The sequence below is a fragment of the Salvia miltiorrhiza genome, chromosome 3 (assembly GCF_028751815.1).
Source record: "Salvia miltiorrhiza cultivar Shanhuang (shh) chromosome 3, IMPLAD_Smil_shh, whole genome shotgun sequence".
Taxonomy (NCBI): Eukaryota; Viridiplantae; Streptophyta; class Magnoliopsida; order Lamiales; family Lamiaceae; genus Salvia; species Salvia miltiorrhiza.
This window is the reverse complement of record NC_080389.1, coordinates 58,929,192-59,000,702: the sequence shown is the minus strand read 5'-3', so window position 1 is coordinate 59,000,702 and position 71,511 is coordinate 58,929,192. Positions and strand designations below refer to the sequence as shown.

Sequence of the window (71,511 nt, the reverse complement as noted above, 5' to 3'; positions counted from 1 at the left end):
GTTTCTTGGATCACTCGGGAATTACTCCCCATGATGAGCATGTCATCTACATAAAGACAAACAATAACATAGTCGTTATTGGTATTCTTAATGTAGACGCACTTGTCACACTCATTGATTTTAAATCCATTTGACAACATTACGCCGTCAAATTTCAAATGCCATTGAAGCGGTGCTTGCTTCAATCCATATAAAGACCGTTGGAGTTTGCATACTTTGTGCTCTTGCCCAGGCACTACAAATCCTTCAGGTTGCTTCATATATATTTCATCTTCCAACTCGCCGTACAGGAATGCAGTTTTCACATCCATTTGGTGAATCTCGAGATTGTGCAAAGCAGCAATAGCGAGAAGCATCCTAATAGATGTCAACCTAGTCACAGGCGAATAGGTATCAAAGAAATCATATCCTTCTTTCTGCCTGAAACCTTGAACGACAAGTCGGGCTTTGTACTTATCTATAGTACCATCAGATTTGTACTTCTTCTTTAGGATCCATTTGCATCCTAAAGCTTTACTTCCAGGTGGTAGATCCACTAATACCCAAGTATGATTCTGCATAATGGAATCGATTTCAATATCTATGGCTTCTTTCCATAGAGCTGCATCCGAGCCAGATAAAGCTTTTTTGATCGTCACCGGTTCGCCGTCTAACATTAAGACAACATAATCCGGTCCATAAACCTTAGCTTTTCTAACCCGTTCCCCACGTCTTGGTTCTACATCCACAGGTTTAGACCTTGGTCTTTTCCTATTAGGTGGTACAGGATTAGAACTCGTGGCATCATCTACTTGTGTAGAACTACTAGCTACGTCTAGAGGCTTAGAACTCGTAGCTTCACTCTCAACTCTATTGTTTGAGTTAGACACACCTTTATCCTTATTGGGATAGATATTTTCAAAGAATATAGCATTCCTTGATTCTATCGTTGTCCCAACATGTATGTCGGGTATCTCTGATTTGTGCACTATGAAGCGATAGGCACTGCTATTAAGTGCATAACCAATGAAGGTACAATCCACCGTTTTAGGTCCAATTGTAACTTGCTTTGGTAAAGGCACTTCTACCTTAGCTAAACACCCCCACACTTTGAGGTATTTATACGAAGGTTTTCTTCCTTTCCATAGCTCATAGGGAGTTACATCTTTCCCTTTGAGTGGAATTTTGTTCAAGATATAGTTAGCCGTTAAGACAGCTTCCCCCCACATGTTTTGGGGTAATCCTGTACTAATCAACAAGGCATTCATCATCTCCTTAAGAGTTCGATTCTTGCGTTCAGCAACGCCATTAGATTGTGGTGAATAAGGAGCCGTCGTTTGATGGATTATACCACTTTCATTGCATAATTCAGCAAACGGAGCTACATATTCTCCACCTCTATCACTTCGAACCATCTTAATTCGACATCCAAGTTGATTCTCGGCTTCATTTTTGAAGTTCTTAAAAGCTTCAATCGCCTCATCTTTACTTTTCAATAAGTAAAGGTAACAATACCTTGTGCAATCGTCTATAAAGGTGATAAAGTACTTCTTACCGCCTCTAGTTTGCACGAACTTTAAATCACAAACGTCGGTGTGAATTAGTTCTAATGGTTTAGTGCTCCTTTCAACCGATTTAAACGGCAACTTAGTCATTTTGGCTTCAACACAAACTTCACACTTCTCTTGTGAGTTATATTCATCAATTTTCAGTAAATTCATTTTTACTAATCTTTTTATAGCATTTAGATTAACATGTCCAAGTCTACAATGCCATAAATCGGAACACTCAATCAAGTAAGCAGAAGAAGTAGATTCTTTCTTATTGATAGTTGCCTTGGCAGGTTTACAAGCTCTCACACCAAGTTTGAAAAGCCCTTCGGAGGCATAGCCTTTCCCAAGGAACTTTCCCCACTTGCGAATTACAACATAATCAGCTTTGAAAAACAGTTCAAAGTCTTTCTTAGTGAGCTTAATGCCCGAAATTAAATTCTTTCGGACAGTGGGAACATGTAGCACATCCTTCAAGGTGATCTCCACGCCCGAAGTAAGTTGAAGAACCACATCTCCCATGCCAAGGACTTGAGAAGTCCGCTCGCTAGCCTCCATGATCGTCTTGTTTTCCACTTCTTTGTAGTTGTGGAACAACTCACGATTGATGCAAATGTGGACGGTAGCGCCGGTATCCACGAACCAAGCATTTGGGCTATCAACATGATTCACCTCGGAAATCATCGCCGCAAAGTCATCTTGGTCCCAATCGCCAAAGTCCTTCTTGACGTTGTTGACGTTGTTCTTCGCCTTCTTCCGCTTTGGCTTGCGGCAATCCTTAGCCATGTGACCATGCTTGTCACAATTGAAACACACTCCATCGAACTTTGATGGTTGTCCTCCACCTTGCTTCCCTTTGCCCTTGTTGTTGGGATTAGGGCGACCACGCTTGTTGGAAGGACCGCCTTTCTCGGTGAGATTGGCCTTTGCATCCATCGGCGCTTTGCCCTTTTGATCACGACTCCTCACGTGATCCTCCATTTGAAGCTTTGACACCAAGTTCGCCACGGACATCTCCGAGCGCTCATGCTTCAAAAGGTTTTGAAAGCTCCTCCAACTTGGTGGCAACTTCTCGATGATGATCGCTACAAGTAGCGCATCCGCCAAGGGCATTCCTTCGGCTTGAACTTCGTGTGAGAGAGTTTGGAACTCTTCCACTTGGTCCATCACGGAGCGGGAGTCGACCATCTTGTAGTCCAACCACTTGGCGACGACATACTTTGTAGTATTCGTCTTGTCCACTTGATATTTGAGATCAAGTGCCTCCCACACCTCCTTCGCGGTCTTATGGACCTTGAAGACGTTGTAGAGCCGCTCGTCCAAGAACATGAGAACGGTGTTGCGGCACAAGTAGTCGCCTTGGCACCAATTCGCATATCCGGCACGAACCTCGAAGCTCGTCTCCCCTTCACTCGGGGTTGGAGGCGCATCGAAGAACTTTACAACTCAAAAAACGAAACTAGAAACTGAACTAAGAAAATAAACAAAATTAGAAGTAACAAGAAACTAGAACGAAATTACAATGAAGTAAAACAAACTAGATGAAAGCGTCGAGTCGAGGTGGAACTCTTCCCGCAAGAAGATTATCGCCCCGGTAGTGCTCACGGTGTAGGCGTATCTTCCCCAAAGGTAAAACGACGAACGTCTCGTCGGATGTAGCACCACAATCCGGCGAGCTCCGGCGAACTGAATTGGATCGAGAACTGAGCAGTATGCAGTGAGAGAGAGTGAGAAATGCAGATTTTCGTGGAGCAAAAATGCCATGCTTCTAGTCCACTATTTATAGGCTGCTCAAGCTCATTAGGGAGATTAAATCCTCAATGAAGAGGATTAAAACCATGGACTGTTATGGGTGTTACAAATTCAAAAGTATTTGAATTTGTTGTTACATATTGATTCTGCATCAATGGCAGAAATCAACCTCCTGTGCAGTTTTCGAAACTGCTGCAACTCTTCAAGGCTTGGGCTGAAATGGGTGGGCTTTAGTTGGGCTGAGAACACAAATACAATTGGGCCGAAAAATTAATAGTCCACAAAAGCCCAAAAGTATTTTGTCCAAAAAATTATATAGTTTGGACCCAAACACCACCCAAAGCACCAATTGTCAAGATCCAAGATCCAAGTCCTTGGCCGCGGCCCGCCCGTCCGATCGATCGTCGGCGGCGGCGCGTGCGAGGCCAAGGCCTTCATCCAAGCCCACTAGCAAGCCCACAAGTTATTAGCTCCATGAACATTGCTATTCTTATACAAGAGTATTCTTCCCTTGTTTTCCAATGTGGGACAACAACACATTACAATTGTTATTTCCCTTCTCAACACCCAAACTTTGATATACAATATCTCACTCACCGGAAATCGGTTTTGAGACTTCAAGTATACTACGTTCATCTACTCGAGACGTAGATTAACATCCAATAATTATTTCAATTAAATAATGAATGTTTAATTAAATAATTAAATTCAGATATGGTCCAAAACCATATTTCCAACAACCTATACATATATCCTAGCTAATTTTGGCCAAGAGCACTATGATTTTTCTGTTGTTCGTGCGTTTCCAAAGATGTTGGCATATAGTGCTCTATATCCTAGCTAATTTTGGCCAAGAGCACTATGATTTTTCTGTTGTTCGTGCGTTTCCAAAGATGTTGGCATATAGTGCTCTTTCAAAAAAGTGAGAACAAATAATAATAATAATAATAAATTATTATTATTAAAGATAATAAGAGAAAAAATAAGAAGATGATGTTCGCATATATAGTTGTAATAGAAATGGTGCCACGTTTTTTATGTTTACCGGAATTAAATGGAATTATATATGAAGCTAAATATAGTATAGTAAAATTATTATCGATGAGATCTAGCTCAAGTGACAAAGTTGAGGCACTCAAAAACTCTCCTTTGTGAGAGGTCTTGGAACTAATGACATTTTTATAACATAATTAATGAATTAATCAACCCATATGATTCTTGAAATCCCGAGTGACACTAACGAAAAAAATGAATTATAGGCTCCTTTTAATTTGAAAGTCACGTTGAGAAAATAAGAATAGGAGGGAAAAAGGCACCTAATTCAACCATGTTATCTTAGTGAATCCAGCAAATACTTCAAAGATATAAAAATGAAACCATAGACTAGTTATACAGAGAAATTGTCTTGGCTGGGCTGCGAAGCATTGTATGTGTGACTTAGATTAAAAAAAATTCGAAAGTTGAAACTTGAAATTGTAGGAGTTCCAAACCATAGACAGGCCATGATAATCTGCAATATTGAAAGACACAAAGTAGGAGTTTATTTTTTAGTATTAATCCAGATAAATAAAAATAGAAAAGTTAATCTTTTATTTACTTTGATAGATTAAAACTTTAAAATATCTCAAGATCCTTTACAACTTCTATCATTCGGGCTATTGATATCCCATTAGAGGACTGGAATTTGTAAAATCCTAGCGTTGAGGATAAAACTACCCAATTATGTATTTTATCAATCATGTAAACACCTCAAAATGTGCAAAGACAGCAAATGCAAACGACGACGCGAAAACAGAGCAGCGGAACAGAGACTCAACTCCAAGTCATTACCAATTCAAGATGAAAACTAGAAGCATATCAACTGCAAAAAGAATTCCCACCAAGAGTTGCTGGGAAAGCTATAAATTTCAAGATTAGGGCAAAGCCCGGCCCGAGTCCTCATCACTAAACTTCCTAGACTCTCTTCTTCTTCTTCTTCTTCTTCTTCCTCCTCCTTGCCCTCGACTAGCTAAATTATGATGAACTCTATAACTCCTACCCCCTCCTTACATTAATGTACAAAGAAGCAAAGAACAAAGAAATGGCAAAAGCACCAAGCGATATTCTCTCCTCTCCTCTAGAGTGAAGTGATCATAGGCTCAACCTTGCATCTCATCTCAATGACCTTCTTGTGCGAGTTTGAGTGCAGAGACGGGACGAAGGTTGGGCTAGCAGCAGGCCGGTATTCCGGGAACAGCCTCCCGGACTTGTAACGAACCCCACAAGCATTGCAAAGCGTCTTTGGTCCCATGGGCCCGGCCCTCCACTGCGGAGTCTTTGTTATCTCGCAATGCAAGCATTTCCGAAGTGGCTGGGGTGTTGGAGTTGCAGGCAGAGTTATCTTGATCTTCTTGCTCTTCTTTGAAGGCGACGACTCAGCAAAGCTGTTGGACTCTGAGGATGCAGGGGAGATGAGCTGAATTGCTGGTCTCGGATTAAACATTGGCGGCCGAGGGCGCTTGCTACGTGCACGTTGCGGGCCACGATGCCGGGGGCTGAGAGGCACCGCCGAACTGCTGCTGCTGCTGGTGCTGCTCTCGACCACTGACACTGGACTCAATTGCTCTTTCTTCTCTTTGCCGACTGTCAGCCCCCCGCCTGAAAACGAGTCCTCCACAAACGTCGAAAGCCACTCCAATTGAACTATATCCTCATACTGCAACAACAAACACAAACAATTTAGGATCTCCAGCAATCAAATGCACAATTCCACTTAATTCTGATAAATACTGACCGGAACAGAGAGCTCTGCAGCAAGGTCGGAAGCAGGGCTGCCGGAGAAGAGGGTGTCGCAGCCCTGCAACGCCTCGTCCCACGTGGGGAAATCACTGGAGCTAACTAAGTTAGCATCATCAGCACACTCATTGTCGGGGGGAAACTCAATCAAGTCATCCATTTGGTCGAAGAAGTTTCCACACTCGATTTCGTCTATCAACTCTGGCTCCATCACTGCAAGCAACAAAACAAGAAACGTGTCATAAAACAAGAATTCAGATAAAAACAAAAACAGAGCACGTCCAAAGAATTTTGACAAGGGATTATCAGGAGATTGTGCTTGACAGCAAATACAGAGCTGGGACCAAAACGCGCATCTTAGCATGAAAAGGTGAAACATCTTCATTCAACCATTTTTTGGATTCTTGCAAACAACACCTTATCATATTTTCTTTTGTGCAATTTACACAGAATCAGTCACAAACAAAAACAACACATGACTATTTTCAACAACTCTACCGACATAAAAATTTGCCATCAAATTTAAGACCCAAATGCTAAATAACGGAACAAACCTCTCAAAAAGCAAAAAAACAAAAAAAAGAATTGTAGGAAAGAAATAATGAGCAAATGGAAGCAACCAGAAGCAGATGATAAATTTTTAATATTTCTCAAAACTGGAAAATTGCATAAATCGAAGCAAGTATTAAGATCACATCTTTCGAGAAAATAATGTGAACATCTACCATATCAATTTGGTTCTCGAAATACAATATTTACTGCAGCCAATTCAAAACTTTTTCCATTTTTTCTATTTTTCAGTATTCACCAAGACAAGAAGGGATGCTAAAATACCATAAAATTCCTTTTAGAAACAACACGAGCAGAAAAACGCAACCAAAGAATATAAATGAAGAACACAAAAGGAAGCTTGAAACATCAAAAAGAAAATGCAGAGGCAAACCTTAATACAATGAAAGAGAAAATGAGAGGTTTCTTCTTCAATTGCACAAGTCCCAAAGCAAACAAAGTGTTTCTACAGAAACAGCAGCAAGCTCTACACTAACACTTCCTACTTAAAACTGAGCTACAGCCTAAATATGTATCTACCTATGCATGTGTGCTTATATATATATGTGTGTGTTTTCTTGTATGACACTCGAGCTACTGGAGACAAAGAGGTTGTCGAGAATTAGGAGGGCTGCGTGAGAGTGAATATGAAGAGGAAGGAAGTGAGAAAGAGAAGGCTAAAAATAGTGAGTGAGTGAGAGAGAGAGAAGAAATGGTAGGTGAAATTCTTGCTTCAATGCAAGCTGTCTTTTACACTCAGGCTTCACTGTCGTGATGTTTAAGGCTTGCAAGAGCACGGGTCCCACACCACTCCCACCGCTCTCCCCCTTCCCCTGCAATCACATGTACAGTGCCATTGGAGGTGTAAATGTGTGGGCGTACACGGGAATGGTAACTCTACGCGGATAGGGTATATTATCTTTTCCTTTTTTTAACAAAAATATATATTCTTATATTTTTTATTTTAATTATTTTATAATCTCCTCAATTCTTTTTTCTTTTTTTTTAACAAATTCATTGAATTCATCAGTTTTTGACAATGTTTGTTACAAAATCGATCGTATCTTTCAATTTAATAATACGGATGCATACGCGACAAATTAATACTCCCTCCGTCCGTCAAAAGTGTACCATTTTTACTATATTTGGCGTCCGCAAAGAGTATACCACTTTCCTTTTTTGGAAATGGTCCCACCATCCACTTTAATATTTTATCCTTACAAACACTCTTTATTTACAAAAAAACCACTCCAAATTCAATTTCAACCACACATCTCATAAAGTGGTGGGACCCTTTCTCCACTACATCAAAATCATTACCAATTTTATTAAATCCCGTGCCTAACCAAAGTGGTACACTTTTGGCGGACGGAGGGAGTACTAAGTTAGCATATCATACACATGAGATTTTCAATCACCCCACATGCTAATTTTAATACCACGCACATGAGATTTTCTATCACACTTTTTATGTTTTTATTTTTTAATTAATACGATGGGATGGATGCCATAAAAATAAACACCTGTTATTTAACTGGCAAATTCTTACCTTTGTGGTTTTTCTGTTTTGATTTAATTCCCTTTTTATATGATAGGAGGGTCTTAATTGAAATAAACTTGAAATCTCTTTCTCTATAAATTGAATTGAATACAACATATCCTATCTTTATCCATCCCTATGACAAAAGCATGATTTATCATATTCCAATATGAAGAAAAGTATTCTGTAAATTAAAGTAAAATATAGTGCAAAGATTGTGTGTATAGAAGAAAGAATTGTGTGTATTTCTAGCTCATGTTTTCACTCCCACTTTTTTCTTTCAAAGTGGGATTTTATTGCCTTTTTCTTTTGATTTCCAGTCTGCCGTTTTATGTTAAACTAATAAAAAAAAAGTTAATGCTTTCCTATATATTTATAGAACTGTGTGACCTTTGGATGAATGAACTTTATAAATTACTTAATATTTCGAAATTGTTGGAATAAAACCGTTCTAAAAGCGCGCGAAAGGGAATTTAAAGTTGATAATACTGTCCCAATTCCATAATTGCTTTCTATGATTAGTGTAATTGCTACTGATTGCATGTAGCTACAAGTACATCACAATTACTGAATTACTAATTGTATTTATTATTACCATGAATTATTGCAATTATTATTGTTTTACTATTCACAGCCGTTTCATCCACTGTAGTACAAGAATATTTTGAACATAATAGCTAAACTAGTAAATAACTAAATACCAATAAAATTCGAATCAATAATATCATGAATTCACTTTATTACCTTTGATATTATTAATGTATTTTGTGCACAAGGATGTATATCAATATTCAATACTATATCTTTGTGGAAAGGTCTAACATAAAAAATAAAAACCAAACATTTGCAAGTTTCATTATAATGCAAGTTTTTTAATAATGTGTATATATGTATTTTGTCAGTCCAGTAAATTAAACTAAGGTCAGTTTATTATTTTGGTAAAAAAAAATGGTTTAATTATTTGACCACATATATAGTATTTTAAGACGAGTAATTAATTAATGCTTAATTATTTATTCATTAAAGAAAGACTGTTAGTTAATACTTGGTAAAACTAAATGCCAAAAGAGTGAATATACAAAAACAAAAGACAATGGAGTATATAAAGATGAGACAATTATGCATTTAAAAAAATAGTCGTATTCAATTACTGCTAAGTAATTGTGTTAGTTAAGCATTAATGAGTAGTTCAAGAATATTATAATGGGGCCAACAAATTAACTTAATTTTAACTTAATAGAATTGACTGAAATTGATACCAGTGGTAAATAAGCCTAATTAATAGGTACTATTAATTTGAACTTTTACGAAATTAAATGCACCACGTGACTTGCTAGTGGATCTAAGTCAGCATTTTAGGAGAACATGTTGTGCCCATCACATGCCACAGTTTATTTAATTAATGATGTAATTTGACAAAATTCTAACAACTGTTGTCAAATATTGACATTATATATCACAGAATTGTGTGAAGATTATTCTTCTTACAATTTGAGAAAACAATAACATAATTTCGAGTAGAAAATACTGAAAATCCAAAATTGTTTTTGAAATATTTTTTCTCGAGATGATAATTAATACGGTATAAATTATTAAACTAATTTGATTGGCATAGTACGCAAGCCTTTTCTTGTCATTTTATTCATTTTTTCAACCATAAGAAATATCAAAGGTAACAAAGTGAATTCGCAGCTGCAAAGCTGAATTTTATTTAAATAGACACGAAGGAAGATTCTACGCTTTAACAATCTTTTTTCCCAACTAATCTTAAGGTGCACTCTTGGAATAATTAATTTTAACTAATAAAATTCTTCCGATTAATAATTTGAACAAAAATCTTTCGGATGCTAAACATACTATGAATTATACAACACACACACAAAGATAATTGAACTATATGTGCAATTAATTAACGTGCATACTATATTATCTTATAAGACTAAAAATAAGATATGCTCTGAAAGAGAATATTCGTGATTAATGACTGAATTAGGTACGGCCAATGAGGTCTAGCTCAAGTGACAAATCTGAGGCACCCCTAAGACTATCTTTTGTAAGAGGTTTTGGGTTCAATCTCATTTACGTGCGGTGTAGTTTTTTCATTTTTGATACCTCTTGTAATTCTAATTCATAAAATGACTGATTTAGGTACGTGAGGAGGACCATTCCTATCCATAGTTTGTGAACAAAGTTTGAAAACCTGTTTCATATTCAAAGAAAAAAGAGAAGTTAAATGCTACCAATTAAGTTAAACACAAAATGTAAAAATAAATAAATAAAATAAAATAAGAAAACAATACTAATAAATTTGTATAACTATCTTTATCTTTTAATTATAGGTTTTTTTTTCATTATTTATATTTTATATGTAGCTTACTTGGAATGCACTCTATGAATCACTTCCTTCTAAAAGACTTCACCCTTTTTCAAAAGTGATTTTGGATGAAACCTTATTCAATATTTCAATTCTTGATAGTTATCGTGATTGAATACTTCTTTAATGCATTCCATTTATGGAAACCTACATATATTCATTTTTTCTTTCTTTTTGAAAGGATAAATTCATGTTTTATTACATTTTAGTTTCGTATTTATATTTCATATTGTACTTATTTAACATAGAGTAAATAATTGTTTATATTAATGTTTCTCCCTCAATTAATTTCCTCATGTTTTTGAAAAAGTATATATATGTACTCTTTAATTATTTTCGCGTCTTACTTGAAATTGGGAGCTAATAATGTAAATGCCCCCACAAAGCTACCCCACTAGACACCATGAATGGATTAATAACAATGATATGATCATCCCTTTTCATTTGTGCTATGTAGATCATATTTTATCTGGTTAAAAGCACAAGCTCTTATATATCGAAATAGGAAATTATTTAAATAAAAAAAATATAGTCACATAATTATAGCTGTTCACACAAAACTTAACTTCAAAGACAATGAAATTAATTACATATTTGTTGCAGTAGCTCAAATGTTCCTCAACAATAATCTAATGATGATGATGCATAAACTTCAATACTTATCTGAAACTTTTTAGCCAAGTATTTTATATATATATATATCATGTTAGTTTGTCACAAAATATTTTTTATATACGACAATATGTGTAATGTTTGATTGAATTTGTAAGTAATATATTATTTTTTTCACTACCATATATATGTATAATTAATTAGTTGGACAAAACACTTTGATGTCGTAACAACTCATGTTATTATGCTGAGTATATATTTTAAGCAACATGCTTAAGCATGTCTGCTGCACAAGATTTGGAAAATGGTTTATTCAAATATTCCATTATTGCCGAGTTTAGCATTTCATACATGTTATTGCACTAGATCCAATCTAGATCGTGTGATTAATCATATTCCGATTTTTTACATTTTGTAATTTTGATAAAAGTAACTAACAAAATGTAGCACCTATAACTAATACCTAGAAATAAAATAGACCTGTTGCTTTGCAAATTAATAATTATCTTCGACCTATAGACGATCAATTCCTCTTGAAAACAATCTAAATTTTGAGGATAATACAAAGTTAAGGCCGTTAATTTAGCTAAAACAAAGTTTGAGAACTTAATTGTTACATGATCATCCAAGGACTCAATTGAATATAAAGATAGTATATTCGAAAACATTATTATACAAAATGTGAAAAATCAGTGACATTTGTGGAGTATTCCTGTAGTAAAATTCATTCATTACAATATCATTAATTTGTTAGTTGAACATGCCTATGAATCTGTGGTTATGTATTCATAAATAGTGGAAATTGTACTTGATATATCTCATATATCTCAATTCTCAACACATTTAGCATTCTCAATGTAATTAGATTATATATATATATATATATATATATATATATAATTATTTCTTCTAAAATATATATGATTACTTGATCAATCTCATTTTGAAATTGAGTTAAGTCTTTAAAGTAGTCAAGTAGAGGCTCTAAAAAATTCGGGCTTCTTATATGGATTGTAGAGGGAAATGGACTTACTAAATTAGGCTTGCTTTTCATTTATTGTCTTTTATTATTATGGATATATTAGAGCTAGAATTAATGCACTTTTTTACACGACCTGGATCACCACCGTCTTACCGGTTTCCTAGCCTTAAATAGTTGAAGGATTTTCTTTTTTTGTTGAAATTACAACGAGATTGAACCTAAAACCTTTCACAAATGAGAGTCTTTGGTGATTCAGCTTTGCCACTAGAGCAAGGCCTCATTGGCAGTTGAAGGATTTTCTTGGAAAATACTCCCTCCGTCCCAATGAAGATGCTATATACTCCCTCCAATTCTTTATATAAGTCGTTTTATGCTTGTGCACACTTATTAATAAAAAAATATTCTACCTAAATTAACCTTATTAAATGATTATTTATTCTTAATCACATTCATGATTTTGGTGTAAAATTTTAAGAAAACCTAATAAAATGAACTCATTTAACTACTGAAATACTCGAGTCATTAATTATCCTCCCCTAAATTAATTTGAAACCAAAAAAAAAAAATCAAATTCCGAGGAAATGAGATTCATCAATTATTAATTGGGAATGATAGAAAATGGGAACACACATTTAAGTAAATTGGGGTATATGTGGAATGAAGTGACAGAACGTCAAATAAATTGCAAAAATCATAAAATCACAAAACGACTTATATAAAAAATGGGAGGGACTATTTCTTTTTGGGCCGTCCCAACGAAAATGCTACATTTCTAAATATGGAAAAAATAAGGGATTTTAATTGCAGAATTACAACTAATTAAACACTTCATTATTACATTCTCTCTTCTATTTTATCACTTTATTACATTCGTTGACCTACTTCATCACTTTATTACCTTTTTTTTCCTACTTTATCACTTTTATACTACACACTTAAAACACTAATCTACAATTCCTTAAATCCTGTGTCGAAAAGAAATGTATCATCTTGATTGAGACGGAGGGAGTAATGTATATTTTTAATTCGATCGCTGAATATTAGATTGAAAGGTGTGAGTTTAATTATGTTATAGTCTACATATATTTTTGTAATAGTTATAGAGAAAGATATATGTTGAGAGGAAATAATGCCTTCATGATGAGAACTTGAGAAGGCAGCCTTAGAAAACAAAATTTTCATTCTTAAATTAAATAATTATTCTTCCGTACGTTCCAAAAATTATAAACATCAGAGAGTGAAATACCTAAAATATCTTTCAATTTTAGATTATCTTTATACAAATTTAAGTTTCTCGGAACACATATATTGTGAATAGTTGTACGGTAGAATGTATATTTATTATGCTGCTGTTTGGCTATGCATGCAAATTGCAAAAGTAATTTTAAAATGCCCAAAAGATAAATATTCTATTTTTTTTTCTCTCCAAAATTTTCCATAATAATTTCTTTATTTTCTAAAAATGCACAAACAATTTATTGTTGGGAAGTGGAAGATTATTGTGGGCCATTGAATATATTTGGATTTTTCCCGGTTTACGAAAGGATAAATCTATAAATATTTTTGGGGTGGGACATAGTTGCATGTGTTATAGTCCAGATATCACACTACCATATTCAGAAAATTATTGCTTGATTTACTCACTAATTCATCTATATATCATTCTTTTCTCACTCCAAAGTTCAAATTCCAAATCATGCATACCAAACTCACATGCCCATATTGAAAATCCACATGACCCAGTCACACTTTTTCACTAATTTTATAAAGTGAAAAAAGAATTTTTCTCCATTAGTTACAAATTAAATGGGAATGTTAAAATTTTGAAATATATAATTAAAAGCTAAATATATATTTAGAGTAAAACCTAGTTGCATCGACGGTCTCAAACGAGTGAAGTACATAACTTTTTTGGAAATTTTATCACACACACACACACACATATATATATATATATATATATATATATAGGATGTGGTTCTAGAGAGAACTACATAGTCTATATTATTTGTGAGAACGTGAGAACCATCAAATAATGCATTCATTGTAAAATTAATGCATTTGCTGTTAAAATTAATTGCACTAAAAAAAATAAAAAAATTGTTCCCTTCAAGATTCAAATCAGTATCTGCATTCATCCAATAAGATGATGCATGCACCGTAGATCTTGATGATCGAATGGCTGAAAATGATTCTCCGATCTTCTTTTATTTAGTGGTTCTTTCTTGAACCTCTCCATATATATATATATATATATATATATATATATATATATATATATATATATAACGAGCATGAAACATTAATGTAGCCTATTTAAATATATATTCGCGGCCCCAAACATTAGGCCCAATCACATAACTAAATTAATCTTAATTAATTCATCTCAACACTTGGTTGTCAGGCCCAGCAACTCAAACCCTAGAGAGGGCAACAACTTGAGGAATAAGGCTGCAGGAAGAGAAGAGGGATTCAATCCCACGAATATCGGAACAACTAGGATTTTAATAGGCGTGTCAGCTAAACCCTAGCCGTCAGACTACCACAATATAAACAAGTATCAACTAGGTCAACAGCCTGGTGATTCGTATTCTCAGCTACTCCACCTACTCACGCTCTCAACTCTCTTCACTTGCTCGATCTCTACGCCTCCACGCTCTCACATTCTGGATTGGGGCTTGCTCTGACCAGTCAGACAGACCAGCCAGACAGACCAGTCCGACCAACGAGATTCACTATCTCACCTTTGCTCTACTAATTCAATCATTTTTACGCTTTATATTCGTTTTTTCTATCAACTAATCTGAATTGTTTGACTGACTTGAGCGTCGGAGACCCTTCCATCGACACCCTCACCGGTGCTCCTAGAAGGGCTCTAACGTGTTTGTGTTTTCAGGTTGCTAGTGTCTGCCGACCCGAACGCACCTGACATCCTATTCAAGTGATTGTTGGATCCATCCCCAACACTAACTACCATTCTCTATCAAAATAAATTTGCCAACTAAATTCATGTATCTTGGACTTCTTTTCCCTGCAGAAAAATTATCAGAAAATAAGATTTAATTTATGATTTGTTGTCAAATAAAACACAGTTTTTGACGCATGAATTAGCCATTTAATTTACACCACTTTTGAAGTTTTTCTGTAATAACTCTATATTTTTTTTTCTCAATTCTCTAATTTTTCCAGTGTTGAGACAAAACGCTATTTTATGAACCAATTTCGCTAAAAAAAATTTAAAACTATCTAATGTATACTATATAAAAAGGTAGTTTTCAATTTCAAATTGATTTCAAATCAATTTCAAAATTGAATGACAATTTTGTAGTTAGAATAAAGTTGAAGGTTTACTTATAAGCTATACGTCTTTTTTTCTCTTTTTCTTTAACTTCTTATTTTCTATTTTATTTCTTTTTTAAAATTATGAAATTTGACTAATTATAAAATATTTGATATGCATATCAAATTAAAGATCATGACAAGAGCTTTAATTTGATATTTTATGTAAATATTGGATTTTAAATATAAAAATTATATTTATTTAAAGATTAAAACTTAAAAAAAATTCTCTCTCCTCTTCTTTTTGAATAAATCTATTTTTTTAATTATCTTTTAACTTATATTGTTTTCTTTTTTCACAATATCATTTTTTATTAATATGAGTTATTCTTTATTATTTTTATATTAAACTAAAATATATTTATCTTAAATTATTAATATTTTAATTATAATTAGAATTTTTATACAATAAATAATTTTATATATAATAAAATATAAAAATATTTTTCGTGTGCAAATGCTAGTTTGATACTACAAATCAAAAGATAGAGCCATTCATTAATAAATGTATCACTGTAATGTCAAAATTGTACTTAAAATATGCAGACAATTTGATTATATATATATATTTAATTAAATTAATCCTTTCATTTGTTACCAAACTGTGAGAACGTAGGAATTTTTTTCTAAAAACCATTTACAAGTAACTGATCCAATCAAAATGTCTCTTTCCCATCTCTCAATCTAAAAATCACCCTGTAATAATTACGAGCAACTACATTACCGGTAAAGAGCTGGCGTGTCGGTGCCGACACTAATTCTCGCCGACAGTGCTACCGGCTATACCAGGTGACCACCCCTGACATTAAATTTTAACCGGCAAGAGACGGTCCTTTTACGGCGTCGGTGGGGTTGTTATAGTAGTAAATTCTTTATTTTATCTTTTTCTTTTTAGGAATTTGGTATATAATTTCATTTGACTCGTGCCTGTAAAAGCATAGTAGCATTTCTTGAACTATATTATTATTAATTTATTACCAAGTGCTTGATTGAACTAGGGATGGCAATCGGGTACGACGGATACGGATAGTGACTATCCATACCCATACCCACGAACTAAATGGATAGTGGTTGCTACCCACGAAACTATCCATGGATATCAAATGGTATCCAAACCCGCTATCCGTGGATACCCGCTACCCGTCGGGTATCCGCGAAACCCGCTATCCGACGGATACCCGCTATCCGCCGGATACCCACTATCCGCTGGATACCCACGAAATAGAATTTAAATATAAATTTACAACAAATTTAATAGAAAAAAAAAATCAACACAAATAGCATAGTTCAAATCCACAAAGAACAATGTTTAAATTCAAATTCACAAAGAACAATGTCTATAATTGCTCGACAGTAGAAATAGAACCCTCTTCATTGAACTCTTCTTCTTCATCTTCAAGACAAGTCCAAAAGCTTCTATTCTTTCCTTGACCTATGAAATAAGCAATTATTTACATTAGATATATGAAATAAAAGATTAATTATAATTATAAATTTACATACCTTCAAGTTGATTTCGTAGCCAATTTTGAGTGCACATTAATGCTTCTAATAGCTTTGGTTTGAGACGACTGCGGTGCTCAATATTAGACTTTGGGCCTATTTTAAAATATAAAATACTAGCCCATAATCTCAAAATATGTATTTAAAGCCCATATTTTATAGAATTTTTTGTGGATATTTAACGGGTAATTGGCGGGTATTTTTCGCGGGTAAACGGATTTCGCGGGTATGGATAGTAAGTATTCAAACCCATACCCACGAACTAAATGGATAGTGAATTGTACCCACGAAACTATCCGTTGATATCAACTGGTATCCAAACTCACCCTAATGAGTTCGGGTTTTCGCGGATATCCACTACCCGCGGGTAGATTGCCATCCCTAGATTGAACTCTCATTTTGTACCTAGTATATATAGAAAAATGATAATGACCGAGGTTTTATTTTGCCGTCTCTAAAGTTTTGGATATTCAGTGAAATTAATTTGATTAATAACTATAACATATTCTATATATCTTTATGAACATGTAAGTGTATGTGGAGTGCATGTGTGTCGTACCTATCTACGTTTCATGTATGTGAAGTATGTCCATGTCATGTGCATCTATCATATATGCAATGTGTTACTCCATTGTGTTTTTTTTTTTTTTTTGTGGTTAATATGAATTAATTAAGTAATTTAGTTTTAGTCTAAAACAAAGTAATTTAGTTATAGTGTCGGAAAGATGGAAAATGAATTCCAAATATAGTTACGTACATTAATTGAATTCGTCACTACAAAGAAAATTTCCCCTAATGACATGAGACTTGATAACAATATATTATGCGTGTCATAAAAAATAGTGATATTTGATGATGCATGTAGCTAATCACTAATAGTTACACTTTCAAACATTACTAATTTTTGTGACACGAATATTAGCTACCGAATTTCATGTCATTAATAGATTTTTTTTTTTGTAGTGCATGCATAATAAATTAAAATTCAAACATTCTAGCTAGACCCTAGATTTAAGACTGTTTTTTTCTCAATCAAACAAAATAATGGAATTTATCTACAAACTTCAAATCCACCCTCAAATCCCTCAATTCAAATATTTGAATAATTTTGAATGATAACCAATTAAACAAACGACGATTCTGTATTCTAGTTAGTATGACAATGAAATGTTAAAACGTTTGTATATATGTCACTACGTGGATTTATTTGCAGATTCCTTAATTTTTTTTAAAAAAAATTGTCATTAAACTATATATATTTAGACTAATTCAGTAATCCTACGTCATATGATCGTATGCACCATTATTTTAGTAGTGGAAGTTTAATCAGCCAAACAAAAAATAATTTATTGAACTAACAAAATTGAATTTCAAAAATTTAAATCTATCACTAGAATGGACGCAAAAACATCATTATCAAAAAATTATACAGTATATATTTAATTACATAGATTTACCATCATTTTTTATTTCTCAGACTTGAATTTCAAAAACAAAAATAGAACTTCAAATATCACATCATATATCCACCTCTCCCCTTAAATCAGGGCATAAATTTTATACATTTCAAACTTTCATGCACGACTCAATTAGTTTGTTGTACGTAAGCAAATTTTTAAAATGATTATTAAAATAGAAAAATAGATGAAATTTCGTGTTCCTTTTCCAAGGTAGAATTAATATTTAAATAAAAATAGTAATTACTCTAATTATTATACTACTAGCATTTGCATCCCGTGCAATGCACGAAAAATATTTTCATATTAATATAAAATTGTTACCAACTCAACTATCATATGTTTAAATATAATAATAAAAAAATAATTTTTATTGAATATATTTAAGTTGGATATTGAAAAAAAAAATCACAGCGTTAAAAATAGATATTATGAAAAGGCAAAAATAATAAGTAAAAAAATAAAAACAAAAATAAAAAAAAATAGATTTATTCAAAAAAGATGAGAGAGGAAAGAGAATTTTTAAAAAATCTAATCATTAAATAAATACTCAGAACTTTTATATTTTAAATTAAATATGTATATAAAATATGTCACTCTTATCCCGATCTTTTTTTGGATATGCGTATTTAATACTTTATAATTAATTGAATTTTAAAATAAACTTTACAAATAAGAAGATAAAGAAAAAAAATATATAGTTTACAAATAAACTTTCAATTTTAGTGTAATCAATTTTGAAATTGATTTCAAATTGGGAGTTACCTTTTTAATATAGTATAGATATATTTATATGGGGTGGGTTGAAATGAGTCCAATTCTAAAACATTATTCGTTGCAAGAAATTTCGAATTTTAAAAAAAAAATTATTCACAAGATTCGAACCTCAAAACATGAATTTATTCATCAATGCCTTGCATTTACCGTAAACTTTCTGATTCATATTTTATAAGTAATAAATATATGGGCTCATTTGGTCATTTCGGTCTTTCACTCTTGACATATATACCAATGTATAATCATCACATAATTTTTCACTTATTTTGATGTACTGCAAATGAAACATGAATTATGAATTGGAGATTTTATCAACTACTCCTACTTCCTATCTCCCCACTCTTACAAAAGTTTAATAAAAGTAAAATAGACAAGATACGTGTACGGTATAGGTATACTGGAGAACGTATATTGAAGTAGAAACCTACTACCAGTGTGATTTTGCCACGTGTAATTATAATTGACATTATAAAATGTGACGATGACGTGGAAAATTAGAAAAATATAGATGGCCACCACCGAATTAAGCGCCGCAATGAGAGTGATATTTTTTTCAATTTTCAAGTGAGATATTTTACAATATTAGTTTTTCAAATTTATCTTTCCTCTATGAGTCTAAGTTTTTATGACGAAAATATTGTTAGCGCTTGTAATTAAGGCCAGGGTTGAAACGTTTACACCGTACCGTACTAGCACGTCGAGGGAGTATCACATATGAGATGACGCAGATTTTAAGAAAATATTGGTAAACAAAAATAAATAAAATATTATTTTCCTTAATTTTCGTGTCCAACTTATTTTACACCATAAACAAGTGATCCACATTTACTTTACACCATAAACTTAATTTATACATTATCCTTACAGTTAGTCCACATTTAATTTAGACTCTAAAACACATTTTTCATATTCTTTGTACGTAGAAAAATTGTATACAAAGGAAGTATAATGGATTGATAAAATATAAAATTAAATATAATTTAAAAGGATAGAATTTTTAAAGAAATTTAGAATCAATAAATTTATCAAAATAAATGGTAAATTAGTCTGAATTATTTTTGTCTATCAATTGATTCAATTCTATCATTCAAAGTGAATGGCCTTTTTTTTTTAGCTCACAAGAATTATCTTTTTGAGATGGCCTAGTGGTACAATAGCTATTTATTAATTAGGTCAAAAATTTCGGTTCGAATCCTACTAACGCTTCGTATTATCATGTGTGGTTCGCAGATGGCAGATTTACCAGCGTGCATCGAAGATAGCATCTGCGAGTTTCTACGAACTCAATCATATCAACACAATAAAAATACAAAATATTTAATACATATTTAAAAAAATTGTTATTTCATAAATTTGGATGTTTTTATAATTCCTTTTATCTGTAACACTGCAATTTATCGGACTAGATCGTATAATATTGTTTTGAAGACTATAATATTTATTTTTAAAATTAATTTTACTTAACAAATATAAACTTTATTTTATTTTATTGTATCGTGTCAACATAAATTCATATGATTACGATTCTACTCCAACCATTTACACCAAACTCAAATGTAAAAGAATATTATTTGAATATCTGTTTGAACTTACTTTACCTATATACTCCCTCCGTCTCATGAAGCATGACCACATTTTTTCGGCACGAGTTTTAAGAAATTGGTATTTTATGTGTTAAATGTGGTAGGTGTAAAAGTGAAAATGTGAATAAATGATATAATTTTTTTGCTATATAAGGAAACTGGTCAAGCTTCGTGGAACAAACAAAAAAGGAAACTTGGTCATGCTTTGTGGGACGGAAAGAGTATTATTTCAAATTATACATTCACCTCCAAAACTTTTCAATTACTAATTTCATATAAAAGTAAACATTATATTGATATTTAATTATTAATGAAAAAATATATTAAATAAGTAACTAAAAATTACGTACACAAGTTGAAAATAAAATTCATTAAATTAATTAAAAACTATTAGATTCGTTTCTTATTTTTCGTGATAGTTTATTTATTTGCATGTGTTTGATTTTCGAATTACGTTGTTTCAATGCCATATGCTATTTATATTATGTAATTTATTCTTTTGTTATCTTTTTTTAATATGTCATGTAATTAAAAAGTTAATTAGTCCATTATTTTATTGCAAATTAGAAGACATAATTAAATTTTTTTTAATTAAACTAAATTGGAAAACTAAAAAAGGCCAAACTAAACTAAAAACTAAATGGAGAAGAAAATTAACGAAGAAAAAACTGATTGAGGCCAAATTAACGAACAAAAAGAAAGGCCAAAATCAAATACAAAAAATTTAAAATAAAATAATATAACTATAAAAGGCCAAATGGATGATTATTTCTTCTTCTTCAACATGGGTCGCACCACTCTCTTTTTCTTCTTCCTCTTTTATTTTTTGTGTTTTTTCTCCTCTACGGTCATTTTCACCATCTTCTTCTTAATTTTTATGAACAAGAGGGATGGATTTGTAATTTTAAAAAAAATAATAAAGTGATTTGAAGGGGTGAACATTAGAATTTAGAAACACAAATACGGTATTGTAGTGTTTAAAATATGGCCCAAATACATTTTGAAATTGAGTTTGCAGCATTGTTGGAGCAAATTTGGTATTGCAAAATGAGTGTTGCATTGGAGATGGTATAAAGTGAGTTTATAATTAAATTGAAAAGAGAGTAATTTTTTGATATTATTTATATCAAATAGAGTCACCTTTGTGACATATTGGATGATTTATGTGTCACAATGATAATATTTGTTGTATTAAATATCTCAAAATGAAATGAGACATTAAAAATAAGAAAAATCAAAATAAAAAACAGAACGTTTCAAATAAAACGGGTAAAATACTATTTATGTCTAGACTTTATCGCAAATTGGCAAAATTTAAAATATACGCCGAAACAATTAGTTTGAATATTGACCACCGGTTTACACCCCATACAAATAAATCAATCAATCTTAATCATGTAATAATCAAAGGCAGAACCAATAAAGTGGGGAGGCTTTAATACTTTCTTTTATCTCCATTTGGTAGGACGAGTATATTTTATCCCTTCATTTTTGGTGTGATCTTTCTTTGAAGTGAAAATGAAGAATGATAAATGTTGAAATTCTCTTTTGAAAAATAAGGGGGGGGGGGGAATTAAAGAGAGAAATTTTAGTTATCTCTGATTTTTTTTCATAAAACACACCTAAAAGGTAATAGTGCATATAACATTACTATATAAATGTACCAATTACGAGACCAAGAATAAAATAGAAAATCATAAATAATTCCATTTCCATTTCTAACCTATCTTGGTCAGTGAAACTTGAAAAGCGTTTTATCAAAAAAAAAAATTGAAAAGCGCAAGAAAAGCTCATAGAGAATAAAAACGTAAAAATTCCTATGACGTTATTGGTTTCCCGGGCAACGACATGCACTTGTTGAATCGCATCAGTTTTGTGGGGCAGAATGGTTAAATGCTTCCTACAATTAAACCTTCTTAAATATTGCTCATAGCCACACCCATTCCACAATCATTGGACCTAAAAAAATTGAAATATACAATGTATTTACAATTTACAATATATAGGCTGCCCCCACCCACAAAAGAAAAATATTGGCTAATGAAAATATTGGATAAGGCTTAGTATTTGGTTTAGACATCTTGTATGATACTGCAGATATCATTTACTATGTTTCAACGAATTTATCACAAACATATGTTATTTTACTAATAAAAGGACGTTTTAATGTTAAGAAATGATAGAATGTTGAATATCCTGCAAATTGAAAAGTGATAGTAGTATTGGTTTTAAAAAATTATATGTTGCACCAAAATTGTAAAATCTGACAACAATGTCAGATTTTTTTTTTTTTTGGCGATCTATCCATTTGAGCACATTTTTAGCTTTGTTTCTATATAGTAGTATCAATTTCCTTTTCTTTTTTACTTCTGACTTTGTTAGTGGGCATAGTTTTCATGGGCATTGCTTACTAGAAAGCCCAATTTATAATGACACCTTGATTGGGCCGTCTATAAGTTGGAGCCCAAGTCCAAATATGTCTGAGCAAAATCTTTAACATCCCAAAATATACTTGCATCGATCATCCATTTTTGGTGTTCCACTATTAATTATTTAATTAATTTCTTTCTTTAATTAAATTTATTCTGTTTTAGTTTAGTTTTAAAATTATTAATTAAAATTCATTAAATTCAATTAAGTTAATAATTATAATTTCTTCTGGTTGACTATAAAGACACATAATACTTTAAGCTTTAATGTTTAGCATTAAAGTTAAGAAAGTAGGATTCATTATATTATAGTATTAATTTTTAAAATTTAGATAAATATTATATAAACAATAAATTTAACAGTGAAACACAAAAAAATGTTGGGATCCAAACTGAACAAAATCTCAGTTCTTCTTCATTCACATATACTATTTGTAGCATCTTCGCTACACCTCAAATTATGATAGTTTCTTTGAAAAACTGTTGCAACTCAACTAGTATTCTAGTACTAGCCCTTTCTCACACCATCAAATAAATGGTGACAAACTATATATCTAACTCTAAATTAATTATCTCTAAAAAGAATAAACTATACATGAATGAGTTTATGGTGTTCATCTGTGTCCATCTACCTGTAAAATGTCTTCAAACTAGCAGCATTCTAATTCTTAGCTTCTGCTGCTGCTGATTGTATCACTAGAAACTGCCTTTGCTGCATCTAGATGGTTTAGTCGACACGTCCCCACTAAAATCTCCGGCAGCTCCTCTGGTGAATTTCCCTGAAAATCAACGAAAACAACGTAGTTTTAGCCCGACCCGATGATGCATGCATGTAGTTTTGACCAAACAAGCAAAAGATGCAAGATAGGCAAAATAGTTGAGTTTCATGTCAGAAAAGAGCATGACAAGGGGCAGTGTGGATTCACCTGTATCAGAAATGCCATTTCTATGACAAGATTGTTGAGGTATCCAAGAACGAGGCCTACAACGCCCCTCGCCACCGTTGATGAGCCGATGTCAATTCCAAGCTGAGGATATTGACACGTCAGGCAACACGAGTTGGTGAAGATATTGAAGATGTTTTGTGCTCACATATGATGAGTTAGGGTTACTATTAACTTATAGCCCGGACTTTGGCCCGTTTTGCAAAAATATACGGACCTTTGAAATATGCGAAAGAAACACTGATATGTCTAGTAGTTTTTCAAAAATGTTGTTGGGTCAAAATTCAAGACATTGGCAAGAGTTAGGCCATAGGTTCAGTTTGGATAAGTATTCCCATTTGAATAGTTTAAGAATGGAGTTTTGCAAGGTTTACCTCCAAGTAGTTTTTTCCTCGAAAATAGTTCATTTGAAGCGCTTGACCTACCAAACAAGCCTTCCTTCCAACGCTCTGCTTTACGATCCAAGAACCCTGTGAAAAATCACCTAATTTTTTTAAAGAAAACACTTTTTGGCAAGTAAAACATCCAGAAAATACAAATGTGGCTATGTACTGACCTTTGAAATGTATGGAATGAGCTTGAATCTTGAATCTCTAAAAGCATCGTCTCCATCTATGAAACGCTCCAACAAAGGCGTTTCTTTTAGGGGCGTCTTTAGCATATAATATAGGGCCAAACTGCATGTGGTTGTGCCGGGAACCTGATTCATCCACCACTATCACAAATGCTCGAAAGTTTACCTCAAATAGTGTGAAATTAAGCAGGAAGTTTACCTGTATGTTAATCACAAAAAAGAACTCCGATCTCCCCTCAACCGCGTATTTCTACAAAGTTTTCATTGAACTATGATCAGAAATTATATACAAATATTTTTTCAAGAGGGAGAGAGAGAGAGAGAGAGAGAGAGAGACCGTGACAATGCCACCGCTCCTGCCAGCGAGATCATCCTCGCGCTTGCTAGATGTTATCCAATCCGCTCCAACCATCTGCATCAAAGTGCCATTCGCCTTGATCTAGAATCAGAGAGTGACAAAAAAAATCTCACTGAATATATAGTTGCAATATTCAAGAAGCAGAGCAGCCATATGACTAAAGAAGGCAGTGATGATCATGCAACTATTGCTAGAAATCAAAGTTTTTCTTTAATAACAAGTAAACAACGGTATGAGATCATGCTAGAATTCATCTTCTCAAGATTGTGCAACATATTTAGAAGACAATAATATAAAAAAAATAATCAAAACGCAACCTTTTTTTGGTCGTGCAGATAAGTTTTGCCCCGGACAAGAAACGAGGTAGGATCTGCTTCCGCCCAGCTACAAGGCGTGTTGAAATTTGCATCTTTTGGGAGTGTCGTGCCATAATAATTGTCTTCCCAAGATACAGATTGCAAGTCGACGTAACCCTTTTTCTGGACTGAAAAACACAAAGAGGCTTAAGTAATACTTCAAATAATTCATTATAAGTATCCATCATTTTCATTCGTTTTCTTTAAGAGGCTAACCTGTAAGATCCTGCAGCCTTTTCACAAAGTTTGCTGTGGATGAGAATTTTGTCTGGCACGAGTTCTGAAATTTTCACGTTAGAATGTCCATGTTAGAAGCTATAACACACAATAGGAATATAGATGGTTATAAATAGATTTACTCCAAAGGAAAGGTTTGAATCCAAGAGTTAAAAGTACCACATAACATGAATCAGGATCTGTATTTGAAGGCCATCCTTCTTCGTCGTCTGAAGGTTCAGGAACGTCAAAAAATTCATCCGCTATGTCATTCAGTCCCGTGATACTGGATGCCCCGGAGATGTATACTGGCGTCGCCTCATCTGTTTCATTTTGTATCCTTTTGCAACAAACCTCTGTTTTGATAACCTCTTCACTTTCGGGAACACCGACATCTATTGTACATTCTTCTTTTGCTTTGAACAACTCTCTTAAGGCTGCAAAAACAACTCATCATTTGAGAGGATTCCAAATAAAGGAGTTTCCGGGGGGGAGGGGGGAAATGATGCTCACTCAACCTGCAACTGTTCCAAGCATACAGATAGTAATAGATCTCGCATAAGCTTTTCTGAGATAGGATTTCCAACACCTCCAATCAACAGAAAGCATGTGTTTTATAATAGATTGCTTGCCTCGATTCATAGGAATGATCACGTATCCACCACCTACATCATTAACAACATAAGAGAATACGATGAATACACAATGATGGGACATTGGCTAGTTTGATCGACTCCAATGTGCAACAAAGAGAGGCATCATTGTTTGAAATTAACATGACTTTCCCAAATAGAAAGGAACGTCTTTAACTTGCAAAGGATATGTTTTTCAGTTTTAACTTTTCTTTTGACACAAATTGAGTTTGTTCATGAAACTGATGCTAACAATATAAAGGGTTGAATTCACAACTTTCAAGTCAAAGCATACATTACTTTTAACGGAGGCACGGACGTATCCATTTTGACGTTGACACTTTTTATGGACCACTGAATGGTAGAGAATCACTGCAGCAATAGCATCACGCAATTCACAATTATCTTAAGCTCCAAAGCTATAAGTTAAAAAATAAAAAATTCAGAGTAAATAAAAGTACCATATGTGCCATCGTCTTCTCTCCTCCAATATCGTCGCAGCAGCAAGTCACGACGCTTCATTGCCCTGCAAACAAAAATATAGTAATGTGTTCAGAAACTCTAGTGTTGTCAGATTGGACTCCTATATTAAGTCACGGGTCTGACCAAGGTAGGCAATGCTTATATAGTTGAATGTGTATTATATCCGTATGCCCATCAAGGTGCTCGACCACGCTACCTTTGTTGAAACAAAAATCCCACCTGCAAAAATGCACTTACAACGTAAAAGGGATACCACTTTGCACAAAGGCTTAGTATTCTGTAAACTGTTACAAATGTCGATGAAAGTCAATTCATCAACAAAGCCTATTAAATCGTTCAAATTTCAAAGCAAGTCCCATGTATTGACTAATATATGCTCCTAGAACTATAAAATTTCGACAGTTGTGAGTTAAATCGTGCAAGCCTTACTCTGTCCTTGAGGCATCAATAGCCATGAGCGTACGAAAAACAGCTTCAGGTGTTCCGTTGATGACACCAATAGCCATTATGGCTGGATGGTCGTCCCACCTCTAAATTGTAGCAAATTCAGAATGTAAGGAGGCTGAGCATGAAATCAACTTTAAAGTGAGACGAAAATATCTACCCGAACATTGGAGTCTATGTCTTTAGCTTCTTTGAAGAGACGTAATCCTGAATATGCTATAATTAGAGAATGAAACATTTCTCGACAACAATCATCAACGGATCAAAGCGCTGAAAGCGGATCATTACCATTTTGACAGCCAAATATTTTCCACGGTGATGGTGCTATTACATCGGAGGTCATTGCATCCACATGAAATAAAGATGTCGAGGTCCAATCAATAGACCTTCTTGCCATTCTTTTCGAAATACTCAAGCTGTTACAACAAAGTTAATAATTTCCACAAGCCACACACAAAGCACGATATTAGCTCAAGAACTTTGATTCTTTGTTATGATTTTTATGAATTCACAAACACAATGAGTCCCAAATATATGACCCTCTAAAATTTGGGACCTAGAATATCGGCATGATGCAGAGAATGAAAATATCCTCACCTGAAAGGCTGATATTTTCGTTTGGAGCAAGAAACCAAATCTACCGTCTTAACTGCAGCATCCTGCAAAGCACGGATCCACCTAGCTGCTTCTTCCGAGCTCGTTGCCCCAAGCTACAAAAATTAGAATTTACATTATCATCCACATGAATACATTTGTTGCTGCATAAAACCACAACAGTGTACCTTTAGCTGATCGTTATGATTTGCAGTATTGTATAGGGTGAAGATGAAAAATAACTGCAACACAAGAAACATCATATAATCATAAAAAGAAACAAAAATTGTGCCTTTTGGTAACATATCAGGATGTGCCAAAATTAAATATTTTAGGACACATACTTTCCTGCGATGGCTCTCTCTTCCATTGTCCACAACACGAATGCAGGAGTCTATTATTGCACTTCGCACAGGCTCCTGATACAAGAAAGTTCGATCACACTACTATAGCAAAGATTTAGGATCCAAACGAATTGACAAACGTGCTTCCCATGTATGGATCATATCTTTCCAATACATTACTATGTCATCAATAGAGGAATCTCACATAAACATACTTATTCGAAAGATCAATTACGAGACCCTTTCCATAAACCAATGATCAATAGAAATGTGAACTTAATACTCTATCTGTGTAGAATAAATTCCAACCTCTTCCTCCAAAGATTCTCACACACCATATATCAAACCTGCAACCTAAACCATGGACTTGTAATGGTTACAAAAACGTGCTTATATACAAATATGATAACTTGCTCCTAATATAATGTTGCCCATCATCAAATGAAGCCTACATACACAACAAATCCTAACCCTCACAAAAAGGGAAAAATACCATAAAGTTATAGAAATACCATTGGAATCAAACACCTTAAACTCAACCATAGCAATCATAGTGAAAGTAAATGCATTCAACTGGCTACTACAAACACCACACACACACACACACACACACATGCATACATATAAACACAATACACAAATGACATTCAACATGTGCCAACGATTAATCCATACAATCCAAAACAAGAAAAAGAAACACAAACACTAAAACACATAGACACATATATATGTGCATGTTTGGGATGGAAAGACAAAATTGAGAAAAAGATTTTGGGACCTCTGTGTGTGAAGTGGGGATTGATTTGAAGCTCTTAAGGCAGTCGTCTTCGAGAATGAAGTATCTTTTACGAGAATACTGCAGCCCAATACGATTGTAACGAATCAAGTGCAGCCATCCCTGCATTTTCCCTTCATTTTCCGCCATGCCCATCACCCAAAACAGATTGAAAAAAATAAAATATTTTAGAAAATGAAAATAAAAAACCAAACTTTATCGATCTTTTCCCCCTCAAAACAAGAACCCGTTTTGGAAATGTCCCAAGATTGGCTTTTCACCAAGTATAGACACATATACATACACATACAGAAAGATTTAGATATGTGCATGTACAAGAGAGGGAGAGAGAAAATTCTCAGAAGGTGAGAAAAGAATTATGATGAATGATCCCCTGATTCCGCCAAAGGGAACCAGAGCATCGATTGCAGGATGACAGACTTTTTTTCAAGATTTCTAGCTAAATTACAATGTGCAATTTTTTTCATTTCTTATTTCTTTATTTTATTTCTTTTCCTTTGTGTGTGTGTGTGTGTCGTTTAAATTTAACTGATTCTGGTGTTTATACGAGGTTGTCATTTGTCAATTTGCCAATTCGTCTCGATTCTACCAATTTGGCGTCAAGCTCTTAATTAATTTTTTTTTGTGTTGCACTTTTGGTCCTCCAATAATTTTTTTTATTTTACATTTTTATTGCGAGAAAAATATTTGTTTAGAAGGAATTATTGTGAGAAAATGATTGATCAGTACTCATCTTGTATCAGTTGTTGATTAATTTGACGCCATTAATTCTTTTATCTTATTTATACAATTATACTTGTGGAAAATAAATTGATCGAAAAAAAAAAAGTTTTGTGGCACTAGTTTTTCTTCCAAAATTGAGATAATATATATATATAGGGGGCCGCTCCAATGAGACCCCCTAATTTTAGTGAGATCTAGGGCACGATCTGGTGCGCTTATTTTATCAATCCTATGACTGATATTGTATCTGGAGGGTGATTTTTTTTGGCAGGGTTTGAATCCTGGAGGGAGCATAATATTTTAAATTTTGTTATTCATCAGTATATATTGCATTGTTCATTAGTATATACGGCCTTGTTCATCAGTATATATGCCTTATTCATTATGAATATTTTAAATTTTATTTTTCATCATTATATACATCTTGTTCATTAGATATACGTTTTGTTCATTAGTATTATATGTCTTATTCATTGTACTCATGTTACACGAAAAATAGGGAGTCTCACTTGAGTGCGCCCCTATATATATATATATATATATATATATATATTTGATTGGGATACTTGCCATGTGAATTATGATAAATCAATAATTTAATAGCAGACACACAAAAATTATGATGCAATACTCATTTAAAATTTTAGAACTTGCGAGATGAATTATATTCATAATAACTGTGTATTTATATATGCCGATGTTTATAATCTTGATACGGTGATATCTTTAAATCATTTATTAGTTTGATTTATGTGGTATACTGTATATCTAAATGTCATGCACCAAAATGATTTTAATTTTATGGGAAAGAGTATATGACATTAATTATTCGAGATCAAAATGTGGTATGAGGTCCAGAGTTTAGACTCCACCGCTCCCCTCCCCGATAGTAAAAAAAATGTCATGCACCAAAATGTTACATTTAAGTGTTTACGGTTGAAGAAGATTTTAAACATAAAAAAAATATCATAGTATTTTTTGTTTTTTCTACGTTATACATACGACACTTATAAGTTTCTCATGAGTCCTAAATTGATTATTTGATCATATACAAGAGCTTATTTAGAATTTTATAGTTATGTAGAAGTAGAACATATATACTGTGGTACAATATGTAGTGCTCATTTACTATTACATTGAATATATTAGATGCTATTATTGATTCTTGCATATGCTATATAGTATAATTAGACGTTACGTAATATACAACAAGTGGAATGGTATTGACGCCCACCTCGTTTATGTTGATTGCTCATTAGTCATTCATATCTTCCAACAATTAATAAGATCAAGGTATCACCTATCTGGCATTACTTGCCCCTTTTAGCTTTTCCTCCCAAGTCAAACCTAAATCTCATTTATATCCCTTTTTAATGTCTTTGGAACATTTTTGTTTATCCTTTTTTTTTGAGAAATTTATGTGAGGCAAGATACATCAAAATCTAAATTTTAAACTCATATGCAATGATATAAATATAATTATATTGTTATTTAATTTAATTAAATCTGAATCTTCACTATTTCATAAAAGTTTGACCTCTTGTTAGACTCCCCTTCATTCCTAATCCAATAAAATGTAATGAATTATACACACACACATACTATATATATATATATATATATATATATATATAGGGAGAGGTTCAAGAAAGAACCATAAATAAAAAAAGACCGGAGAACCATTTTTAGTCATTCGATCATCAAGATCTACGGTGGATGCATCATCTTGTTGGATGAATGCAGATCCTGGATTCGAATCCTGAAGGGAGCATTTTTATTTTATTTTTTTAGTGCATTAATTTTAACAGCGAATGCATTAATTTTTACAGTGGATCCATTAGATTTGATGGTTCTCCCGTTCTCACAAATAATGTAGTTCTCTCTAGAACCACACCCTATATATATCCTTTTTGATGGTTCCTTTTTTAATGTCTTTGGAACATTTTTGTTTATCCTTTTTTTTTGAGAAATTTATGTGAGGCAAGATACATCAAAATCTAAATTTTAAACTCATATGCAATGATATAAATATAATTATATTGTTATTTAATTTAATTAAATCTGAATCTTCACTATTTCATAAAAGTTTAACCTCTTGTTAGACTCCCCTTCATTCCTAATCCAATAAAATGTGTTGAATTATACACACACACATACTATATATATATATATATATCTTAGATACATAATAATTATTGAAAATTCAACCCCCTCAAGCCACCAAAAGACGGTAATTTTCAGAATCTAAATATTTTTAATGATAATATATGCCGCGCGCAAGCCAAAGATGTCATCATGAGAGGCTACTACTTTATTGATTACTTTATTACTTATATCACATCTTGGCAAATTGGCACCAAACTTGAAACTTTAAGCTATAAAAAATTTATTATTTTATAATTTGTAAACTGGCCATTTCTGAATCTCTTTCCATTTATTTATATAATTTTATTAGGATGGGTTTATTTTAATGAAAAATAAGAGAAAATGTATATTTTTTTTTATCATTTTCATATATATTTACTATGATAAAAAAAATATTCGAATATGTTAAAATATTTTATCGAAGAGCTTCTTTTCACTCATTTTTCTCCAATGTTAGATAATATTGGTGTGAAAATATTTTTCAACATTTTCTCATTTTTGTCTATTATGGGGCGTTTACTTTGATTATATGTATGACTGTATGAGTGGGTATTTTTATCCTAAAGAGTATGATTGTTCTAATTACACCATTTTCATAGAATTAGAATCAAATAAAATTAGCTTGAATAATATAAATAATCAATAAATTTAAAATATTTTAAAATTTCAATTTATTAAAATAAATAATGAAATTAATTTTATTATTTTTAGCTATCAAAGCTAATTCTCCAAAGTAAATTCTCCCTAATGTATAAATAAATACACACACAGTATAAAGCTTATACAAGTGGGAGGTGGGAAAGGTAGAACTAAAATATCTCATCTACCATCTAATAGTTGAAGATAAATTTCACTCTATTATTACAAAATTAACCAATGGTCAATTTCACTTTAATCAAAATAATTGACACCTAACTGTCAGAGACTTCCATTATGATGACGATTATGGAACTCTCTTTAAAAATTTATTAGCAATTAATGAGTGCGTTCTACTAGATAATTTTCGATAGATTTTTAATTACTTAATTTGAATCTATACCCTTTTAATTAAATTCTTTCATTCTATCAATTACTACGCCTTTAAAACTTATGACTTAGTTAACATCAGTTTTTTTATATAACTTTTAAATTTGTATCGGTATGAAGGCAATAACTCTGTCCCAATGATAATAACTTATCACTATTTGATATAATTATTAAAAAAAAGTAATTAAAATATAAAAATAATTAGAAATGATAAAGCTCACAATTTTTTATGAGATAATATATATATATATTTTTATATAAATTATTATTAATGAGACAAATGAAAAAGAAAAAATACAGTAAATCATACTATCGCAATCGAGGGAATAGTATATTAGGTAATGTTTAAACATATTTCTTGAACCCACCCAAGATTCTACCCACCCCCTAAAAAAGCAGACCTTATTTTGTTTCTTACATAAACAAATCGAATTGGGCCGAGGTCGTCTCAACTAGATTTATTTAGGCATATTCCCTCTGATTTTATCAACTCTTTAAGAATGTTTTTTCTATATTGGTTTCTCAAAACAAATTGGTCCAGAAATAAGTACAAGTGCGTCAATTATTAAAGACAGTTGGTATATGTATATGTTTCATAAATCAAATAAAAAAAGATAATATAATATCAGCCTTATTAGCTTAATGAGTGGCGGACAAATTGCACACAACTTAATTAACCTATAGTATTTATAATATTATTTTATTTATACTATATCATTCAAGATCAACCTATTCTCATTTAAGAAATGTTGCTTTGAGGCGCTATACAACTGATGTGACTAAAAGCGGCTTATTTATAATAATTTTATATAGTGACGTACACGATTCCACCTAATTATATGATTCTAAAATAAATCAATTGTTTTAGATAAAAATAAATAAATAAATCAATATGAATTTATAAATCAGCGACTATTTCAGTATAAATAAACTCGTTTCAGTTTGATATGAGATTAATTAAATATTGACGGGCCTGAATAATTCAGATGGCCCAAATAACTACGATTTTATCTGTTTAGTTTTGGGCTTAGTTTAATGGGAAATATAATGGGTTACTATTTGGATTTTGTTGGTTTATTATGTCGAAGATGTTACTCCCTCCGTCCACTAATTCAAGGCTTAGGAGAGAAAACACGAATTTTAAGAAAAAAATGTATTTTTTTTAAGAAAGATTTTAAAACAAATTTTAATTCGTTAAAAAAACATAAAATATTTTATTTTCATGCTCGGAGAGAGACAATATTGTTCTATGGAAGCGGGTGGGCTGTTTAGAAGCTCAGCCCGATTTCTTTTGGAGTTCTTTTGGTGTGAGGAAAATAAAGCAGCTCATGAATTGGTTGCTTTCACTTTTCTTTTTCATAATGTAATCATCTAAAAGTAAAATTTCTGATCTTAACTTCTTGATATTGTTCATTCCGATTTGATTTGAATAAAACTCCCGTTTTCTCCTAAAAAACACAAAACATTTTGATTATACAGCACATTCAAATGTTAGATTTAAATCCCTACTCGGGCATAACAAACGCGATTAGAGAAATCATTTTATAGTACTCAATGGTATATATATAGTAATAGGAAACTGTAGTTATGTGGATAATATATAATGCGAAAATTTGTATAACAATCTTAAGTAATCTGCTACATTAATTTACAATTTTGTATAACAATATTTATTTACCTATGGCACGTAAGTATATGGTATTAAATAATAAGAGCAAAATAATACTCCATCCTTCCCACTAAGTATGACTCTCTACTTTTGGTCACGGTAATTAAGAAAATAGTAGTGATAAATTAACATAATATGTATATGCATAATTGGGACAATTATGTCAATTTGCAATACTTCTAAAAAATCTGTAATTATTATATTTTCGTGTAATGTGAATTTTACAAATTAACCTTAATAATAATTAAGGAAGAGAAGGAAGATTATTTTTAGAATATACTATCAACTAACAGTAGAAGATTTTCTTTCTATATGAATTGAAATAACAACCTTCTATAAGAATGATTAAATGATAAAAGTGATAGATAGTGATGAGACAAAGACCTATATATAATTTTTTGAGAGAGAGAATAGTTTACTTTTATGGAAGGGACCATTATTAATGGGACAGACAAAAAATGAAAGGATGCCATTATTAATGGGATGAAGGTAGTAATGTAGACTATTATTTTTATTTTTTTTATCTACATGGCTAAAACTTCTTTCTACTATTTAACTTTCCTATTTTCACAGCATGCATGCAAATTGTGTAGATATTATGTTGTAATTGCATACGCCCGATGACACAATTGTTCTTATATAATTGTCTCAAATTAATATATGGTGCATTACTTGTCGAAATTTCCAATGTACGATCCCTTTTCATTTATGAAAAAACTTTTTGTTTGCCTTTCTAAAATTCTATCTCCTGAAAATTTCTTCCGTATATTTCGTGAAAATGTAAATTGCAGTTTATGTATGGCATCGTGATGAGCAATAGGAAAAATGGCATGCATGAAGTTGGGTTCGAAAGCAGATGTGTTTCAGTTGGAGGGCCAAAGTTGGTCAGTCATTCTTCATTCTTTAATTCGCATTCCCTTTTGGGATCCCCGATTCAAAATTCCTTCAATTCTTTTATGATTTTGGAGGATTTTATCTCTAGATGGTTTTGATGTGGTTGAATTTGGTTTTAGCTATTTCTTATGTTAGTGATTGAATGGTAATATCTAGAATTCGATCTTGGTTTTTCAATATGGGGATTTAACCTAATGCTCTTCATTGGGATCTATTCATTAATGTGATAGTGCTGGAAGTAGTTAAGAATATTAATTGGAAGCTTTATGAAATTATTCATATTATGATTTTGATTTGATTTTTATTTCTTGTGGAACTTAATTGTTTTCCAGTCTCGTTGATGGATATAACAAGATTGTCTAAAGCGCAAATTAGCTTGAATTAGTTCTTAGATTTGGCATCATCTGAGCTGTGACGACTGTCAAATGAGGTGTCAACAAGTTCTAGTTTTGTGCTTGCTATTGTGAAATAAGGTGTTTTTCATGTATGGTGAAAGGAAATAAGGTGGCATACAAATCTCATAAATAGCAGATGATGATCAACTTTCTTGATGTCACACGCTAATTGTCAGCAAACATTTTGAGTTTGAAAGAACTCACAATCTATATATGAACTGGTTATGCTAAGAAGAGTGATGGATGTGCATATATGGTTGTGGTTTTTGTGAGAAATTTTGATGATCAAAATCATTGATCAGCTGTTGAGACTGCTCTCTTCAGGCTCTGCACCACTGGCCTTCCTAGCGATGTTCGTGTCGAAGCCGGAGAGATGTCCTTCCATCTTCACAAGGTTTTTCCCTCTCTCTCTCTCTTTCTTTATAATCTTAACATAACCTTCATGTAGAAGAAGAGAGACTAGTTGAGCTTACGTTAATTTCTTATGATTTGTGTGTTTCCTCCCCTTTTTGGACTTCCAGTTTCCTCTTCTATCAAGGAGCAGATTGCTCGAGAGAATGATCCAAGACAAGGATGATCAAGCCAAGAGCGTGTTGTCTCTCCACGATTTACCCGGTGGAGCTGGCTCGTTCCTCCTCGTAGCCAAGTTTTGTTACGATGTCAAGTTCGAGCTCACTTCAACCAACGTGGTGAGCCTGAGATGCGCAGCCGAGCACCTCCAAATGACAGAGGATTACGGAGAAGGCAACCTCATCTCGCAGACAGCAACTTTCCTTGAACAAGTGCTCAACACTTGGGAGGGCACCGTGCAAGCCCTCGAGACCTGCGAGGCAGTGCTCCCCTTCTCAGAGGAGCTTGACATTATCTCAAGATGCATCGACTCCCTCGCTGACAAGGCCTGCGAGGAGCGGGGCTGGCCTCAGCGTTACCACCACAGCCCGGTGTGGAATGGGATACACTCATCTTCGGAGCCTTGCTCCCCGGCTGGGGACTGGTGGTATGAAGACGTGGCCGTGCTCAACCTCCCCCTCTTCAAGAGGCTGATTGACGTCGTCACTTGTAAGGGGATGGCGCCTAGCAGGATAGGCGGTGCCCTGATGCTCTACGCGAAGAGGCACCTCCCTTTACATGGGAGATCAAGGTCAGGCAGCTTCCAAGAAAGAACCCATGAATCAGATGAGGAGCAGAGGACTCTGGTGGAGGAGATAACCGAGCTGCTCCCCAATCAGAAGGGTGCGACGCCAACCAGATTCCTCCTCGAGCTTCTCAAGGTCGCCATGATCTTGGATGCTGGGGCGGCCTGCAGGGAGACGTTGGAGAGACGGGTTGGGGCGCAGCTGGATCAGGCGGTCCTGCAGGACCTTCTGATCCCGAATACTGTCCCCTTGGAGGAGACCCTCTACGACGTGGAGTGTGTGCAGAGGATAGTTGATTACTTCTTGGATATGGTTGGAGATGATGAGTATGAGGGGGAAGAGGAGCAATCTGTCGAAGGGTTTGATTCGCCCCCACTTATGACAATCGTGGCGAATCTGTTGGATGGATACCTAGCTGAGATTGCAAATGATGTTAACTTGAAGTTGGAAGACTTTGTGCTGCTTGCAGCTTCGCTCCCCGACTATGCCAGGTCGTTGGACGATGGAATCTACCGTGCCATCGATATATACCTAAAGGTAAATCTTCATGTCTGTTCTCATGTATCTGTGTTTTCTTTGTGAATATGGCCTAAACAAGAAAGAAGATGCCTATGTTGCGTTGATTAGGTAAGTGGTTTTCCATATTGGTGAAAGGATGTGGAAATGTTGAATGCAGTCTCACACATAATATGGATATGGATTGTGTTTTCTTGATGAATACTAGCTGTATGATGAAGCAGTTTATGTGTTGGAAATGAAAAAATTGACGAAGAAACACGCAGGCACATCCATGGTTAACAGAGCAAGAGAGGGAGCTGGTGTGCAGGCTGATGAACTGCCAGAAGCTATCAATAGAGGCGAGCACGAGTGCAGCTCAGAATGAGATGCTGCCACTGAGGGTGACAATGCAGGTGCTATTCTTCGAGCAGCTGCGGCTGCGGTCCTACATGGCCGGGTGGTTCGTGGTGTCGGACACCCTGGGAGGAGGGAGCAACGAGCGGCCCTCGGCAGTGAGCTCGGTGGCCGGAGGGGGAGGGGATCAGAGCATAACGTTGAACGAGGTGAGGGAGCGGGTGAGCCGCCTCGAGAACAAGTGCGATAGCATCAAACATGAGATAAGGAAGCTGGTGAGGACAAAGGGGAGATGGGTCAACTTCTACAAGAGGTTTGGTTTGAAAGTTAGAACTAAGTCTTTTGATCTCAAGTCTGATGCCAAGTCGCCTACTAATCAAGATTGACTCACATCTTTCTTTTCTTCTTCTTTTTCTTTACAAGATTTTGATGGTATAGATATCATAGGATGCAGGATTGTAGTGGTGAAGTTGGTTGATTCAGTTTTAGACATTCCTCTCTCTAGTTGAATATGTGAATGAATTCAGATACGAGTTCCAGATCTTCTACTTCACTTGTTATTGACTACATTTATTAGTAATAATTAATACTCCTTTCGTCCATGAAAATTATGACACTTTTGTCATTTTAGGTGTCCACAAAAAATATGACACTTTCCTTTTTTGATCATAGACCCACATTTTTTCCTTATTTTTTATCCTTATAAATACAAAAATGATGGGATTCTTTCTCCGCTACATAAATATCACCATCAATTTTATTTTATTAAAATCTTTGCCCACTAAAAGTGCTATACTTTTGATGGACGGAGGGAGTACTATATTGCAATGAATTACTCCATTCGTCCCATTATAAGTGAAACCTTTTTTTGTGTACAGGAATTAAGAAAGATGTATTTTGTACGTAGGTAAAAAAATAAAAAAAATATTTAAAGGATAAAATTTTTATCCTAAAAGAAAAGAGTCTCACTTATGATGGGACTCCCAAAATAGAAAGAGTCACACTTCTAGTGGAATTGGGGGAGTATTAATTTAGATGAACGAGGTGATAGAAATCCGTAATTGTATAGATAGACGGCTCAAACCATGGTCTTCAATAAAAATAATAACAAAATGTAATACTATAAATTACTAAGTATGATTATTGACCAAATCATTATTTAATTTAGGGAAAAGGTGCAGATAAGCCCTCCTAGGTGTAGCCCTTATAGCGTATATCTCCCCATTCTCACTGTACGTGCAACTAAATCCCCCAACTCAAGAAAAAGGGTGCAAATACCCCCCTCGCCCTAACCTCCGTTTTTTCACCGTTAGTCAGCATTATTTTATTTTCTGTAGGGCCTACCATCTTCACATAATGCGCCTCCCTCCCCTCAATTCTCGTCTATCTCTCTCTCTCTCTGCCTCACAACGCACACACACATAGCACTAGCAGCACCAATCTCTCTCTCTCTCTCTCTCTCTCTCTCTCTCTCTCTCCCGGCCGCCGTGATTCATCTCCAGCAAAGGGCCATCGACTGTCACCGTTCTCCCCCATCTCTCTCTCAACTCGTGGCCCTTGCCTCGATTCCCAGCGAGCGCACGGTTGGAGGGCTGCCGCCGCCGATCTCGACCCTCAACCCCTCTTTAAACTCCGGCGCCGCAGCTCCTCCGACGACGAAGAGCCACCGTCGGCCAACTAACCCTTTTTCCTTCCCTCTCTCCGTCTGTGGCCGAGCGACAGCGGTAGGGCCGCCGCAACCCTGGCCTCCCTCTGCAAAATCAATCCTAGTCCAACCACCACCGCCTGAACTTCCTCCTCTTCACTCAAACCGGCCGACAGCAGCAGCAAATGAAACAGACTGCCGCCGGCGCCCTCTATCTCCCTCGGCTCTCTCAAGCCTCCCAATTCTACGCGCTACTGAGCGATAAGGCCGATGGTGTCAGATCTCGAATCGAATTGCTGCAGAGGAAACTGCACCAATCGTCGTCGACGTCGGCTGAGAATCGTTGCGGCCGCGTGGAAATCCGCCATACATGTGAAATTCGTGACTTCAGATGGTGGGCCCCATAGAAAATAAAATAATGTTGACTAACGGTGAGAAAACGGAGGTTAGGACGAGGGGGGTATTTGCACCATTTTTCTTGAATTGAGGGGCTTAGTTGCACGCACAGTGAGAATGAGAAGGTATACGCTATAAGGGCTACACCTAGGAGGGCTTATCTGCACATTTTCCCTTTAATTTAAAACATAATTTTTTCATTTCTTTAGTTTTTCTATTGAAGTGTCCTTCAGTTTTTTCTTTTTGTCATGACTCATGTTCACTATAGCTAAATTATGGTCATATTATACCACTAACTCATGATTAATACTCCCTCCGTCCCAATAATGTTGTCCCGTTTCTTTTGGGCACGGAGATTAAAGAGTATGAAATTAGTGTTCTAAACTAGAAGGTCCCACATGTTTAAGAAGAAATTAAGTATGGCTTCAAATTATCTTGTTTCTTCTTCACCTCCTCCCGACGGCAACAGTAGGCGGCGGAGCCACACCTGCGCCACCTCCTTCCCCGGCGTCGGCACAGCCACCAGCCTCATCGCCGCCTCTCTCCATCCGGAGCAGTGAATAGAATCAAGCAAAAGAACAAGAATAAAAATCAAATCTTTTGCCCAAGAACAATTTCTTCAACAAATTTTTGCTAACCAAGAGCAGAAAAACCAAGAACAAATTTTTCGTCATCTTCATTAACCAAGAACAAAATCTGGAAAAGCCAAGAACAGAAAAACGAATTTTTTCAACAAATCGTTAACCAAGAACAGAAATGCCAAATTTCTTCAACAAGTTTTCCATCGTCTTCGCTAACCAGGAGAAGGCACCGCGGCGGCAGCCCTATGGCTGTACAGTCGCCGGATCTGTGCTCGACTGATTTACAGTCGCCGGATCTTCGCTAACCAGGAGAGAGTGGTGGAGACGGCGAAGGGAAGCTAATGGCGAGGCAAGAGAAGAGGGAGTTTAGGGCTTAGATCTGTGCTCGACTGATTTACAGAGGGGGAAGGAGGGAGGCGGCGACGGCGGCGGAACAGGGGAGGCAGGTGGGGGCGCTAAAATAAAAAGGCAGAGGCAGAGGCGGCGACGAGCCCTAATTCATGGGGGAGCGGATTTATAGAGGGGGAAGGGGGGAGGCGGAGGTGGCGGCGGTGGAACAGAGGGGGAAGAGGGAGGCGGAGCCGGTGGAACAGAGAGGCAGGCGGCGGCGGCGGTGGATTTGCAGAGGGGAAATGGTGAGGGAGAATGAGGGAGATGGTAGAGAGAGAGAGAGAGACAGAGGCGAGTAGATGTAATTTAGAGGGGGTAAGTTTAATTAGAATCATGTTTAAGTGAGAGTTAATTAGCCTTAAAATTTACCTAAAAAGTAAACGGGACAAGATTATTGGGACAACCCAAAAAGGAAAGTGGGACAAGATTATTGGGACGGAGGGAGTATAACATAACTATTTTTGATATATATATAATGATTAATTTCATATGTAAATTTAATGTCTCCAATTATATTTAATAATTAAAATATTGAGGAAAGGCTAAGGCCAGCAGCTTGCTGAACCGGCCCATGCTCGCTGTAATAACATAACTTGGGCTTCTAATCATGAAGCATGTAAACAAGACAAGCCCAATCTCTCTCTCTCTCTCATACACACAGAGACACACTGAAGGTGAGTAATCGTATGCAACCTTAATTTTTCGTTACGATCATTGCTACAATTGTTTTCTGGTCGATGTAAAGCCCCCTTTTTATTGTTTTGAGTCGTAGCTCGACTACTTTCAGCTAATTCAATCAGATTCCTATTTGGGGGCCAATAATCTCGAAAATGTCGCGTGTTTTCCAATGAGTCGTAATTGGATTTATTGTTGATGGAGAAATCATTGAACTTTTGATTTAGGTGGATATTATTGTGCGTGGAAATGACGGTTGCTCACTCGACGTCGGTTCAGGCGGCGAAGGAGGATAGTCGATCAGCGCCATCGACGGCTAGGGTTCAGCCGTCAGCCTCAAAGTTCAAACGCTGGGGCAGGCAATCACCGTTTGTTAGATATGGTCTTCCTATGATCTCACTCACTGTTATTGGAGCACTGGGACTCGGCCATCTTCTACAAGGAAGGTCAGTTTGAATGCGAGTTCAAGCACAGTTGGCTGCCCTGTAATGTTAGGAGAGATATACGATAATGGAATGAATCACCCCTAAAATTTGTCTTGCTCTACGGTGTCGTGTTTCTGGAAGTTTGATTGAGTTTTATTGCTTATCGAGCTCTGAAGTTTCCAAATTGGAAAATCTTGGAGATATATTGCTGAGTGAAGGAATATGATCTGATTAGGTAGATCTTGAAAATGATATTATGTGCGAACCTATCCTATATATGTGCTGCAAGTTTCTAGTTCATGATGACTACGAAGTTTAGGGTGCTAATATATATGAATGTAAGCTTTATATAGATCAAGGAATCATTTTCAGTTCTTCTCAGAAATTAGTTACATTTTTAACTCTTTGACCGTATAATTGATTGAAGGTGCATCCGACGTTATTGGTTGTTGATTTTGCTTACTGTGAGTTGCATCAAGAGTGAACAGTCTTTGGGCCAGAAACATGTAGAATTCATTCCTATGCAGTTCAGAATATTTCATTAGATTTCATAGTTGGCTTGAATATAGTATTTCTTTCTTGCCTAGTGCAAGGGACATTGAGAAATCAGTATTTTTCACATACCTTGGGAGTTAGTTGCTCCATTCTCATTCTATAGGTTGCATTTCCTTGGATTTGTATACCTCTTTTTGGATACTCTCTCATTAGATAAATGCACATTGATTTGAATGATTACTAATAGTTGCCTGTAGCCTCTTATGTTAATTAAGGTGTGTGAAAATGAGCCTGAAGTATACTGTCTACCACAATAGAGATTATTATGTGTTTATCTGGTTTGGGTGCTCGCATTTTATTTAATGGAGCAAAACTTTTTGTTCAGCAAGGACATTGCTAAAGTGAGGGATGATCAAGAATGGGAAATTATTGAGACAAGAAAAGCACTATCACGAACTGGACCTCTTAATGCTTACAACCCTAAAAAGATTTCGCTAGAGGAAGAGCTGAAGGTAACCTATTGTTGCTGGTATATTTGAAATGGGATATGTGGTGAGTTCTTACCTAGGAGGATGCTCTTTTTTACAGGCTTTGCAACAAAAGGTTGACATAGATAATTATGAATACAAGAAAATTCCCAAGCCCAAAGAAGACAAATGAAGCTGTATTGATATCTTTTAGAAGCTTCATCGCAACATTTCAAGGGGCTCGTTTCCGTATCAAACCTTAGAGTAGTTCATGCTATGTTTTAAGAGAGAATAAGCTTCTCCTGTCTGCCTGTTTGATTTTGATCCTGTTATTGTTGGTCTGTACCATTCTATGTTATGCTAGTTACTGGTTAGTTCACGTTCTTAGAAATTTTTATTTATATGAAAAGCTTGAAATATTATGTAGTCACACATTACTCAAATCAATTTTGGCTCTTCTGAGTAGAAATCAAATAGCTCATTGAGTTCACTTATACTTCTTTTTATTTGAGCAACTGTGTATGACCAATGAATGTTACATAAGTGAATTATACTACCATTTCTCATGCCTTCTTTTCTTTTTGTTTTATTTATTTCTAGCCGGAAAATACCTCTATAATCTGAAATGGAACATGAATTCTACCTCGTCATCCATGATGAATGCTAGTTGTAGTTTTGCATAAATGTTTTACTGTGTCTGTGTTCATGAGTGTTAAGGAGCGACAGTGTGTGGTGATTTAGACCTAGGCGATTCCTTTATCTTTTCTTTATTTACTTTTCCAGAAAATCATTATAAAAGATTGATAGAATTTGAATTTTGTGCTTTGGTAGTTTTTACCGGGAGCATTTTAGAACTCTTTACGAAATGAGAAAGGCTACCTCTCTCTCTCAAGACGTTGAAAAATGTATGATTCCTTTGTGATAATGCCATGGCCATAGAAAGGTGTGGTATAGTATAGAACAAGAACCTTCAAAGGCAAATGCAGAAAAGATAAAGTGAGCTCGAAAAGGAAGCTGCTTTCTATCATTCAAGTTCTAAGTCAACTGATGAACTGTAAAGGTGATTATGCCTTCTTCTCAAATTTCAGACAGGTTAGCTGTTTAATTTACGTACTTTACTTATGCTTTTACTAGGAAGTTTGAACAAATTCATCATGTCACATTCTGATCATGCCAATTGCTTATTATAGCTCAAAAACGCTCACTTTCGAAATCAAATAGTATTTGTTTCATTTGATGGTCAGACATGAAGCTAAGCCAAGCGTAGTTTAGATTGCAACACGCAAGTGAGAACATATATGAACAAAATAACATTGCAGATTTTTATATTTAAAGTGGATAGTTGATATCTCCACAATACAAAGCTAATAATACCCAATTATCCCAAAAACCATATACCCTTATCTACACCACCCCCAACAATCACACAGACTAAGAAACACAGTTGTTATCCTAGCTACATCTCTTCCCGTTTCCTCCCCAATATATTGAACCCCTTTACAGAGTTTATTTCCTTCACAAAATTAGACAGGAATACTCATCACCCCAACCCCTAAACAAAACTCGAAATGCAACGAAGAAACAAAAAAAAGGGCGGTAGCCTCGCCTTCTGGTGACTGCTGCTTTGATCACCCACTATCTTGGCTTCGGTTGTGAAGCAAACGACCACACTGGCCGGAGGAGCCTCTGAGCCGAGGGGCTGCCCAGCAACGTGGCCTGCGACCGTGTGACCATCTCAACCATTGACGGGGTCTGGTAAGCTTGAACGAGGCTTGAACCATCCGTTGAATCGCCTCTAGCTGTCGCTCTCTGCCATGAGTGTGAGCTCAGTCCGGATAGTATGTAGGCTCGCCCCGATGCTTCGTAGATGTGCCTGCTCGCCATCCTCTCTTGCATTTCCTTGAGCTCAGCGTCAAGTGATATGCAGAGCCTGTCATGAGACTTAGCTGATACGGTTGCTGATAGAGCCTTGCGCACGTTCTCGAGTATGGAGATAGCACCGGCTAGGTCTCCGTTCTCAGCTGCAGTCCGAGCTTGTGCCATGGCCTCTGCTGCTCGAATCCTGTTGTGTTGTCTGTCGACTTCAATTGAGACATCTTCTCGTCTGGTCAGGTCGGTTCTCTCAATTCTAACCTCTTTACCTTCCAGGGTTACTGATTCTTTCGTCAAGGGGTCGTTGTAGACACACTTCACCTTCAACAGTGATGTCTCGTTGCTCGAAGTTTCAGCAGGAACGTTTACGGAGAGCAGGAAGTCCCTCTCCTCATCTGCATACAGATCTCCAACATCTATAGATCCAGCCCGTTGATTGGACAAGATGCGGTTGGGGTAGCTTCCAGCTTTCAACGAGCCAAGACGAATGCTTGGATGAACACACTCGATTTTAACATTGAGATCCTTCACGACAACACTCAGGAGGCCACCAATGCACTGAGCAAATGCATCCTGAATCACACTCTCAGTCTCAATGAAAGAAAAGGTACCTCCGGAGATCTCTGAAATTGAATGCATGGACGATGCATCATGATCAGCACCAAATCCGAATGCATGAACCGGAATCTTGAAACCCGAGGCTTCATTAGGGCGAATGGACAACGGAAGAAGCAGCTGGTAGTTTGGTTGGTTCTGGCTGCTGCTGTTCACCGTATACGTATCCTGTCCATCCGACAACAAGATTATGCTGGCAACGGGGTTATTCTCGCGTCGGTCTTCCATAATTTTGGCCCCCTTTCTCAACCCCTCAGCAATGTTGGTCCCTCCATTGGCGACCAAAGAGTTAACAGCTTGTAGAGCCTGCTGGCGCCCTGCTTCAGACATTCTACGGAGGGGGAAAAGGCGACGCGCTGTTGAAGAGAAGGCTATGACAGCCAGCCTGTCATTGGGGCCGAGATTCTGTATCACAAACCCCATAGCTCGTTTGAGCAACGCGAGCTTGGTGCCTGCCATGCTCCCGCTAATGTCAAGAACCGTGACAAGATCCACCGGTGCACGAGGCGACTGAGCGATTTTGGGCAGCTTCGCATCACTCCTGGTGGCATTGTGCCACGAATTGGAGACCGGAGCTTTCAGGTGGAGCAAGACGGTGAAACTGTCCGAAGTGCTCGACTTTGCAACAGCTGGAACCTCGGTGTACGTCATGACAGCAACTTTCCTCCGATCGTCATCACAGCCAGAGGCGCTCCTGTTGGAGAAGCTCTTCTCGGAAGAGTCTATCTCGTGATCCAATGACTCGTCGTCGTTGAAGATTGCTGGATCGGGAGCCTGAAACAACGGGGCAACGTTACGCGCGGAGCTGGACCGAGGAGGCGGTAAACGGCGGATAACAGTCATGAAGTCATTGTTCTGGTGCCAATCTACTGGATTTATTCTTGCTCTCCCCATTGGAGGCTCCAAGGTTGGGCCTTGTAGAGGAATCTCTTTCCATTTTGCTCTGCAAACTGGGCAGATTTGGTTCCCATGTTTCACATTTGAAGCAATGCAATGGAAATGGAAGGAATGGGAGCACTCTGCCGTGAAAATCGCCTGCCCGTCGCCACGCCTCATCGTCGCCAAACATATGGAGCAAGTCTTCTGCAAATCAAGACAAGAAACCAGTAAGAACACATGTTTTTAACTGCCTTGGCCAACAACTCAACTTCTATTTCACATGACCATGTAAGAGTAAAATCATAGGGAGATGAGCAGAGAGTAAATGCATTAGATATGTTAAAGGAACATCTTTGTACATTAATCTTCCCAAATTCCAATCATAGTACTAAATCTTCATATACTCTACAAAACCAGAACCAACTAATAATCATATTCAACCATTTTTTGTGCAGAAACTAGACACCATATATAACTAAAAACCCCAACAGCTGAAAACCTTCATTCTCACAAATTTCCACTTTTATCAGCTAAAAGACAAACCACAAAACTGAATCTAATCCAACGAATAGCAGCAATTTTATAATAAATAAGCTCTGGAAAAAACAGAATTGCACAAAAAGAAGCATAATCAAAACCAAGAAATAGGTAAAAGGGGTGAAAGGGAAAAAAAGGAAACCTTGGAAGAAGATCTACTCAAACTCTTGGAGAGCCTGAGCCTATTGGAAGAGGGAGTCGGCGGAGCAGATGTCCAGTCACCGGGCGGCGAAAGCAGGGCGGCGTCGGAGCGCCGCTCGGACGGCGGCGGCGACTCCTCATCGTCATCATTGTCGGCCACATGGTTTCTGGGACTGTACACACACAGATTCAGCCCAAAAGCAAGCTTCACTTTCCTCCATTTACTCCCCATTTCAATTTATTTCACTTCACTTTGCACACACTCAAGATTCAAGAATCCTCCCAAAAAGCACCTTATTCAAGAAAGGGGTAAAAATCCTTCCTTTTTTTTACCCGAGAGAGAAAACAAGAAACCTTTTTTCCAACAACAAATCCAAGAAAATGAGGAAAAGCACGGTTCTTGAAATGGGATCTTATCAAAACAACAAGTAAAAAACCAGAAAATTAGCTTAAGCCTAAGCCCCTTGTTTTGGAAGGATAAGATTGATGAAGCACGCAAATCAAGAAAAACAAGAAGACGGAAAGGTGGGTGCGGACTGTGTGTTTTGAAGAGAAAATCCTATTATATAAGTGGGCAGTAAGAGGGGAATTGCTTCACTCTTCTTGTTGGCGGCCATGAGTGAGTAGAGAGAGAGAGAGAGAGAGGTTGAATAACAGCAAGTGAATGAAACTATGGAGACACTTGAGCTGACCTCTGCTGTTTGTTTTGTAACTTTGTGGGTTGTATTGATTGGAGCGAGAGGGGGAGGGGGTGGGGGTGGGGGGTGGGGGACTGGGGGGTGCCTTTTGACCTTGCCTGTGGTTTTTGTCTCAAGAATATATGTAGAAAATGTATACAAAGTTTGGTACAATACATATGCTATACATGTGTACTTTTTGGGGAGTTTTGAGTTTGACCTTTTTCCTTTCGGATTTTATTAATTAATTTTGGTCTTCCTTAATCGTCAACTTTCAAATAATAATAATAAGATTGTGTTGTATATCTCTATGATTAGAGTTGGTAGGGATGGATCTTGTTCTTGTTAAGAAAATTATACGAAATCAGATTTAGAGTTGGGTTATTGTCTTCGAATTCGATTGTGGTAAGTTCATTCAATTATTTATATAAACTAAAAATAATTGTTCGTGGCCATGAATGTTAACAAATAAATATTATTCTCTCCGTCCACCAATCAACTTAGTGTTTGCCTCTAAAATTTTATCCACCAATTAACTTCTTACTCTTCTTTATGGACATATATATCATTTCTTACTTTTTAAATTACTACACTTTATCAATTGGATCCACCGCACTTTACCATTACTTGTCTAATTAATCCAATTTTGATGTTAATTAAATGGGTCGATTATATTATTTCCAGTTTATTTATTTATTTTCTGAATTTTCAGTTTATTTATTTATTTTCAAATTTTCAGTTTATTTATTTTCTAAAAAATTTATTTCTAGTTTATTTATTTTCCAGTTTATTTATTTATTATCTGAATTTTTAGTTTATTTATTTATTTATTTTTGAATTTTCAATTTATTTATTTTCTGAAAATTTTATTTCTAGTTTAATTATTTTCCAGTTTATTTATTTATTTTCTGAACTTTCAGTTTATTTATTTATTTATTTTCGAATTTTCAGTTTATTTATTTTCAGAAAAATTTATTTCCAGGTTATTTATTTATTTATTCATTTTCTGAATTTTCAGTTTATTTATTAATTTATTTTCAAATTTTCGGTTTATTTATTTCCAGTTTATATATTTTCCAGTTTATTTATTTATTTATTTTCTGAATTTTCAGTTTGTTTATTAATGTCAAATAGCTAGTCAAAGATTAGTAAAAGTAATCACAATACATTAAACCTACCATTTTAGTCTTTTACACCATCTTTACATCACATTTTTCAACTTTCTTAGTTTCCGTGCCGAACACCAAACATGAAGTTGATTGGTGGACGGAGGGAGTATATAATAAAATAGAATAAAATAACTTTTTTAAAGGTATATTAATGAAGATATTATTTTTTTTAAGTGAAAAGAGATAATTATTTGTGAACTAGATATTTAATGTAAATAATGAATTGAATGAGAATGTTTATCATATAGTATTAATTTTTTAAAAGATGACCTATATGATCTATTTTGAAATTGGAAAACAGCGAGTGAAATTTGACGTGAATTATTCATCTCTTTTTAGTCATTTAACGTGGATTGTTATTCTCTTTAAAAATTATTATTATGAGAATATACATATTGCTCGTCAAATAATAACAAAAACAAAACAAATGATGTACTACTTAATTAAGATTGACTTTGATGAGATATTTGTTTTTGTATATGATTGTTATATGAAGTACTCCCTCCGCCCCACTGTCTGAGACTATTTCTATTTAAAGCGTTTCACTATAAGTGAGATTTTTTTTTTTCGTAAAGATTTTACCCTTTAAACACATTTTCACTTCTTCACCTACAAATAAAATACATTTTTCTTAATTTCGGTGTCCAAAAAAAAGGTCTCACATACAATGGGACGGAGGGAGTACAATATTACCAACTACTCCCTCCATTTTTTATTAAGTGTCCCCAGCCGTCAAAATACATATATCAATAAAATAAGATATTTTACATTTGTAACCTTAGTAATTGTCATAATAAATGCATATATACAATTAATTATTACATTCATACAAGTATTAAATAAGAATAAAATAAGAAAAATGTCATAAATATACTCTTAAATTTTGAAATGAGACACTTATTGAGAAACAAAAAAAATGACCTAAATGAGACTTTTATAAGTGAGGAAGTATTTCTCTAAGAGTGTCGACATAAAAGATAAACTTTTAAATGCATAGAAGATAGTTTGTTATTATTATTATTATTATTTCAACTATTCATTGCAGTAAACTTCTCATAAAATCATTTTTTTTTTCAAATGCCTAGAAATTGAAGAATGTCATGTCAAGCTTCGGCTTGTCGAATTGACTTTTCCCATAATATTTGGTGCTGGCCTATTAAAGCGCGCTTTAATAAATTCATGAAAAAAATTACTAATTCATCGCATTCAATAGTTGAAATGAATTTTCAACTACCCCATTCCCCATTCGAACTTAATTCTAACTTTCTTTCCTTTTTTCAAAAAAAAAAATCTAACTTTCTTTTCCTATATACATATTAAAATGTAAATGTCATTATCACATAGTATTAAAATTTTATTGACGTACTAGGAGTTTGACAATCCATGAACACGACATGGCATTTTGTCTTATATTTCTGTTCTTTAGTTTTAGTTTATCTTTAGCATGTTGTTTCATTATTCTAATTTTATTTTTTCATCAAAAAATTATTTTCATGCTATCCACATTTTTTTGGGTATCCTAGTCTTACCAAACCAAACCCAGATTTTTTTTTTTTTTTTATGTGTGCGCGCGCGCACCAAGTTTTAGTTTTATTTTTCAAATGAAGAACCAACTATTTATCTTTTTAGAAATCAGAACCAATTAATTTGATTTCACATATACATGATAAATTATTTAACAATAAATCTATGCAGTCACATTGTGGCCACCCACACACTACTATAATAAAAAAAATCTTAAATTCTATAAAATAACTACAATGTAAAAAAATATAATAAAATAACTAAATCATATTTTTATTTTAAAAAATAAGTTAAATAAATTAAATTATTTTCTATTTAGGTAAATTCTGGGTCCAACTCCAACATTGTTAGAAAACTTTCAATGTTAATTAATACCACAATGCCACCTATTCAATCCTCTATTGATATTTTTTTTTGATGAAATTACATTATAAATAATACTCCCTCTGTCCCACGAATCATGACACATTTTCTTTTTTGGGTCGTCCCACGAATCTTGACACGTTTCCTTTTTTGGTAATAATTATTACATTCTCTCTCCTACTTTATCACCTTTATTATATTCTCTCTCCTACTTTATCACTTTTATTACCCTCTCTCTCTCATATTTTATCAATTTTATACTTTATTAATTACACACTTAAAACACTAATCTACAACTTCTTAATTCCCGTGCCGAACCCAAACGTGTCAAGACTCGCGGGACGGAGGGAGTACAAACCACACACACACCCCACCTAGTGGTTATTGTGGTCGAGAGTATTCGAACCTGTGACCTTTTGAACAACAGGCAATCACCCCAACCACTAGGCCATCCCAAGGGGTTCTCTATTGATATTTCTTTATATGTAAAGATGACATTGTTAGTTTGTATTACATGATACACTAAAATACCACAAAATTTATATTGCTATATATTTACATGTGATTGCATTTAGTCCAATAAATTAAAAAAAAAAAAAAAACAACCGAAAAACCCCACATGTAATAGTTCAATTCTATAAATGGTATTTTCTTTCTTTTTTGGCCACAAAATTTCTTTTGACTATTGGAAAGTTCTCAAGTGGATATAATTGGCATTATTACACGGTAGACCGAAAATGCTCTCTATAATCATACCATTTGGAGAAAAAAAGAATTACAAATGGGTAAAAAAAAATATGGCCCCAAAAGTTGTTGATCAGTTAATTTTTGTTTTTATTTTTATTCTTTTTCGTGGCCATGGAAGGGTCAAAATGGTGGAAAGTTTTGTTTGGTAAAAAAATCATGCATTATTAGCATTATGAATTACCACACGTGCACATCATTACCACTAAGACTAATTTTTCTTTAGTGTTTGCTCTCGTGGTTAATTTCTTAACTTCGACTAATCACCATCGTAAGAGCTAGTCTTATTGTGTCCAAGATTTTTCGTATTTTATAATTGAATATTATTTTTCAACAAAGAAAAGTATTGAGAGAGATTGATATTGAATATGTCTAATGTTAAAAGATATCGTGATGGACATATATTGTGATATTATTATTCCAAAAGGGTGAAGTTCTTAATATTAAATCATACATAATAAATATAGAGTATTCGTATCGACAACTTATTGCGTCCTAATCTAAAAGAAACATAAATTTATATATTTACATGTGATTGCATTTAGTCCAATCAATGTTTAGTAGCTCAAGCGTGGGGTTATTAATTTATCTACTATTTTCCAACAAAGGTCATCGATTTCGGCAACACAATAGTCAAAGTTTGGCACTCGAGGACTTGGTTGTTTAAATTTAATAAATTTAAATATTCCCACGAGGATAATTGTTTGAACTACCGAAATTCAAATTCGTCCTATTTGTTAAATTAAACAGGCTTTCTGGAAGAGAAGAACCATAAAATAATCAAACATGTGATTTTAATAGTAAACTTCTTGTTCTGATTAATTTTCCGTATGGAGTATTTTGTATTACAAGAAATTTTGTCAAATTTCAATTTCTTATATTAGAATTTTATAAGGTCAGAATAAACATGTTAAACTTTTGTCATGCGTTTTTCATGATGAACATTTCAATTAGTATTATTTTTTAGGCTTATTTACTAGAGCTTGTTTTCTTTCTAGAGAGTGTTCCCTACTCTAATTGGGACAAAGACATTGGCATTAGGGTTAATTGCCCCTAAATACACTATTTTTCTTTGAATTCTACAATTGCACATCACCTTTAAATCCGCCCCAAAATACATCACCTTTATATTTTTTCAGTTTTTGTACATGACTAAAAAATCCTCAAGAAATAAATTAAAGTGTTAATTTATAAATTTAAATATCTTTTTAGCAGCGGAAATATAATAAAATAAAATTCTTTATTTATTTTTATAAATAATTTTATTTTATTTTATTTCCGCTGCTAAAAAGATACTCCCTCCGTCCCAATAATGAAGACACACTTTCCTTTTTGGGCTGTCCCAATAATGAAGACACATTTCTATATATGGAAATAATTAGGGGTCAATTATAACTAATTAATTGAACCTTAATTATGGTACAAATTAATACAAAATCCTAATTTACTCATTTCAGTTCACATCTTCACTCCTTAACCCGCCGCTCATCTTCTCCCCCTTCTCGGCGGAGTCGCCGCCGGCGAGCCACGACCACCGCCGAACACCCCCTCACCCCTCTATCTAGAGTCACCGCCGTCCTCATCTCCTCGTCCCTCTGCCACCCTCTTCATCTCCAGACCTCTTTGTCCCTCTGTCGCCATCTTCATCTCCAGATCTCATCGTCCCTCTGCCGCGTTCTTCCTCTGAATCGTCGCCGCCTTCCTCTCCTCGTCCCTCTGCCGCCATCTTCATCCCCAGATCTCATCGAGCCCTAGCCCCTCCCTCTTTCTCTCCACTTCTCCCTCAAACGGCGCCCCTTCCCACGCCCTTCCTCTGCCAGATCCGCCACCACCGCCCTTCCTCTCATTCTCCCAAAAACTCAGATCCGCCAAACCACCACCCTCAATTTATAGGTTCGATTTGAGATAGGAAGATAGTGGTGGATCTGGTTCTGGAGAGGCGGAGGCATCGCTCGAGATACGTCGGGTCTGAAACCGCCGCACATTTCCCTCTCTTCTCCTTCTCCGGCCGCCGCAGCGGTGAGGCCACCACCGTCCTTCTAGATTCGATTTCTACATTTGATTTCTGGTTGTGTTGTTTCGATTTTCATAATTCGATTTTTTGTGTTGTTTTGATTTCTGGATTTGATTTTCATGGTTTTGATTTTAATTTTACTGTTTTGGTGGTATTGTCGGAGGTGGTCGGCGGTGGTGGTGGTCGACGGTGTAGTGGTGGGCGACGGTGTAGTGGTGGCCGGCGGCAGTAGACATTTAAATAAAATTAAAAGAAATCAGTAACCAATTACTAATCAAATACACTAATAAAGTTGGGCACTCTACTTTATTCCCTAATCTACCCCACCTTAACCTCCGTGCCCAAATGAAGTGTGTCTTCATTATTGGGACGGATGGAGTATTTAAATTTATATTTAACACTTTAATTAGATTAGGGTGTTACCACTTTAAATGACGTTGCTTCTAGATTGGCAAAACTGTGTCGTTTTGAATGTTATGATCGTATGTGTTACCATTTTATTAACGTAGACAATAATTGCATGTTCCCACACTAAGTATACTATATATGCTTATCCCATATTTAATATTTCAGGTAAATGACATTGGAGGCGCGTGGAGACTCGAATGGGCGTGTCGAACCTCTTTAAAAAAATAAAAAAAAAATGTTTCTTTCAAACTCATTATATTATTCATGTGGTACTTTTGATTATTGTAACTCTAAATTCCAAATTATATCGAATTCGTGTGAGACTTGTTTATTTTTTTAATTCAAGTTCTTTCTAAAAATTTATTAGAGAATTTATTTTTTTACGAAAATACTTATATATATATATATATATATATATGATTTTAAACTTTATAAAGAATTTTATTTTATTATATTTTCGCTGCTAAAAAGATATTTAAATTTATAAATTAACACTTTAATTTATTTCTTGAGGATTTTTTAGTCATGTGCAAAAACAGAAAAACTATGAAGGTGATTTATTTTGGGGCGGATTTAAAAGTGATGTGTAATTGTAGAATTCAAGGAAAGGTTGTGTATTTAGGGGCGGATTTTAAAGGTGATGTGCAATTGTAGAATTCAAGGAAATGTGGTGTATTTAGGGGCAATTAACCCTTGGCATTATGCCATACTACTCTTTGAGATAAGATTAAATAAACTCCTTCTCTTCCGTAGTTAGTATGTAAAATCCAGTGTGATCGAATCGATCTTTTGTATAATTTACGATTGTAAAAAAATGCAATATTTATATATGTAATATTATAATAAGAATTAATGGTTGTTTTTACCCATTATTTAAGATTAAAAATAAAAAATACTCTTAAAAACTATTCATTTTGAGCTTGAAAAGACAAAATTACCCTTACTTAAATCGCAAATTTTGCTGAAATCGCGAACTTTGCTTGACATGCTCAATTAATACAAATCGAGTATGTCAAACATTAATTAGTGGTAACTGATAAATGCGCTAAGAGCATCTCCACCTCGCGTGTCGAAGGGGGCATCGATCCGGGTCGCCAAACTGGTGGCCACGCTGGAGATGCGGCCAGATTCGAAGCCGAGGCTTAGGGAAGAATCGGGGCGAAGGGGAGAAGAATGAGGCGCGTCCGCCGGACGCGCCTATTTTAAAAAAAAATTGTTTGAGAAAATTATGTTTGAAGATGAAACAAATATAGCCCACTCGAAAAATTCTGTTTGGAGATGACAAAATTTGGGCTGGAAAATGTTGCAGAGATAGGGAAAATTTTGGGGAAGACCATGGGGGAAGAAAAGGGTAGGTGGGTAGGTGTTTGACTTTTTTTAAAAAAATATTTTTAATATGTTTTGTTTTAGTTATTGTTTTTTATTTTTTTGAATTTTAAAATTTAGCATTTTTTAATTCTTTTTCGTAATTTGTAGGATTTTTAAATTATGTAATTTTTAAATTATTTAAATTAAAATATTTTTATTTTTAATGTAATGTTTAATTTTAATGAAATTTGAAATTTAAAAATAAAAGTATAGAAATTTTAATTTTGTGGAAATGAGGATCTAAGCACCCCTCTAAGACACAATGCATTGGAGAGGGGTGTGTCTTAGGTGGGGACCACCATGTAAGACACCCCTAAGCATCAATGCATTGGAGATGCTCTAGTGCTCAATCATTGCGAGTCGAGTATATCAAATATTAAGATATTTGTGATAAATACATTAATGCTCAACATGCTTGATCTCTACAAATCGAGCATTAGTGGTAAATACACCAATGTTCCACATGCTCAGCTATTATGAGTCGAGCAATCTATTATTAGTAATCGAGCATTCTTAGAAATTGTAGTAATGCTCGACGGTTGTCGATTGCGAGTCGAACATCAATGCAAAATACACAATGCTCGATATACGAGTAAAAAAGTTCTAAATAAATAATAATTTTTATATATTTTATAAAATGTGAGTATTTTTTTGATTCTATCTCTCAAAATGTGTATATCATTTTATCTCTTATAATTATAATGCATTTTTTATGACTGTATATAGTCATGTAACACAAACTTCTTCCGTAATTGCAATAATCGAAAGCAGCTAATTTCAATTGTAGGCGAAAAATCTGGTTTTGGAGGCGAAAGGTAGACTCTGGAGCTGGATCAAATCTTTTAATCTGTTTGTTGTGGACTGTAGTTTCGAGACTTGGTGCTCTTCGGATTTTTCTCTTTCGTTTTGTATTGACCTTTAGGTACTTCTGGTACCTGTCTCTTGCTTAATACATTTTCCTTTTCCTGATAAAAAAAAAAAAAGCTAATTTCAATTGTGTTTGAAGGTTCTCCACTTTGTATTTAAATAATCATCTCTACAGATGAGAAATATAGTAATTATAGACAAATGAGTCTTATTTTCGTAACAATAACAAATGAGAGAAATTAGTATTTTGAAAACACGATATACATCATATGCACGCCCTGTTGGAAATATGGTTTTTAGACCATTTATGGAATTAATTATTTAATTAAATATTTGTTATTTAATTGAAATAATTATTGGATGTTAATCTACGTCTCGAGTAGATGAACGTGGTATACTTGAAGTCTCAAAACCGATTTCCGGTGAGTGAGATATTGTATATCAAAGTTTGGATGTTGAGAAGGGAAATAACACTTGTGAAGTGTTATTGTCCCACATTGGAAAACAAGGGAAGAATACTCTTGTATAAGAATAGCAATGCTAATGGAGCTAATAACTTGTGGGCTTGCTAGTGGGCTTGGATGAAGGCCTTGGCCTCGCGCGCGCACACACACACGCGCGCCGCCGCCGACGATCGATCGGACGGACGACGCCGCCGCCTACGGGCCGCGGCCAAGGACTTGGATCTTGGCAATTGGTGCTTTGGGTGGTGTTTGGGTCCAAACTATATATTTTTTGGACAAAATACCTTTGGGCTTGTTGGACTTATTACTTTTCGGCCCGATTGGAATTGGTAAAAGCCCAACCCACAGGAGCCCAATCTTCCAGCCTTAGCAGCTGAACAGTTTCTCCAAGCAGCAGTTTCGAAACTGCAAAGTCTTTGATTTCTGCCATTGATGCAGAATCAATTTGTAACAACAAATTCAAATGTTTTTGAATTTGTAACATCCATAACAGTTAATCCTCTTCATGGAGGATTTAATCTCCCTCATGAGTGTTGAGATGCCTATAAATATAGGACTAGAAGCATGGCATGATACACACGAAAATCTGCATATTACTCTCACTGCATACTGCTCATTTTCTCGATCCCAATTACGTTCGCCGGAGCTCGCCGGATTGTGGTGCTACATCCAACGAGACGTCGTCGTTTTACCTTTGGGGAAGATTCGCCAACACCGTGAGCACTACCGGGGCGATAATCTTCTTGCGGGAAGAGATTCATCTCGACTCGACGCTTGGTCACGTTTGTTTCACTTCATTGTAATTTCGTTCTAGTTTCTTGTTACTTCTAATCTGTTTATTTTCTTAGTTCAGTTTCTAGTTTCGATTGTTTCGTTTTTTGAGTTGTAAAGTTCCTCGATCGTGCATCCCGTTTGTAACAATCGCAAGAAGATTATTCGCTGCTGCCGCACGTTCGTGTTTGGACTATAATTTACTCTAAAATTTTCGAAACCTAAATCCTTTGCTTGGAGAAATGGCGTCCACCATCCCTGCTGCCGGCACCGCCACCAACGACTCCACCGCCTCTGCCACCATTGGCTCGACCTCCTCCGCCACCATTGGCTCCACCGCCTCCGCCACTGTCGGCTCCACCTCATCCACCTTCTTTGGGTCATCCTTTGGCTCAACAGGTGGTTCCACTTCCACCATGGCCCCGCTGCAAACGTCGAGGACGTTGGGTCTTGCTGAGAAACCCTCTGTTTTCTCGGGCAAGAACTTCAAGTATTGGCAAGAAAAGATGCTGTTCTACCTCACAACCGTGGGGTTTGCCGGTTTCTTGACGGAGGATGCGCCTCCAACCCCGAGTGAAGGGGAGACGAGCTTCGAGGTTCGTGCCGGGTATGCGAATTGGTGCCAAGGCGACTACTTGTGCCGCAACACCGTTCTCATGTCCTTGGACGAGCGGCTCTACAACGTCTTCAAGGTCCATAAGACCGCGAAGGAGGTGTGGGAGGCACTTGATCTCAAATATCAAGTGGACAAGACGAATACTACAAAGTATGTCGTCGCCAAGTGGTTGGACTACAAGATGGTCGACTCCCGCTCCGTGATGGACCAAGTGGAAGAGTTCCAAACTCTCTCACACGAAGTTCAAGCCGAAGGAATGCCCTTGGCGGATGCGCTACTTGTAGCGATCATCATCGAGAAGTTGCCACCTAAGTTGGAGGAGCTTTCAAAACCTTTTGAAGCATGAGCGCTCGGAGATGTCCGTGGCAAACTTGGTGTCAAAGCTTCAAATGGAGGATCACGTGAGGAGTCGTGATCAAAAGGGCAAAGCTGCCGATGGATGCAAAGGCTAATCTCACCGAGAAAGGCGGTCCTTCCAAGAAGCGTAGTCGCCCTAATCCCAACAACAAGGGCAAAGGGAAGCAAGGTGGAGGACAACCATCAAAGTTCGATGGAGTGTGTTTCAATTGTGACAAGCATGGTCACATGGCTAAGGATTGCCGCAAGCCAAAGCGGAAGAAGGCGAAGAACAACGTCAACAACGTCGAGAAGGACTTTGGCGATTGGGACCAAGATGACTTTGCGGCGATGATTTCCGAGGTGAATCATGTTGATAGCCCAAATGCTTGGTTCGTGGATACCGGCGCTACCGTCCACATTTGCATCAATCGTGAGTTGTTCCACAACTACAAAGAAGTGGAAAACAAGACGATCATGGAGGCTAGCGAGCGGACTTCTCAAGTCCTTGGCATGGGAGATGTGGTTCTTCAACTTACTTCGGGCGTGGAGATCACCTTGAAGGATGTGCTACATGTTCCCACTGTCCGAAAGAATTTAATTTCGGGCATTAAGCTCACTAAGAAAGACTTTGAACTATTTTTCAAAGCTGATTATGTTGTAATTCGCAAGTGGGGAAAAGTTCCTTGGGAAAGACTATGCCTCCGAAGGGCTTTTCAAACTTGGTGTGAGAGCTTGTAAGCCTGCCAAAGGCAACTATCAATAAGAAAGAATCTACTTCTTCTGCTTACTTGATTGAGTGTTCCGATTTATGGCATTGTAGACTTGGACATGTTAATCTAAATGCTATAAAAAGATTAGTAAAAATGAATTTACTAAAAATTGATGAATATAATTCACAAGAGAAGTGTGAAGTTTGTGTTGAAGCCAAAATGGCTAAGTTACCGTTTAAATCGGTTGAAAGGAGCACTAAACCATTAGAATTAATTCACCCCGATGTTTGTGATTTAAAGTTTGTGCAAACTAGAGGTGGTAAGAAGTATTTTATCACTTTTATAGACGATTGCACAAGATATTGTTACCTTTACTTATTGAAAAGTAAAGATGAGGCGATTGAAGCTTCTAGAAACTTCAAAAATGAAGCCGAGAATCAACTTGGATGTCAAATTAAGATGGTTCGAAGTGATAGAGGTGGAGAGTATGTAGCTCCGTTTGCTGAATTATGCAACGAAAGTGGTATAATCCATCAAACAACGGCTCCTTATTCACCACAATCTAACGGCGTTGCTGAACGCAAGAATCGAACACTTAAGGAGATGATGAATGCCTTGTTGATTAGTTCAGGATTACCCCAGAACATGTGGGGGGAAGCTGTCTTAACTGCTAACTATATCTTGAACAAGATTCCTCTCAAAGGGAAAGATGTAACTCCCTATGAGCTATGGAAAGGAAGGAAACCTTCGTATAAATACCTCAAAGTGTGGGGGTGTTTAGCTAAGGTAGAAGTGCCATTACCAAAGCAAGTTACAATTGGACCTAAAACGGTGGATTGTATCTTCATTGGTTATGCGCTTAATAGCAGTGCCTATCGTTTCATAGTGCACAAATCAGAGATACCCGATATACATGTTGGGACAACGATAGAATCAAGGAATGCTATATTTTTTGAAAATATCTATCCCAATAAGGATAAGGGTGTGTCTAACTCTAACAATGGAGTTGAGAGTGAAGCTACGAGTTCTAAACCTCTAGACGTAGCTAGTAGTTCTACACAAGTAGATGGTGCCACGAGTTCTAATCCTGTACCACCCAATAGGAAAAGACCAAGGTCTAAACCTGTGGATGTAGAACCAAGACGTGGGGAACGAGTTAGAAAAGCTAAGGTCTATGGACCGGATTATGTTGTCTTAATGTTAGACGACGAACCGGTGACGATCAAAGAAGCTTTATCTGGCTCTGATGCAGCTCTATGGAAAGAAGCCATAGATATTGAAATTGATTCCATTATGCAAAATCATACTTGGGTGTTAGTGGATCTACCACCTGGTAGTAAAGCTTTATGATGCAAATGGATCCTAAAGAAGAAGTACAAATCTGATGGTACTATAGATAAGTACAAAGCCCGACTTGTCGTTCAAGGTTTCAGGCAGAAAGAAGGGTATGATTTCTTTGATACCTATTCGCCTGTGACTAGGTTGACATCTATTAGGATGCTTCTCGCTATTGCTGCTTTGCACAATCTCGAGATTCACCAAATGGATGTGAAAACTGCATTCTTGTACGGCGAGTTGGAAGATGAAATTTATATGAAGCAACCTGAAGGGTTTGTAGTACCTGGGCAAGAGCACAAAGTATGCAAACTCCAACGGTCTTTATATGGATTGAAGCAAGCACCGCTTCAATGGCATTTGAAATTTGACGGCGTAATGTTGTCAAATGGGTTTAAAATCAATGAGTGTGACAAGTGTGTCTACATTAAGAATTCTAATAACGGCTATGTTATTGTTTGTCTTTATGTAGATGACATGCTCATCATGGGGAGTAATTCCCGAGTGATTCAAGAAACGAAAAATATGCTAAGTAAAAACTTTAGCATGAAAGATATGGGCTTAGCTGATGTAATTCTTGGAATTAAAATTCTAAGAAAGCCTGATGGTATTGCTATAACAGCAATCTCACTATGTTGAGAAAGTGTTAAAGAAGTTCAATGCTTTTGACAAGCCAATAGCTAAGACTCCATGGGAACCTAGTGTACATTTGAATGTACATAAGGGAGAACCTGTTGATGCGATAGAATATGCTAAGATTATTGGGAGCTTGATGTATCTAACAAACTGCACTCGTCCCGATATAGCATGCTCGGTCAACAAGTTGAGCAGCTTTACAGCCAATCCTAGTAATGAACATTGGAAAGCTCTTGAAAGGGTCTTGAGATATTTGAAATATACTCAGAACTATGCAATTCATTATACTAGGGAGCCCCCTGTACTTGAAGGGTACTGTGATGCAAATTGGATCTCTGATGCCAAAGACTCGTTCTCAACGAGCGGTTATGTATTCACTGTGGGGGGTGGTGCTGTGTCTTGGAAATCCAAGAAGCAAACTTGTATTGCTAGATCGACCATGGAATCCGAATTCATAGCTTTGGATAAAGCTGGTGAAGAAGCCGAGTGGCTTAGAAATTTCCTCGAGGATATTCCATGTTGGTCGAAACCTGTGTCGTCCGTAATAATTCATTGTGATAGTCAAGCTGCTATCGGACGAGCACAAAATAATTTGTATAACGGTAAGTCGAGACATATTCGTCGACGACATAATACCGTGAGACATTTGATCACGAGTGGTGTTATCACAATTGATTATATAAGATCAATTGATAATATAGCCGATCCGTTGACTAAAAGTATCCATCGAGATCAAATGTATAGACTGTTAGGGGGAATGGGTTTGAAATCCACATCTTAAAGATGATCATAGTGGATACCCAACCATGATGACTGGAGGATCCCAAGAACTTGGTTCAATGGGACAACTAAGTTATGAGAATCTGTGTGTTGAACACTCGAGTTACCTATTCCTTGTAGAACAGTGAGTGTTCGAAAACCTGCATGTGGTGAGGTTAAGTCTTTGACTTTTAATAACTCTAGAACTCCTCAATGAGGACAAGTATAGCAGGATACTTGAGTTAAGAGTTACCTATATAAGTGTGAAGAGTGGCCGCTTCGATTGAAACACTTATGAATCCAAAGGGGTGTTCCAAGGCCCGTAATGGACACAAACGTAAGAACGAATGAGGATTGGAGCAATATTGTGTCAATATTGTTGACTAAGTATACACCGAGGAGGACTAGTTCAAGGAATTATATCTACTAGGCCGTCGGTATACTCGATAAGATTGACTATGGTAGGTTCAAAGCCACAAGCTACCTTTCCAAATGCAATGTTGTTTCTTAAGAGGACTGAGCTAAGTGTCTGCATACATCTGCATACAGCTTTCTCACTCATGTGGGGGATTGTTGGAAATATGGTTTTTAGACCATTTATGGAATTAATTATTTAATTAAATATTTGTTATTTAATTGAAATAATTATTGGATGTTAATCTACGTCTCGAGTAGATGAACGTGGTATACTTGAAGTCTCAAAACCGATTTCCGGTGAGTGAGATATTGTATATCAAAGTTTGGATGTTGAGAAGGGAAATAACACTTGTGAAGTGTTATTGTCCCACATTGGAAAACAATGGAAGAATACTCTTGTATAAGAATAGCAATGCTAATGGAGCTAATAACTTGTGGGCTTGCTAGTGGGCTTGGATGAAGGCCTTGGCCTCGCGCGCACACACACACGCGCGCCGCCGCCGCCGATCGATCGGACGGACGACGACGCCGCCGGACGGGCGGGTCGGGTACGGGCCGCGGCCAAGGACTTGGATCTTGGCAATTGGTGCTTTGGGTCCAAACTATATATTTTTTGGACAAAATACCTTTGGGCTTGTTGGACTTATTACTTTTCGGCCCGATTGGAATTGGTAAAAGCCCAACCCGCAGGAGCCCAATCTTCCAGCCTTAGCAGCTGAACAGTTTCTCCAAGCAGCAGTTTCGAAACTGCAAAGTCTTTGATTTCTGCCATTGATGCAGAATCAATTTGTAACAACAAATTCAAATGTTTTTGAATTTGTAACATCCATAACTGTTAATCCTCTTCATGGAGGATTTAATCTCCCTCATGAGTGTTGAGATGCCTATAAATATAGGACTAGAAGCATGGCATGATACACACGAAAATCTGCATATTACTCTCACTGCATACTGCTCATTTTCTCGATCCCAATTACGTTCGCCGGAGCTCGCCGGATTGTGGTGCTACATCCAACGAGACGTCGTCGTTTTACCTTTGGGGAAGATTCGCCAACACCGTGAGCACTACCGGGGCGATAATCTTCTTGCGGGAAGAGATTCATCTCGACTCGACGCTTGGTCACGTTTGTTTCACTTCATTGTAATTTCGTTCTAGTTTCTTGTTACTTCTAATCTGTTTATTTTCTTAGTTCAGTTTCTAGTTTCGATTGTTTCGTTTTTTGAGTTGTAAAGTTCCTCGATCGTGCATCCCGTTTGTAACACGCCCAAATTATATGATGCAAAGTTGAAATAGACCTATCACTCTTAAAATTAAAAGTATCCAACTTAGTGTGATAATAAAATAATAAATCGATAGTCATGTCAACATTATCCATAACTTCCTACGGGCATATATGTCCCATTAAAGCACGTCTCATTTCCATGAAAAAAAAATATCTTTAATGAGTTGTAGTTGTATGTAGACTATTATTAGTGTACTAGTACAATCTTAGAGTTGTCTCCGACGTTGATTAATAAACCTAATCTTGCCATCATATATAATCAAAAGAAAAAATATGTGTCCCATAATAAAGGGAATTTCGTAGTCCTATTGTTGTCGTCGTCACATGTTTTTGAAATATCGTAATTGATATTTGTTAGTGCAAACAACGCATCTCAATTTAAAATTTAATAAATGAAATCTATACATTTAATCGTTAGTCGACCAAATGAGTTATTAGGGCAAAGGAATATATTGTAGGTTGTGCTATATTCCAATGCTTGTAGCACTAAGGAAGCAAACATATCTCCTTTAAAATTGTTGGTAGAGCATCAAAACATTTTGTCCAATTAAATGCCTTCGAAATGGAGAGAATCTTGACCTTCAACCTCTTATCCTCTCAACTTCAAAATTTGTGCAGAATCTAAATCCCACAAGGAGAAAACCCAAGAAAAAAATTATTGAGAAATAAATGAGTACATATATATGTAGATTTTCATAAAGAAAGAAATTGAAAAATCAATAAAATGAAAGAAGCATGTCACATATATAATTCGATCTTCTTTATTTTTATTTTTTTAAAAAAATATATACATATATAATGTGATTTTGAGTAGTAGGTAGTGGTGTTCTCTATTCCTCCCACTTTATTATTTTTACTTTTACTCCCTCAAAAGCCAACCTTTTAAAAGCGAAAATGCCATATATCTTTTTAAGCTGCAAAAAAGCTTTATTCCCTCTCCCCCACAAAAGAACACCAACTAGGAACCAAGATAGTGACTCCTTTTCATTTCACACCTCCTTTTGAGACCACACATGCCCCCCAACCCAACCCACCCCACCCCCTTAACCCAACTTGTGTGTGTGTTTTTACTGTGTTTTACACCATGAAACCAGAGCTCCACTCACACACACACACACATACATATACACCTTTTCGTTAACCCAACTGTGTTTTGAGTGGGAGGCACAAAGAAAAAGAAACGTTTTTATCTCTAAACTCAAACACACACAAACCCTTAACCCTAGCTAGATTTGTGTGTGTGTTGTTAGCTAGTGTGTATTTGAGTGTGAAAGAGAGAGCTAAATTAAAGTATAGCTTTGTATAATTTTTTTTTTTAAAATTACACCCACACACACACTTACACACACATCATATGCTATCAAGTGGCTAGAGATCCATTAACAAAGGGAATCCTTTGATAACCCCTTTATTAAAGGTATATGATCCCCTTTTACTATCTCCCCTCTAAATTTGCCAGACTTTCTGGGGTAAGTCAACTAGAAAGCACACTCTTCCTTTTTTTCAAAATTTTATCCCTTTTCTTTTCGTTTATTCTTCTTTTATTTATTCTCAATTCTTTACTCCAAGATTTTGTAGTTTCTTGTGCATTGCCTCCCACTAAGGTCATTTAGTTAATGGCTTTCTTGTTTCTTTCTGCCTGCACAGAGACATGTCACATAGTCCTCTCATTTTCCCATGCTTAAATGCATTAGTTAAAACTTAAATTGATATACTAGTTTGACTACCAACACTCGAAATTAGGTTTTGCAAACTTTGTTAGTAACCCTAGGACATATCGACTCTCATTTATTAATTTTATGTGATTATAAATGTACAACTAGCTAGCTAGGATCATGCATGTGTAACTTTGTTGATTACAAATTCAAGTCATTAATTTACAAGCATATATATTGATAAGCAATTATGGTTTTGTATTTAAAAATGTAGTTTGTGTATAGATTTTAACGGCTCATCAAACATGTAATTATGCATGTAGGGCATGCAAGCATCATTATCTCTTGAAGGTGGCATGGAAAACAAACATCATTATAATTTATACGATATGAATGAATTATAGCTGGTAACCGTTTTTATTTAATTTTGTTTTGCATAAATGAATTAGCTAGATCATAGATTATTATTCTTAATGATATACTAGTAGCATAGTGGAGAGATATATATAGATGATGATTATGATGCACCAAAAGAGAATACAAAGGTGAGAAGCATTGTTTATGTCACCTTTCTATGATACTTTCTCCTATAATAATGATGTAGTGCCCATACACATCCATCTCAATTGATGGACGAGTCAAGCATTTTCTTGAGTAGTTTTCCACTTAATTATGATGTCACATGTGCATTTCATCATCAGTATTATAAGTCAAACCTAACCCACATTACCTTAATCACTACCATTAGAAAAATAAATGCTGATTGTTACATCTCTTAGCTACCTCAATTTTGGAAAAATATCTATTATCTCAGTACAAGAGGATTGATTAGAAAGAGACAACTCAAGTTTTCTTATAGTTAGTGGACATAAATTATGCACGACTGTATTAGATTACATTATAAATATATATTAATCGAGGAGTAATTGAATGTTGAGTAGCTAATTATAAAGAGTTTTCCCACTTAAAGATCTTTTTTTTGTTAGCTTAATTATATTATTATTATTATTTGGGGTGTGTTTGATAGGGTTTATTATGTGAGATAGATAATATTTCTCACCATTTCTAAGTGTTTGATAGGCTATCTCAATAATCTTCCAGGCCCGCAAAAGAGGTGAAGCCCGCACCAAAACACTGTAGCATTTAGAAAATACATCCGCCCCACCCCATCGGATCGGTTTTCTCACTTTGAACAGTGATTGAGATTAGGTTTTGTGTTTCCAATTTTCTCCCTGAAGTTAGTTCAAAATCGGTACACAGCGAAGATGAGTTCTTCAGTCGAATCCCCTTGAATGTAAGATCTGCGAAATTGTTTTTGGGCATGCAAAGATTTTGTTCTCAATGCTTTCTCTTTCGCCAGATTTGTTTGCTTTTGATACAAATCTGAAAGGGGCGGTGAAAGCTTACCGGGAGGAGATAAGAGCTGCTCGCGACGGCGACAGGGAGACGGGACGCGATTTTATTTTGGGTTGGGGGCGACGGGAGACATGAATTTGAGGGTGGGGCATGGCGCCGTTGGAGGGAGGAAGGCTGCGAATATTTTTTTTGCAGACAAAGATGGGGGAGGCGTAAATTGGCTGAGGAAGAAAGGGTTGGGGTAGAGGGGGGAGGTGTCTGCACAACAAAAGGAGAAAGGGGTGGTGTGTGTGGGTGGGGGGCAGGTGTCTGCACAACAAAAGGGGTGAGGGGTGGGGTGTTACGTGTTCTACCAGTACTTTTTTTCTTTTTTTTTCCCCAATTATGCTAGGATAAATTTTGTCATTTGTTGTAATAGTAGAGGGCATTCAGGTAATTTCAGCATTTAATATGTCTGTTAAATTATTTTAGCAGAATCTATCAAACATCTAATTCCAGTTATACATACATTATTTGGTGGCCATCAAACAATAATTTACTTAATTAAACTCACAAAACATGGATTAGTTATCTCTATATAATTAATACCTTCATTTCTATAATTCTCTATCAAACAGGCCCTTGGTGTACAAATATAACTCGGGGTAAAGATTGATCTTGTTGGTTTTACTTCTATACGTTAATAAACTATCTAAGAAAATATGGCAATTTATCTGCAAAAAGTTACCAAAGTCACTTTTGTTGGAAAGAGAAAAAAATTAAACACAAGATGTTATAATATTTACACAATATTTGGATAATCGTATCAACACGAAATGTTGAGTTTTTTTTTTTTTTGGGTTTTCAGTTCTTTTGATAATATAATTGGATTCTTTTTTCTTTGTTCCAAACAAGCGTGGGCTTGTTTGTTTAACTCAAGACATTGGCCGTTGAAATTTTAGATATTCATGTTTTGATCATTGGGCTGGGCTTCACTTCTTTTCATATTTTTCTGGCCAAATTTATGGGCCCAAAATGCATATTTAAGCACCAACTTTTGTGTTTTAAATGACCTTGAAAAGTTGGGGTTACCATTTATACCCCTGTCCAAATTTGTATGTGCAGTCAATTTTTTTTATTTTTTATTTTTGAGAGAAAGTGTGCAGTCAATTTTAGTTCCACACGTTTTGTAATATGAATAAATTTATATTTTGTCATTTCAATTTATTTATGTTCACAAAAGAATTGTTTGGTGCCAAACTTTTAAACGACAAGACTGAAATGACTATTTTACCCTCCAAGATCTGTATACAGTATTCATATTATATCCCTCATCTGCCACTGTGCATGATCTTCATCAACCTTTCCTCATATGGTTTTCCACCTCAACTCAATGTGTATCACTCCGTTCCTCGAATCGATCAAATGAAACTTCTGGTTGATACGCCCGTTGTGCACGACATCAGCAAGGTTAATATCGACATGTCCCAAAGATTCCTACGTCGGAGACAGAGAAGAGTTAGCTACCTCAAGAAGTCAAGAATCAAAGCAAAAGCCATACCTTGAAGTGGAAGCTGAGGCTCGTTCGTTTGCTCATGACCTTCACATGGATCTTGTCTTGCAACGGAGGCTCTTCTAGCAAGAATTGGAACTCCTCGTTCCACATAGGGTTTCGCGTCTTCCTCATCATCTATATAAACCACCGATTTCCCTCATTTCATCACGCAAAAAAAGACATACAAAGTGTTGTGACAGAGATGAAAGACTACCTTTGATTTCTTTGTTTCGCCTCTAAAGATGATCAACGCGTATGGATTGTTGTGGCGCGATCCTTCCACATCCTGTGCGCCTTGCACGGTCACTAGGAGCAGACCTGCAGCACCCGTCGTGCTTATGTTGCTCAGAGCCCTATCCATCACGCTGTCTTTCCTACTATACCCGTCGAGAATCCCACTGAAACTGTCGTTGTCTTCTCTAAACGGAGCATATGTGAGCTCGAGAAACAGCTGCCCTCTCTGCTTCTTGTTAACATCAGAGATGCCCGTGTCCTTCAACAAGTCGAGGGTCACCTGTTTCGCCTCGTTTGGCATCAGCATTTTCAGAGGGAAAACTTGAGTCCCCAGCCTATCATGTGACCCTACCTGTTACAAATGCCATGAGTCCATGACACAAGATTTGTACACAGAAAACAACGAGCAAGACGCGTCTGTTTTCATACAAAAAATGCAGATCACTACCTTGTCCCAATCATAGACATTTATGTGAAGCATCTGAGATTGAGGATCCTTGACCGAGAGCTTGAATTCCTCGTTCCACTCGGGATTCAAGGTCTTTTTCTTGACCGAAGTTTTCTTGGACGGATGCTTCTCTCCGCTGAGGTTCAGCTTGACATATGGATCGGACAAGCCGAGTAGATCCATCTTCAGAAGCTTTGTTGCACGTATAACTCTCACATGCAGGATCCCAACGGGCTTCTTCACGGCCACCCTAGAATGGAGATGGACAATTTTAGTTTCATAATAGGATTATGGAAACATTCTATGCTCAAAGCAAACGAGTGACTCACGTTGAAGCATCAAGAATCGGTATCTCAAGAGATTTTGGCCAAAGGTAAAGACTAGCAACTTCTTTTTTAATCCTTTCCTGTCAAGATTAAATGATGACACACAAGTTTATCAATCAAGTTAAAGAGTTGAAGAAGAAGTTTAGAGATTGTTTTCTACCTGAACATATCGATATAGGCCAGGAATAGACATCACGTCGCCTCCCAAGACCTTCACTCCAAAGTCTATATGCGGCTGTAAAACAAACTATCAATTGACAAAAGGGGGGGGGATGCATATAGCTAAACTTTGCATCAAGATACCTTCTCCAAAAGTGACACCACTATGTTTGCAAAACATGGAATTGTAGGCACGAGCGGTTTCAAGGTTACTCGAGGCATAGCAAAAACTTGCAAATCAACTAACTGCAAATGTTTGGAGGCAATCAATGGAAAACTTTACTTTCTTGATATGAACTTAACAAACGTAGTTCTTCATTTGAGGAGACTCGATTTTTACCTGAATTGTCACTTGTACAGACGAAATAGTAACTGCAACGATTATATTTGGATTGCCAGCCCATCTGATAGCTGGCTCCATCACTAGTTCCCTCTCGTTCGTCTCAGAGACTTTAAGACCTGCCAAGGAACATCAAGACATTCTGTTGAGTGTACTTTAAAGCGCGCTCTACATCTAAAGCTGGAGGACATACAGTTCAAGAAATAATCGAGAAGGAGAAAAGCTCACCATGAACTGTTGGTGGAAGATTACCAAGGCTTAGATTCTTGAACTCAATGGCTTCTATCTTAAATTGCCCTATGTACTCTGCAAAAATCGGTTCTGCCGTGCTTCTAATTGTGTTGCAGATTGCCTGCACACCGTTTATCAGTGAAAAAACCGGTTTCTTGATTCATTATGTATATAACAAGTTTTAAAAAGTACCTTCTCCATGAAAGGCCACATATGTGATATAAATTTGTTCAACCAATCTACCTGCAGATTCAAAATATTTTTCAATAGCATTTGCTACAATTAGATATGTATTTCTTTCTGAATATACTGCACCCGATGATATTTACCCGGTCGTAGTCAGGACTTTTCACCCACAGGGGAATCTCGGGCATAAGGTCTTCCAATGCAACAGTATCGAGCTCATTGAGTGGCCGAGTCTCCAGATCCTAGAGTCGCTTCAAAACTAGTCAGAGCACGTTTCCAGTAAAATCATAAACAATTGATACATAATCAACAGAAAGCATCTAATTCCACATTTGAAGTGTATCAACAAACAGAAAGGATTCTAACTTTCTAACATCAAGTATTTTGCTGGCATATAGAGCTACTTATAACGCGAAGAAGCCTAAAATAGTACACGAGGAATGAAGAAACACAACTAATTAATTTTTCAACTTTCATCAGGAAAATTTCCCTTCATCTGAGAAATTAACACAATCTTCCATTGCTCCTAAGATGATCAACAATGATACCAAATAATTGGAAATTTAAACATTGAAGACTAATCCTTCATTCATTCAATAATCTTTGCTTGGCCTTCCTATACTCGTATAGTAGTCCATGGAGAAAACAGAAAACACACAGAAATTGCATAGTTGATGACATCTACAACCCTAAACATTTCTTCCAAAAACCCTTTTGAATCTCATGTGACCCTGTGATCAAGGGATTCAATTGGAACATTGCATTTAAATCACAAAATGATGCCAAAACCAAGAATCCCTCATCGATCAACCAAGTGATTGAACACACACACACACTAGTGAATATAACTCTGAAGAATGTATAAAAACTAAACATCACGTTCTAATCAATCAACCGACTAAAACACGCACGCACACACACACATAAAAACAGAAATCAGGAAGCAGAAAGAAATACATTGCTCAACATTCCCAAAATTTCCCCCTCATCGCATATAGTCTCAATGCAACAGTAGAAACACACACACACACACACACAGAAGTGAACAACATTTGGAGATGATGGATTACCTCAACATCTTGGGATTCAGAGTAAACGAACAAATAAAAACCAATAAAGAGACCAATCGGCAGCCCAATCCCAAAACCAATCATTCCCAGCAAACTGCTCAGCAATCCCATCTCCCCTACCGCTGCAAAAACCAATCTTATTTGCTCCGAGAGAGGGAGAGACGTGGAGAAGTGGTGGCGAAACAACCAAGAAAAGGAATAAGAACAAATTACAGATGACTGCGAACAGAGAAAAACAAGAAGAAGAAAAGAAAAAAGTAAAAAAGAAACGATCAACTGTAGTCGATCGCGAAGGAATCTAGAAAAGGGAGTATTTTCAAGAGTGAGGTTTGAAAGTTTGGAAAGAAACTCGGTGCAAACCGCCAATGGATGGAGACGCCGCACGTCAACGATTTTTCAAAATTACAAATACTCAAATAAACAAAGAAGCATTAACATCGTACACTCCGAAATAGATTTTTAACTTTAAACAAAACGTACAAATCCTCCTAGGGTCACGATGTCGCACCAGCAAGAACCAACAGAATAAAAAGTGGTTATATGCGGGTGTCTGCAACTTTTAATATTTTTCTTGTTCAAATTTCGTAATTATTTAATTTTCATTCTTT

General features: G+C 35.7%; 6 protein-coding genes across 9 annotated transcripts; 2 read left to right on the top strand and 4 right to left on the bottom strand.

Annotated features, from left to right (window-relative positions):
• Window positions 1-5,075: 5,075 nt before the first annotated feature.
• On the bottom strand, window positions 5,076-7,495 carry LOC131014852 (GATA transcription factor 8-like). Its single transcript, XM_057942971.1, has 3 exons — window positions 7,000-7,495; window positions 6,055-6,269; window positions 5,076-5,976 (listed from the first exon to the last, which is right to left on the bottom strand). The coding sequence occupies exons 2-3, from the start codon at window positions 6,265-6,267 to the stop codon at window positions 5,398-5,400; spliced, it is 792 nt and encodes a 263-aa protein (XP_057798954.1). The 5' UTR covers window positions 6,268-6,269; window positions 7,000-7,495; the 3' UTR covers window positions 5,076-5,397.
• A 16,099-nt stretch (window positions 7,496-23,594) lies between these two features.
• LOC131014851 (protein ENHANCED DISEASE RESISTANCE 2-like) lies at window positions 23,595-29,461 on the bottom strand. 2 transcript variants are annotated; one of them, XM_057942968.1, is made up of 20 exons: window positions 28,925-29,461; window positions 28,147-28,221; window positions 27,991-28,044; window positions 27,806-27,918; window positions 27,497-27,624; window positions 27,369-27,424; window positions 27,194-27,294; window positions 26,888-26,983; window positions 26,743-26,807; window positions 26,582-26,653; window positions 26,168-26,314; window positions 25,830-26,086; window positions 25,650-25,713; window positions 25,395-25,561; window positions 25,057-25,158; window positions 24,919-24,969; window positions 24,702-24,845; window positions 24,520-24,615; window positions 24,128-24,229; window positions 23,595-23,980 (listed from the first exon to the last, which is right to left on the bottom strand). In XM_057942968.1, exons 1-20 carry the CDS (start codon window positions 29,075-29,077, stop codon window positions 23,870-23,872), a joined length of 2,154 nt encoding a protein of 717 aa, XP_057798951.1. In that variant the 5' UTR covers window positions 29,078-29,461; the 3' UTR covers window positions 23,595-23,869. The 2 variants fall into 2 exon arrangements, with proteins under 2 accessions (XP_057798951.1, XP_057798953.1); XM_057942970.1 differs by having other exon boundaries at window positions 27,369-27,415; window positions 28,925-29,460.
• Window positions 29,462-35,133: 5,672 nt separating this feature from the next.
• Window positions 35,134-38,330, top strand: LOC131014850 (BTB/POZ domain-containing protein At5g03250-like). Of its 2 annotated transcripts, XM_057942966.1 has the most exons (5): window positions 35,134-35,194; window positions 35,297-35,389; window positions 36,119-36,188; window positions 36,316-37,467; window positions 37,713-38,330. In XM_057942966.1, exons 2-5 carry the CDS (start codon window positions 35,331-35,333, stop codon window positions 38,166-38,168), a joined length of 1,737 nt encoding a protein of 578 aa, XP_057798949.1. In that variant the 5' UTR covers window positions 35,134-35,194; window positions 35,297-35,330; the 3' UTR covers window positions 38,169-38,330. The 2 variants fall into 2 exon arrangements, with proteins under 2 accessions (XP_057798949.1, XP_057798950.1); XM_057942967.1 differs by lacking the exon at window positions 35,134-35,194 and having other exon boundaries at window positions 35,221-35,389; window positions 36,097-36,188.
• Window positions 38,331-41,375: 3,045 nt separating this feature from the next.
• LOC131014849 (uncharacterized) lies at window positions 41,376-43,346 on the top strand. Its single transcript, XM_057942965.1, has 4 exons — window positions 41,376-41,468; window positions 41,697-41,915; window positions 42,775-42,901; window positions 42,978-43,346. Exons 2-4 carry the CDS (start codon window positions 41,719-41,721, stop codon window positions 43,047-43,049), a joined length of 396 nt encoding a protein of 131 aa, XP_057798948.1. The 5' UTR covers window positions 41,376-41,468; window positions 41,697-41,718; the 3' UTR covers window positions 43,050-43,346.
• An 809-nt stretch (window positions 43,347-44,155) lies between these two features.
• On the bottom strand, window positions 44,156-47,737 carry LOC131014847 (E3 ubiquitin-protein ligase WAV3-like). Its single transcript, XM_057942964.1, has 2 exons — window positions 46,902-47,737; window positions 44,156-46,426 (listed from the first exon to the last, which is right to left on the bottom strand). The coding sequence occupies exons 1-2, from the start codon at window positions 47,130-47,132 to the stop codon at window positions 44,492-44,494; spliced, it is 2,166 nt and encodes a 721-aa protein (XP_057798947.1). The 5' UTR covers window positions 47,133-47,737; the 3' UTR covers window positions 44,156-44,491.
• A 19,802-nt stretch (window positions 47,738-67,539) lies between these two features.
• Window positions 67,540-71,506, bottom strand: LOC131014846 (synaptotagmin-3). 2 transcript variants are annotated; one of them, XM_057942963.1, is made up of 12 exons: window positions 70,904-71,506; window positions 69,977-70,092; window positions 69,840-69,890; window positions 69,645-69,768; window positions 69,417-69,535; window positions 69,221-69,322; window positions 69,078-69,152; window positions 68,921-68,997; window positions 68,592-68,841; window positions 68,124-68,495; window positions 67,916-68,044; window positions 67,540-67,851 (listed from the first exon to the last, which is right to left on the bottom strand). In XM_057942963.1, the coding sequence occupies exons 2-12, from the start codon at window positions 70,019-70,021 to the stop codon at window positions 67,723-67,725; spliced, it is 1,473 nt and encodes a 490-aa protein (XP_057798946.1). In that variant the 5' UTR covers window positions 70,022-70,092; window positions 70,904-71,506; the 3' UTR covers window positions 67,540-67,722. The 2 variants fall into 2 exon arrangements, with proteins under 2 accessions (XP_057798946.1, XP_057798945.1); XM_057942962.1 differs by having other exon boundaries at window positions 69,977-70,075.
• Between the last annotated feature and the right edge of the window lie 5 nt (window positions 71,507-71,511).

Coding starts and splice junctions, on each gene's coding strand:
- LOC131014852 (XM_057942971.1), bottom strand. CDS start 6,267: ATGGAGCCAGAGTTGATAGACGAAATCGAGTGTGGAAACTTCTTCGAC. Junction 5,977..6,054: donor CTGCAGAGCTCTCTGTTCCG/GTCAGTATTTAT, acceptor TTGTTGTTGCAG/TATGAGGATATAGTTCAATT.
- LOC131014851 (XM_057942968.1), bottom strand. CDS start 29,077: ATGGGCATGGCGGAAAATGAAGGGAAAATGCAGGGATGGCTGCACTTG. Junction 26,654..26,742: donor AGAAGACGATGGCACATATG/GTACTTTTATTT, acceptor CTATTGCTGCAG/TGATTCTCTACCATTCAGTG. Junction 24,846..24,918: donor TTTTTGTGATTAACATACAG/GTAAACTTCCTG, acceptor TGGATGAATCAG/GTTCCCGGCACAACCACATG.
- LOC131014847 (XM_057942964.1), bottom strand. CDS start 47,132: ATGGGGAGTAAATGGAGGAAAGTGAAGCTTGCTTTTGGGCTGAATCTG. Junction 46,427..46,901: donor TGAGTAGATCTTCTTCCAAG/GTTTCCTTTTTT, acceptor CTTGATTTGCAG/AAGACTTGCTCCATATGTTT.
- LOC131014846 (XM_057942962.1), bottom strand. CDS start 71,014: ATGGGATTGCTGAGCAGTTTGCTGGGAATGATTGGTTTTGGGATTGGG. Junction 70,076..70,903: donor CTGAATCCCAAGATGTTGAG/GTAATCCATCAT, acceptor AAGCGACTCTAG/GATCTGGAGACTCGGCCACT. Junction 69,323..69,416: donor CTGTACAAGTGACAATTCAG/GTAAAAATCGAG, acceptor AAACATTTGCAG/TTAGTTGATTTGCAAGTTTT.
- LOC131014850 (XM_057942966.1), top strand. CDS start 35,331: ATGGCATGCATGAAGTTGGGTTCGAAAGCAGATGTGTTTCAGTTGGAG. Junction 36,189..36,315: donor TGTCCTTCCATCTTCACAAG/GTTTTTCCCTCT, acceptor TTGGACTTCCAG/TTTCCTCTTCTATCAAGGAG. Junction 37,468..37,712: donor CCATCGATATATACCTAAAG/GTAAATCTTCAT, acceptor AGAAACACGCAG/GCACATCCATGGTTAACAGA.
- LOC131014849 (XM_057942965.1), top strand. CDS start 41,719: ATGACGGTTGCTCACTCGACGTCGGTTCAGGCGGCGAAGGAGGATAGT. Junction 41,916..42,774: donor GGCCATCTTCTACAAGGAAG/GTCAGTTTGAAT, acceptor CTTTTTGTTCAG/CAAGGACATTGCTAAAGTGA. Junction 42,902..42,977: donor CGCTAGAGGAAGAGCTGAAG/GTAACCTATTGT, acceptor TCTTTTTTACAG/GCTTTGCAACAAAAGGTTGA.